The sequence below is a fragment of the Solanum pennellii genome, chromosome 6 (genome assembly GCF_001406875.1).
Source record: "Solanum pennellii chromosome 6, SPENNV200".
Lineage (NCBI taxonomy): Eukaryota > Viridiplantae > Streptophyta > Magnoliopsida > Solanales > Solanaceae > Solanum > Solanum pennellii.
In genome coordinates, this window is record NC_028642.1 from 47996282 (window position 1) to 48068370 (window position 72089).

The following is a 72089-nucleotide window of genomic DNA, read 5'->3' on the forward strand; positions in this document are numbered from 1 at the left end:
TGACAAATAATTACATAGGTCTTGGTACTATTTTCATGTAACCCAAAATCGAAATCCATCCATAAACTCCTACAGTCCTACATATATACATACTCTCTCGGTTATATGATATCTATTTTCTCTTGAAATTCAAGCTATGTGAGGACCTCAACTATCATTAATTTTTCCATAAACAACATTGAGATACTTTTTGGAAAAAAATTATAATTGTTGTTTATTCCTATTTTATTAATTGATTTGTCAAATAGATCGAAAGACGAATAATTCAATTTAAATGTAAAACTAATTTAGGTGATATATCTATTTGACACCCATGGACTCTAAATCTTGGATCCGCATCTAATGTTGAATATTGTATCAGTAAAAAATATATCTTATTTAACATGTTTGAAATACCTTATATCTAATTTTAACAAGTATCTGATACAAATATCGTGTGTCGTGTTCATTGAGCATCATGCTCAATTATGTATCAGTTAAAAATTGTCTTCTTCAATATATACCTGATACATTATATTCAATTAAATAAGTATCTGTTACAAACATCTTGTGTCTATTTATTGAGTATGATGTTCAAAATTCAAAATTAATAATTAAAGTTAATAGATACATTAAAAATTCAAAGTAATCAACTACTTATTCATTTAAAATTCAAAAAATTGCATATACCTGATACATAAAATTAAGTACACAGGCTATAATTNAATATGAATATGAAGGATAAGTTCCAATTTATAGAATTGAAAGTCTCATGTACTATTTACATGTGAACTTCTTCAACTATTTACGATAAAAAAACAAATTTTACTATTGTCATATGATCCTTTTAACTATATATATATATATATATATATAAGTATATAATTTTGTTTTAAAAAAAAATAAATTTTCTCCTTTAATTTTTTATTTAAAAAAATTAATTATTTGAATTCAAATATTATTTAAATTTAAATTCAATATAATATCTTTTTTAGAAAGAAAATATATTTATTACTTACTTATTTTTAATTTTTTAAAATAATGTATATTTTCTTATAATTATATACATAAATTTTAAAAAATATTATAATTTTTTTATATATAAAAATCGCTATTATAACATTTTTAAAAATTTTTTTTATTTAAAAAATTGCTCAGCGATTTAATAACAAAAATTTTTTTTTTTTTTATAAATCGCTGCTAAGGCAGCGATTTATATTGGAAAATATTTTATTTTTTTTTTATAAATCGCTGCACTGGCAGCGATTTTTTTTTTAAAAAAAAAATTCTTCATAAATCGCTGCCAGTGCAGCGATATACCTTATTTTTTAAAAAAAAAGAAAATTAAAAAATAATGTCAAATCGCTGCCCTGGCAGCGATTTGTAAGAAGAAAAAAATTTTTATATTAAAAAAAAATTTTTTTGGCAAAATCGCTGCCTCAGCAGCGATTTTACTTTTTCAGTTGAAGTAAATCGCTGCGTCGGCAGCGATTTTACCGTTTTGGTTCATATAAAATTTTATATACCATTTTGGAATTTTTGTTAATATTTTCTACCCTTTGAGTTTCGGACTCCTATAATTATATCAAATTGTATCTAGTAATTCACATGTATAAAACTAGAAAGCTAGAAATGCTTACATTTTTATAGTCGGTAACGTATCATGGCTTACATATGCCTCTAATTAGTAATGTGTAAACATTCAATCAACTATATTCATGACTTAAAATATCAAAATTAAAACTCAAAAAATCAAAAACAATGATTAAAGTACAATAATGTGTTGCATGCCTTTTGTTGACAGACCTAGTAACTAGAAAATTTAAACTATGTTCGATTTTATATTTTGACATTACATCCGTTAGAGTAGTTTTATTCTTGTACAATTTATTCAATTTCACCTTCATACTATTCTTCCCGATCACTATCTTATCATTTTGATATCGTCATTCATGTCTAAGCTTTAGAAAGTTTTTTTGACGAAACAGATAAAACAATAATGAACAGGAAGAACGACGAAACTGGAAAAACGATAAAAAAGGAGAACAATGAAACAAAGAGATTAATGACCTATATGCAATTTTAATTTTTGAATTGATTTGTTATGTTAGGATCTATGTTTCAGTGATTGACAGTAAAAGGGAAATGAATAATGTAAAGTATAGGATTGTACTTAGATTTTTCTTTCCATTGTTTTTCTTTTCAAGTGCAACAACCGCACAATAATATATCATAATTAATGTATTCAGATAAGTAATTATGTATCTGAATGACTATTTTTTAAGGAGATTTTGTAAAATAGAAAAGAAAATGAATAGGATGTACCTTAGATTTTACACTTTAAAATTTATGTAAGTTATACATAACAATATATGTGTGTACTGTACTAGTTTTCTATTACTTACTTTGTTTCTCTAGAGTATAAACAAGAAGTTGTGGTTTGGTAGTCGGTAAAGAAGCGACTTTATAATGATATATGTATAAATTATGAAAAAAAATTTTTTTACATAAAATAAAAAGTAAAATAATTAATACTCACGTAACTAATATATTCAAATACCCATAAAAATCTTCACCTTTATGTGGCTTCCACATGAAGAAGATGAAGAACAAAAATGTCTTGATAACTTCTACTCTCTTGATTTTTATAGTGATGCACATGTCCTTTTTTATCTCTCAATATTTATATATCATCGTTTACCTTTTATATTTTTCTTTTTACTTTACTCCGTAATCAATTCATATTCCTACTATCCCTCAACTATACATATTTACGTATTTTATTTTATAACATAACTTTAAATAAGAGAATATATTTGAATTCATGAATAGATAAGTAGAGCCGTTAATATGGGCTAGCCCACTCCATTTGGGCTAACCCATACAGGCTTCGATATTTTAGGGGTCAGGCCAGACTAGCCCACTTCTGGTGTGGGCCATAAAATGGTCGGCCCAACCCACAAGTACGTGAGTTATAGACTTATCGGGTCAGTTCACTTTTTTAAAAATTATATTATTTTTTATAATTATTATTAAATTATAAATTATAATTTTAAAATATTTTCATAACTATCGATAAAACAATATTACATGATGTTAATGTTACTACTTTCTAATCAAATCCACGTATCTTTATAATATTTATTAAGTTTTTTTTCAAGTAAATGTTACTACTTTTTAATCAAATCCACAAATAAAATTATCTTTATAATATTTATTAGCTTTTTTTTTTTCAAGTAAAGATATAAATATCTAAATAGAAATATTAAGCTAATTGTTTTGAGTTTGGACTCTCTTTAATTTTAAATTTTAATATTATATTATATTTTTTAATTAATTTTTTTTGGCTCACGGGCCGGCCCTACCGATATTTTTCAAGCCCCACAAATCAGCAGACTTATTCAAGCCGAGATAAAAAGTCATTTTCTTAAATGGACTTCAAAAATCGTAACCCAACCCTATCAAATCGCAAGTTAGGCCAGGCCGGCCCAACAGGTCTAGCCCATATTGACGGCTCTATAAATAAGGGTAAAATTTTTTACCAAACTATGTTATATAAGATATTTTATACATTAAATTACGTTGTTAAATCAATAAGATAAATCACTAATAGTAAAAGGGAAACACAAAAACCAAGAATCAATCTTGGATATATATGTGCGCGTTGGGGTGGGTGGGAGTTCCTTTTCACGTAAGTCAATTAATTGAATAGTATCAGTAAAAAATATATCTTATTTAACATGTTTAAAATACTTTATATCTAGTTTTAATAAGTATTTAATATAAATATCGTGTGTCGTGTTCATTGAGCATCATGCACAATTGTGTATCAGTTAAAAATTGTCTTCTTCAATATATACCTGATACATTATATACAATTAAATAAGTATCTGGTACAAATATTTTGTGTCTATTTAATGAGTATGATGTTCAAAATTCAAAATCAATAATTAAAGTTAATAGATACATTAAAAATTCAAAGTAATCAACTACTTATTCATCTAAAATTCAGAAAATTGCATGTACCTGATACATGAAATTAAGTACACAGGCTATAATTTAGTCGGTAACGTATCATGGCTTACATATGCCTCTAATTAGTAATGTGTAAACATTCAATCAACTATATTCATGACTTAAAATATCAAAATTAAAACTCAAAAAATCAAAAACAATGATTAAAGTACAATAACATGTGTTGTATGCCTTTTGTTGACAGACCTAGTAACTAGAAAAGTGAAACTATGTTCGATTTTGTATTTTGACATTATATCCATTAGAGTAGTTTTATTCCTGTACAATTTATTTCAACTTCACCTTCGTACTATTCTTTCCGATCACTATCTTATCACTCTGATATCGTCATTCATGTCTAAGCTTTAGAAAGTTTTTTTGACGAAACAGATAAAACAATAATGAACAGGAAGAACGACGAAACTGGAAAAACGATAAAAAAGGAGAACAATGAAACAAGGAGATTAATGACCTATATGCAATTTTAATTTTTGAATTGATTTGTTATGTTAGGATCTATGTTTCAGTGATTGACAGTAAAGGGGAAATGAATAATGTAAAGTATAGGATTGTACTTAGATTTTTCTTTCCATTGTTTTTCTTTTCAAGTGCAACAACCGCACAATAATGTATCATAATTAATGTATTCGGACAAGTAATTATGTATTCGGATGACTGTTTTTTAAGGAAATTTTGTAAATTAGAAAAAAGAAAATGAATAGAATGTAATTTAGATTTTACACTATTATGTAAGTTATACATAAAAAAAAATGTGTATACTGTACTAGTTTTCTATTACTTACTTTGTTTCTCTAGAGTATAAACAAGAAGTTGTGGTTTGGTAGTCGGTAAAGAAGCAACTTTATAATGATATATGTATAAATTATGGAAATTTTTTTTTTACGTAAAATAAAAAGTAAAATAATTAATACTCACGTAACTGATATATTCAAATACCCATAAAAATCTTCACCTTTATGTGGCTTCCACATTAAGAAGATGAAGAACAAAAATGTCTTGATAACTTCTACTCTCTTGATTTTTATAGTGATGCACTTGTCCTTTTTTATCTTTCAATATTTATATATCATCGTTTACCTATTATAAATTTTCTTTTTACTTTACTCCGTAATCGATTCATACTCCTACTATCCCTCGACTATACAGATTTAAGTATTTTCTTTTATAACATAACCTTAAATAAGAGAATATACTTGAATTTGTGAATAGATAAGTAGAGCCGTTAATATGAGCTAGCCCATTCCATTTGGGCTAACCCATACAGGCTTCGATATTTTAGGGGTCAGGCCAGACTAGCTCACTTCTGGTGTGGGCCATAAAATGGTCGGCCCAACCCACAAGTACGTGAGCTATAGACTTATCGGATCAGTCCACTTTTTAAAAAATTATATTATTTTTTATAATTATTATTAAATTATAAATTATAATTTTAAAATATTTTCATAACTATCGATAAAACAATATTACATGATGTTAATGTTACTACATTCTAATCAAATTCACGTATCTTTATAATATTTATTAAGTTTTTTTTCAAGTAAATGTTACTACTTTTTAATCAAATCCACAAATAAAATTATCTTTATAATATTTATTAGCTTTTTTTTTCAAGTAATGATGTAAATATCTAAATAGAAATATTAACCTAATTGTTTTGAGTTTGGACTCTCTTTAATTTTAAATTTTAATATTTTATTATATTTTTTAATTAATTTTTATTGGCTCACGGGCCGGCCCTACAGATATTTTTTCAAGCCCCATAAATCAGCAGGCTTATTCAAGCCGGGCTAAAAAAGCTCTTTTCTTAAATGGGCTTCAAAAATCGTAACACAACCCTAATAAGTCGCGGGTTAAGCCATGCCGGCTCAACAGACTTATCCCATATTGACGGCTCTATAATAAGGGTGGAACTTTTTACCAAACTATGTTATATAAGATATTTTATACATTAAATTACGTTGTTAAATCAATAAGATAAATCACTAATAGTAAAAGGGAAAAACAAAATCCAAGAATCAATCTTGGTGTATATATATATGTGCGCATTGGGGTGGGTGGAAGTTACTTTTCACGTAAGTCAATTAATTGAATAGTATTCTATAATTTAAATTAAATACTCTAATAATAAATCATCTACTAATTGTGGAGTAAAATCTAGCCCTCTCGTCTTGTAGTTTCCTTTTTAAGCCTTTTTTTTTTCTTTATTAATAAAAACTAGCCTTAAACACACATTGACTAGCGAAATTGCTTTAAAAAAATTAACAATTGCGCAACAAGATCTATCACTACGATTTGATCCAATAAAATTACAAGATTATAAGATCTGCACTATGTCATACATGTTTCACATAGAGTAATATATATTATATATTTATCTTTATTAGCTATCTCTGTTGTTTTTTTTAATGAACCACGCATCGCATTAGTATATAAATAATTCACATCGTCCAATTTTTATTTATTGTGTTAAGTCTTTTCCAGTCAATTTGATTAATATTCAAAGTTAAATTAGATTACATTAATTTGATATTTTAAACAATAAATTTAGATATTCAAAAACTATACCAAAAGTACTATAAATTGCAATTCTTTTGCATATGATCAATATAATTAAAGAAAAATACATCGTAAAATATAAGTCAAAATTTTTATAGTTTAAACTCTTAAAAAACAACTATATATGGCAATTAAAAGTGGACGAAGTGATAGTTTCTATTACTTCCTTTGTTTCAATTAGTTTGTCTGATTAGATTTGACACAAAATTTAATAAAATTAAAAAAAATGAATCTAAAGTAATAAAAGCTTGGAACAGAATAATAGGAAAAAAGCCTTCCTAATTCCACTTAACAATTTGTTTCATTTTCAACCCGCCCCTATCCTAATGGATCGAGATTAAGTTTGTCTCTAGAAGAAAGGTTCTGATGCTATTTTGACCAGTGGCGAAACCAGAAATTTCTTAAAGGGTGTGTAGAAATAGCAAATTGTTATGTTAACGGTGTTCAAATGGGTTATTTAATCATTTTATATATATTTTACTTGTATATATGCTAATTTTTTTCCAACGACACCCTTGACAGTATGTGGCTACGCCACTGATTTTGACCTAAAAATCATACTAGCGCTCTATAACTACAGTTTTGCAATTTGCGCTCCATAGCAAACATAATTTGTTATGGAGCATCAAATTTGTATAAATTGCAGGCAGGCATCTCGTTTGTATAAAAGCAAAGCAATTGTATATGTATATCGGCTAGATAATTATATAATATAACTACTATGTATATGTATCAATGATTGTGTTTGTATACCTGCATAAAATTTGAATTTGTATACAATTGAATCGAAATAAAACATTTGTATATCAAATTTCTTTCTCTTGCTTGCTTTATACACCACAAATTATACATTGTAATTTGCATAATTTGTGTTTGTATAAAACGAGAAAAGAAGAAAGACAAAGGAGAACTAGTAGGAGAAGATCTGTATTTGTATAATTATAAGTGTATATGACGAAAACATATTTATTTATATTTATATATACAGTTTTGTCTCGCTTTATACAAGCACAATCGAATTTGTGCATTTATACTCGTATAAAGTGAGAGAGGCGAGGGACAGCGGCGAGCGAAATCAGAGAGAGTGGCGAACGAGATTTTTGGAGAGAGAGGGTGAATGACAAGTGTTTGCTACGGATAAAAATTAAATAAAACTGGGGTTATAACATATAATTTGAATTAATAGCTTGTTATTTTATACAACTTTCCCTACCTAATATTATTTTTTGTATTTATATATATGAGTGCGAGTGTTGAGACACAATATACAAAGGACATAGCACTAGCTAGAAGAAATTAAGAAAGTGTTAAGCTAAGGCATGGCAAACAATCAATTACCAATTAGTATTGGCTCAGAAAAAGAGGGGAATTTTACATATGCAATGCAATTATTGTCATCATCAGTACTTCCCTTTGTGTTACATTCAACAATTGAATTGAATGTATTTGAGATCTTAGCCAAAGCTAATGATACTCAACTTTCATCTTCTCAAATTGTTTCTAAGATGCCTTGCAACAACCCAATTGATGCAGCCAATATGTTAGATAGAATGCTTTATGTGTTGGCTACATATTCTTTGCTCACTTGCTCCATTAATAATAATAATAATGTTAGACTCTATGGTCTTTCACCAGTGGGCAAGATGTTTGTTAGTGATAATGAGGATGGTGCATCTTTGGGGCCACTCTTGGCTTTGCTTCAACATAAAGTAATCATTAACACATGGTAATTGTTCTGACTTAAACCGTATCTTACATGTTTTAATTTGTTTGTCTAATTATTATTTTGTCTTACACTATACAGTATACCTTCAACACAAACACCTACTAAAGGAGATTACAATATGGAGAATGAAACGCTCACCAATCTTTAATATAATATATCAAGATAAAATAATCATTGTTTCCATATTTTACTTTTACCATTAATTACTCATTCCTTAAACTATTTTTCAAAAATAACTATGAATTAATAGAAATAGTCATGTCAATCATTATTAGTCACACAACGTACTCTACTCTTGCGATGAAATTAATCACAGGTTTGGATTAAATGATACGGTTCTTGAAGGAGGATTTTCATTTGAGAGGATGCATGGGGTAAATTTATTTGAGTATCAAAAGATGGATCCCAAATTGAGTGATGTTTTCAACAAAGCAATGATTAGTCATACAACTCTTGTGATGAAAAATGTACTTGACACTTACAATGGTTTTGAGGACATCAAGACTTTGGTTGATGTTGGAGGTGGTCTTGGAATAAACCTCAACATGATTACAACTAAATACCCAACCATTAAGGGCACTAATTTTGACTTGCCTCATGTTGTTCAACATGCCCCTTCTTATGAAGGTACCTTCCTTTCTCTTTTTTTTTTCTTTTTTTTTAGATAATAGGCCCAAAAGAGCATTCATTCATGTCACAAACTAATTATGTTTTTTTAATATAAAATTCCTAATTATTGTGGAAATCATTAATAGAATAACTAGATTTATTTTGGAACTTAATTGCTGAAAAGTAGGGGTGTACAAAATTAAATCAAAAATCAAATTAAATCGCAAAAATCGAGTCGGATCGGAAAAAAAATCCAACTAGTGGTCTGTTTGACTTAGTATGGTATTGGCAAAAAAAAACCTGACTATATTTGGGTTGGGTTGGTTTAACTAAAAAAAAACAATCCGAGACCAAATCAACCCGACATTATATACATAATTTTAAAATTTTATTTTATACATAAAAATATTTACTTTATATAATTTTTAAATATTTCTTATATTTTTTCATAATTTTTATCTTTTAATATATTATTTCAAGTTCGAAATTTAAAATTTTGAATGGTTTTATAAAGATTATAGTCCACAGATGTTGGTATTTATAATAAAAATTAAATTAAAATCAAATTAATACTAATGCAAAAAAGAAAATCAATTTAACACTAATAATGAAAATAATATTGATTATTTGTTCTTTGATTTTACATTGGTTAGACAATTAAAATACATAATCAAATTTTAATTTCATTTAATATTTAGTATGTAGCTAATACTTATTAAACTTATTTTAGCATGATTTAGTACTTTTAAATTATGATCATTTTCATTATCACTTTGTTAATTTACAATATTTTTTTTTTACACGATTTCATCATTATTATTTTTTGGATATTTTAATGTCACTAATCACATGCCTAGAGAAAAAAAAACATGCCTAAATGATGTTTTTTGGTGTTAGGTTTGAATAGGGTGAGTTAGGTCGATTAAATTCTCCTTGATATAACTTAAAATTAGCTAAAATGACATGATAAAATTATTCCTTTTTTAAAACTAATTATTGCAGGGGTAGAACATGTTGGAGGAGATATGTTTGAAAGTGTTCCAAAAGGAGATGCTATTTTTATGAAGGTACATTGCCTTATATTAATTAAGAAACTAGTACCAAAAAAAATTATCAGAAAAATAAGTATTTTAAAAGATAAGTGTCAAAAACATACTTAAATTATTTACTTTTTTTGAGTTTCATATCTAAACTATTAAAAGTGTGAGTTTCATACCTAAACCATCACTTTTTAGTTTGAGAAACACACCTCAGTGGTGTGTGTAGTGCACTCTCTCTTTTTTATGAAAAAACTTTGACACGTGGCATTCTACATAGATAAAATATTTTATCTAGATAAAAATTAAATAATAAAAAATTAATATTAATTAATAACTAAAGATTACTATCCATATAAAAAATTAAATTATTTTTCTTATCTCACTCCACCACCTCCTCCACGTACCCCCCTTCCCCCGCGACAATCCCATCCTTTTTTTAAAAAAATCATTTATAAAATATTTTTAAAAATTTCATATTGCATCCTCCCCCTCCCCCCTCCTCCCCTCGATAGAAATTGATATTATTTCATTTGAAAAAATCTACCCCATCCTATTTAATTTTTCGCTCCTAATTTTTAATTTTTTTTACGTTTTTCTTATTTTGTGTTAGATATGCACGTACATATGTTTTTAGAAAAAAAATTCTACTAGTGTACCGAATATAACATAAACAACTAAAAAATATAAAAAGTCTTGTGGCGGCAAGTAAAAAATATTTTCGATATGTATACCTAAACACTGGGAAAAAAATTGAAAGCGGAGGGTTAAGTGGGATGGGTAGAATTATATTTTTAAGAAAATAAAATAATATATAAATTAGTATTTGATGAGGGGGAGGAGATGAAGTAAAAAATGAAATACTTTTACAAAAGAAATTTAAACAAAATAAAAAACTTTAAAAAATGATGTGAGGTAAGAAAAATACTTTACATTTTATTTTATAAAGAAAATATTATTTTTTCATAATAGTTTTTTAATTTTTAATTTTAACTAATACTAATAATTTATTTGTTATTTGTCAAGGTTGAATATTTTGTCCATGTGGAGTGTAATGTGGAAATTTTTTAAAATAAAAGAGAGAGAGTGCATTACACATATCATGATGAGAGAGAGGTGTGTTTCTCAAACTAAAAAGTGATAGTTTAGGTATGAAACTGACACTTCCAATAGTTTAGGTCTGAAACTGAAAAAGAAGCTCGTTGTTGTTTCTTTTAAAATATTGACAATTTTTGTTATCATGATGTATATTATGAAAGTGGATTCTTCATGACTGGACCGATAGTCAGTGTGTAGAGTTACTGAAGAACTGTTATGAGTCTACACCAGCCAAAAATGGAAAAGTGATTGTTGTTGAGGCCATTCTACCGGTTCAACCCGATCCTATGCATACCTCTGTTGTTATTTCACAAACTGATTTGATCATGTTGGCTCAAACTTCTGGAGGAAAAGAGCGTTCTCAAAATGAGTTTCAATTCCTTGCAAATCAAGCTGGATTCAATGGCATTAGCTTTATATGTTGTGCCTCTAACTTTTGGGTCATGGAATTCTACAAGTAGCTCCACCTTTTTTACTCTATAAATATCATACATTAAGTAATTTCTCAATTTATATATTTTCTCTCTAATTTATGTTAAAGTGATGAATAATTGGACCATTTTCAATAGTTCAGGATAAGTGAATTATTTAAATATGTTTGGTGATGCGCGTGTCCTTTAATTATTCATACTCCTATTAGCCCTCATCAATTATACATTTGTGTCAAATTTTAATTTTTAAACTGATAACTTAATCGATAACTATCAATAACCAATAATCTGTAAGTCAATATCTTAATGATTTCATAACGATTTAGCATGTATGTCTACACATCGATAAATTAAACTAATAAACTTCAAAATCAAACTAAACCAACTGATATGGAGCTCCACACGAACATCCCTTCAAGGCGTCAAATAAATGATGGTGATGTTGAATTAGAAGAATTACAAGCTCAGGTTAGGGAATAAAGACACACCATGCAAGGTAAGAAAATGGTTCAAAACCAAATTCAAATAATAAAGCAAATAACCAAAACTTTGCAAGTGAAAAAGATAAATTCAATTCCCAGTTTTTTTTTTCACCCAAAAAAGATAATATCAATTATATAACACTCCAACTTTGGAGAAACGTAACAAGCACTTAGTGCCCCAGAAATCATTTTTGATGTAGTGAGTAAATATACGATTTAATAGCCTAACATATGAAGTTTTAAATTTTGGTACATAATTCATGGAGGTACAAAAACAATGTCACTATAACAAAAAAAAAACTTTAACGGCAATAAATATTGACATAAATAAAGAGTGTTAAAGTCTTTACCGATATTAGTTAAATAACATTAGAACCAACATCGTAAAGACTTTAAAAACATATATGAAAAAAAGAGTGTCAATTATCGCAAAAAATACATATTTAGCACAATTGAAAATTAATCATCTCTAATAATACTTTTATGTACTACGTTAAAAGATATAAATATTCCCTAACTTAGGAGTTAGGACTAAGTAGACATATCGTACCATAATAAGTACCATTGACTGAGGTAAGACTTTAAGTAAAATCTCATGCTGTGAATATGTAATTAAAATCATAAAATATGTAATAACTAACATTGAATCCATTTGCTCGTACCTATTCAATTTTTCTTTTTTATTTGACAAATGAAGAAATAAAAAAAATTACATATTGTACTTTCAATTAATTAATTTTTTTTAAAAAAAAATTAAAATTTAAAATTTAAAATTTTTAATTCATGCAATTCGTAATTAACATGAATATAACTCATAAGACAATTGAAAAGCCTGAAACATTCTCTGTAAGATGAATCTATGGCCTAATTAGCCCATCTTTATAATATAGTATCATATATGTAATGTAGAATTCAATCTCAAGTGAATCGATTAAAAAGAGCATGTTTGGATTGATTTAAAAGTTGAATAAATATATTTTTAATTATTTTTAGTTTTGAAATTTTTGACAAAGTTAAAAATAACTTAAAACAAAATTTAAATAAATTTAAAATATAATTAAAAACCAAAATAATGCCTCCTTACTTTTATTTTTTGGCTTAAAAATTATTTAAATTTAACTTTAAAAAGGAAAAATTACTTTTTAAATACTAATTTTTAAGTTTATCCAAATGATCTCCAAAACGAAATCCCAATCAAGAACACTGTTTAGTAGCCCAAATCAATTCTTTACAATAGCTATACGTTGACATGTGCATACATTAGGCCCATCTACCAAAATACTTTCAAAATATTCTTATATCATTTGACACCTTGGACCATGGACATAATATTTGAAGTGGAATTCATAGCCCAACATATATTATTATTTTTTAGAAAAATTACTTAATTAGATATATATTTCTATTATATTTACTAATTTTCCTTGTAGTTTGAAATAATTACATATTGTTTCACTAATTAATAATTTCACATCAGATTTTAAATAAGATATACATTGATATATATATTTTTGTTAGCAAATACACTAAAATAAGGAGAGAGGTGAACGAGAAAGAAAGAGATACGAGCGAGAAAAGGAGGGAGGCATGCGAGATATTCTATGTGTTACATATACATGTAAATCACGATAGATATATGTATCTGGTATCACAGATGCACGGAGAGAAGAGAGTGGCAAGCATGCATGATATACAGGAGAGAGTTGAGCGAGAGAGTAAGACACATGAATCCACTTGAATATCTAGAATAAATTATCGGTTAGATAATTGTATATTATACATATGTATTTGTATATTCTGATGGATTATACATTTACAAAAATGACTAATTATACAAAACTCAAGGTCATCCCACATAATTAATGTATAATGTTAGTCGCGAGTGATCATTACAACAAACTATAGCTATAATAAGTTATTAAGTAGTATAAGTTTGCTCAACCGCATAATTTTTCATATATATGTGTGTGAAAGTTCTCTATATTCAAATTTCACCTTAGTTATTAATGAAATATCTTCAATTTTACGAACTTGACCTTTAAATGTTACGTTTGAATATGAGGTTGCCTTTTTCTTGCTACAAATTAGAGTACAATATTTCAATTTTCGACTTAGTTATCCTTACAAAGATTTGAGGTGTGTTTGGTAGAGAAAAATACTTTTCAATAAATATTTTACAATTTTATTATATTTAATTGATTTAAATGTTTGAAAAATATTTTTCAAATAGACTTATTTTTTCTCAAATTCTAAAAAATTACTTCCTTATCTATAGTAAGAATAACATTTTCAAAACTCTATTCCAACCTTACCACTGGACCCAACATTTTGGCTCCAACCTCGAACGAGATATGATAAATAATGCAACACCCTAGTCAGGTCGAGAGAATTAGGTTCTAATTGTGATTGCAAGTCAAATCTAAGGTCAGGATCAAACCAAAAGTCAAAATTCAGATCGAGATCAGATTTCAAATCTTGAGTCGAGAATCCAAAGTCGAAAGTTAAAATTTGAGTTAGGATCAGAATCAGGAGTTAGGTTTCATATTTAAGTTGGGATTGTGAGTAGCCCCGGATCGAGATTTAAGGAGATTTTGATTTAAGGGTATGAGTCAAGTTAATTATTCAAATCTTGGATTGAGGTTGTGACTTAAGTCTCGAATCATGGTTGCGAGCGGATCTCCTATTCCGGTATGGAGTGAAGTCCTAAATTGAGAGTCAAATACAAAAAATTGTTGAATATAGTATGAAAATTATTTTAGACAAAACTATTAATAAAGAGCATATATGTTCAATTTTACATCATATTGAAGAGCATGTTTGGTTCAATTTCAACCTATTTAAGAGCATTTTTGCTTTTTTCAGTTTAACAATGGTTCGCACTTCTCAACAAGTGATCGAATCATTATTTAAATTTCTTAATATCTATCAAAGAATAATTCTTTTCCGAATATTTTGTTAATAAAATATTTAATTATTGTTTTATTTAAATTAAAATAATTATTGTATTTAAAAATGAACAATCTATAATCATTCAGTACTCAAATCTACACAAAAATTCAAGTACACATTAAAAAATCATTCAAATATACATTAAAAGATCTCAACCATTCAAATAGATTGAGCCGATAAAAGAGAAATAAAGCCTAACACAGACGAAGTAGGATAATTTCACTAAACAAAGAAGTCAAGGAAATAGATAAGATATTATTGCATTTGGCTCAATCACCAAAGCCAAATTCAAAAGTGAATCAACCAAAATACTAATTATAAAAATGAAAGTTTCATAAAACACCCATTCACTAAAAGTACATTCACATGTAGTACAAAAAGTCTCATGATCATTATGTACTATATAAACTTGATTAGGGTGTTTTTCTTTTCCTTCATATTTGCAATTTTATTTTAATTGCTAATAATAGTTTTTTTTTTCATCATCTACATATACAAATGTTGTTTTCACAATTTGCCAATGTGAACGCAGAAGATGCTACTACTATTATTCTACTACGGCGGCACGTGCAAAGTCACGGACGTTAAAGTCTCGTTTGACACTTGCGGCTGAAAATAATCCATTGGGGCCCCACTCAAAAAGGCTTGTGCAGGTGCATGAACATATCCTGCAGCGGCGACATCTGATAACTGCTCTGAAACTGAGAACCTAACAAGCTATTATCCACCGTTGTGGCGCCGGTAGTGGCATCCATGTAATTAAATGGAAGATCGAGGGTAGCTTTCTCCCAATCTGTCAGTTTCGGCTCACTCTGCACTTCTCTTTCACATGTGAATTCCGGTGAGAGTACGTGTTCCGAGCAGCTTGAATCGGAGTGCATCTTCGGAACTGAATCGGACGGCAGGTAGAAGAAATCGTTGTGCAATTGCTGCGGCTGAGGATGTGGAGGTAGCGGTGGTAGAATCTCCGGCTTCCTGTCTTCTGGAGATCCAACTGTATCCATGTAGCAGGTATTGTTCATTTTCCTATTCTTCTCAATCGATCCCTTTTTGTTGTAAATCCTACATAGAACCCAATCGTCCAGCTGTAAACGAGATAGAAACCGTCAAAAATCAATCGGAAAAACAGAGTCTAGATCGTCAAAAAAAAATTATTAATCTGTTCTGTACTCACCCTTAAGCTATTGTTATTCTTCCGAGCAGATCGATCAACATCAGCTAGACGATATTCATGCATGATCCAATTAGTTTTCTCTCCTTTAGGTGCTTTACCAGAATAAAACACCAATGCTTTCTTAATTCCCACCGCTTTCGGATTTCCAATCGGCTTATCCGCACCAGTAGCCTTCCAATATCCAGTTCCAGCAGCTCGATTAGGTCGTGAACCGTTTGGATACTTCCGATCTCGAGGTGAAAAGAAGTACCACTCTTTCTCTCCATACAATGCCAAATCTAAAACACAAAACACACAAACAAAAAAATTTAGATCCATCTGAATTTCAGAAATTTTCAACCGTTCAGTACTAACAAAAACTAATTTACCAGGAAGATCCCATGGATCAAACTTGTAGAGATCAATTTCAGCTACAATTGGTACAGCAATTGGCTGTGAAGTGCATTTTCTGCATAAATAATGCGTCACAAGTTCTTCATCAGTTGGATGAAATCTGAATCCTGGAGGTAACTGCAATTCAGCTGCTGTCATTTTTTCTTTTTCTTTTAAATATAAATTTCTTATTTCAGTCTAAAGACAGAGTTATCTGAATTTTCTGAATTCTTTGAATAGAATTGAAGGAATAGGAAAACGGTTGAAAGTTGAAACTTCGGTCACAAGGGAGAGAACTAAATATATAGAAAACGGAAGAAGGACACGTGGCGAAGATAAGCTGAAGGGATCTAGAAAAAACGTGTTAAAATAATTAGAAATTAAATGAAAAAATAAAATTATATCAAAAAAAAAGTGGACACGTATGCAAAAATTGAGTTTGAGGGGGGGTGGGGGGTTACATTTGGTCACTGCTTACGCACTGATTTTTGGACACAAGTGTCAAAAGGGACTAGGTGGCTCGGCGGGTTCGTGGAAGTTTCTGGTTCGGTTTGGTTCGGGAGGATTAGGCTCGGGGAAATAGACACGTATACCAGGTAGATGCACGCTCGGTAATTTTGTGTCGTTACTTATGACAAAAATGAAGGGACCCACTTTATTTTTATATTTTGTTAAATAATTAAGTAAATAAAATAAAATAAATTTAAATTTAAAAAAATAGATGTGGAACTTTTATGGTGTGAATGTGGTAGTTGGAATTGAATGAGAAGGAGATAATCTAATGTGTCAATAATTAGTGAATTAACGTTGCTAGGAGTGCCACATATACTAATGAATTTATTAAGATTGAAAAAAACAAAAAACAAATAAATGAATGCATATTGTGATTTGTGATTCCTCAAATTAAAAGGTGTGAGCATATTCCTAGAATGAATTTGTGAGAAAAAAAAAAGAGCAATGTTTGGTTTGTTTACACATTTCGTAATCAGAATATAGTAACTCAATTATTTTATAATAATATTGTGAATAAGTTGCTATTTTTTCTTCTAAAAGATAAGAGCATATTCGAATCTCAAATATGATTGGCTAATCTTGAGTCAAATCAAGTGGATTTCTGCGCCGTAGATTATCGTTTTCTTCTATGCATCTAGTAAGTTCTTAATTATGTCATTCCTATTTCACCAAATTCTTACACTTTTGTAAGGATAACATGACATCTGAAATTACAATGAATTTATAGTGATACACCAATCCGACTTTGTGACGCAGTAGAGAAATTATTCATACTTTAGATTAGAGATTTTGAATTTGAATTTGAGTATGTAAAAATAGAGGTTTTGAATTTGAGTTTTGAGTATGTAAAAAAATTATTTTGGAAACACACTCTTGAATAAGTCGTGTAGTGTGTCATCCAAATTTAATCAGAATAATAATATGAACAGGTAAAAAAAAATGATATTGTTTAATGTTTCTAAAAGATGGTTATGACTTATGCGTATTATTGAGATTAGGTACTGTTTAGGTGAAATGTTTATGTTGTTAATGGTTATATTATATTTGTTCAAAAGATAGAAATATATACGGGTGTATAAAGTACCGTAATTAATAGACAAAGTGTGATCAAATCAAAGAAAACCGATTATTAAATTGATTTGATATTTAAAATAATAAAGTATATTTAACTTGATTTGGTATTTGATTTACATATATTTAATAGGATTGATATGATTTTGATTTAACTTTTTTAAAAAGTCAAATATCAAATTAAATCAATTATGTTTAATTTTTTAAATATCAAATCAATTCATTGATTGATCTTTTTGATTTGGTACACTCGCATTATATATATTTCTTTTAACTCTGTCACAATTACTGTTTCTAAACATTATTTAAACAAAAAAAGAAACTTCATCTATCCATACATATTAACTTAATAAAAATATATTTAATAATTGGATTAAAATATTTTTTCTTAGTGCAATTGTACTTTTAGGTCAAGAAAATATGCAGCCACGTTGAAAGACGCATAAGCCTTTAACGTGACTCATTGCCTAGTTAAAGTTAGGTAAAATATTATAAATATTTGACTCTAATCATGAACAATTTGGACCTACAAGATTCTTGAATTTTATGGATAGGTGGAATTCAGATAAGCTCTTATAATAAGTTAGGGGCAGAAATTTATTAAATAATTTTAATTTTTTATATTTAAATTATTATTTTTACCGTGTATCAAATGACTTCTAATTTTATCTCATTATTCGTCTAAATTATATTCACATTGAACTTAGATATGTATGCTTTGAGAAACTAACAGGTCATAAAACTGATTTTGTGATATTTTAAAATTTTATTTTTGTAAAAAAGTATTAAGATATATTAGAGATTTATATAGCCATAAAAATCATTTCTTCGTAACTTAATCATTTCAAATACGCATAAATAAAATTATTTTTCTATTGTAAAAATTTTGAAAAAAATCATTTTTTCAAAAATTTAAATGTAAATTTCAAATTAAAAATAAAGAGCTAAGAGACGAGTTATCACTCCATCATAATCTTTGATGGTAAAATCGAATCCTTTTAGGTATGAAAAATGAGTGTCTATTCTTTAATGTGAAATTTTTAACATAAATTTAAATTTATTTGAATTTTAATATAAATTTCGAGAAAAAAAAAATCTTATGGTGGTGGGGATTTTTTTTGGTTATATATATATTGATGAGTCAGTCCTCTGATTTAAATGTGTGTTATCGTCCTACACATAAATAAGTTAAAAGTGGTCCTTTATTGTGGTGATCCCCATTTTTGTCCACACCATCAATTTCTATCATTCTAAGTAACAATTTATTCAACTTTTCGGATCATTTGGTATGCGAGATGTGATAGATCGTATGATTTTTAAGAGAATTTTTTTTAATTTTTTATTTAAATTAAATAATTAAAAATTAATTTACATTCATAATTAAACATCATAAGCTTATTTTTTTTTAATTTTGAAATCAATATTTTTATCACATCAATTAAACGATCAACACATTGAATTATGTACCTTCTTTTCGTAATTAAATGTTTTCGCTGGTCTCTCACTTTCGAACAAAGGGTCGAGTGTTTTTTATTTTCTTAAAAAAAATAAGTTTTACGTTATAAATATGTATGAAACTGTCATTCAAGGTGTCCAATCATTATTTTTAAGGGCATGTAATAGTGACAAATAAAAATAAATAAAGAAAATAATTTGTTTAGTGGAGTGAGTTAACTAAGGACGGTTTAAAAGTTGATAATATTGCGGGGTGGAACTTATACACAATTTAAATGTTTTATACATATACCTACTACAAATATTTTTAATGTGCAAAATTAGTCTCTGACTCTTGATAACACCAAATATTTAAATTGATATGTGAGTGAAAATAATGCATTTTTGTCTAAAGTTTTGGTAGAATTATTGCATTTCCGTCATTTTTATTTTGAACTTTTATTGGTTGAAGTTTAATTACATTTTTCTGATTTCAGCTATTTTTTATTTAAATTTAGTAACCTACATTACACTATAAAATAAAAATTAAAATGAACACTGATTTAAGTGACAATATCAAAATCAGATATATGCACTCCACAACGTATAAACACAAATATTAAAAAGAGATCTATCGAAAAAACCAATAACAGAACGACAAGAATAATTTCCAACCGATGAAATAAAATAGAAGATTTTTGTCAGTCCCCCACTGAGTACTGATCATGATATATTGTTATAATAAATTATATGATTTATTATTATATTATATCATACTATACAATCTAGTTTTGTCATGCTCTTTCCTTGTCATTTTACCATCACAACTCTTACCTCATTTAAAAAAAAAGCTTTAGCAAGTGGTGTTGTGATATACAGGGAAAATCACAGTCTTGACAATTTCATACTATATGATTTGGATTACGTTTGCATGATATTTGTCCAAAATGTCTCACTATACAGTGGGGTTTCATTTTTATTTTTATTTTTTTGGGTGTTATAGGTTTATCCAATGATGAATTTAGAGACAAAAAATAGGGCACGGAAATATGTGGTTTCTGCGTAAAATTAAATATTTTATGGATATATATAATTTAAAATTTGTATAATACTATATTTTAGCTAGTACATGTACTACAAGAAGTCTGAATGGTTCACATGTCCTAAGTGATGCATCCATGTCCTAAAAATCTTAGATTCGCTTCAAATCTGACCATTAATTATTGGGTGAAATTATGAATTAAAAATGAAGAACTTTTTTGTCATTTAGGAAGAAGGAAATGAATTTCAGATCTAATTAAATAGAAAGAAACCCTGCCCCTACGTTTAACTTAAAAGATTTGGAAAGATGGCTAGCTCTTGTTCCGTCATTGTTGCTTGACTTATTAGCTTGAACAAATAATTTGATTGATTGACATATTTATAAATTGAAATTCTTTTTCTTTTTTCTGAATTCTTGCATTATATTTTACGATGAAAGGTAGAGATATTATTTTTTGAAATTATGCACCTTCCTATGTCTTGTTTTCAAAGTGCAAAACCGCAAAGGAAAGTATAAATTAAAGTTAGTTGATGTGTTTGAGTAAAAAAAACATGAATGGTCTAGTAATAGGAATAGCTTGAGTTTCAATCTCGAAAGACAAATATCTAAACTAATATATTTCATTTTTTAATCTTTCGAGAGCAACTATTTTTCAACGTTATTAAATACATCAATTTTCTTTTCGATTTTCTCTTATAATTAACAGATATCTATCGATCATGTCCTTTGATATTAAGCTAACATGTATTTTCATCGTGATTATCGAAGATAATAACTATGTCTTTCTCTCATCATACCTATTAAGTAAAGAAAACATGAAAAAAAACTTTCATGTATTACTACACGCTTTACCTTAAACACAACTTGTTTTGTTAAAATGAAATTGACAAAGGAAAGACAGGCAGACCACTCGTGATAAACATAAGTTGCTAAAAACAGAAGTGGGGTATGAATGACTTTGTATATTATCACATAATATATAAATTTAAAAGTGTCTATGTTAAATGTACATATGATTAAAATACAAATCATTTTCAAGTCTTTGTTTTGACTAATGTTTCAAATTAATAGCAAGTTGGCAGTGGATGATTTGCAAGTTGTAGCCGACGCCGTACTTTTCCGCCGCCCTCTCTGCACTCCACACAAATAAATGTTGTTTTTTCTCTCTCTCTCCCCTAACACCCAACTAGTGGAGTGAGACTTGAAAAAGAACGTGCGGCGGAGTCACAATTTTCATAAAAAGTGTTTAAGTGCTAAAGTGAATGATGTTCTTAAAAAGTGAAAAAGAAATTGTTACTAGAGTCACGATTTTCATAAAAAGTATTTAAGTGCTAAAGTGAATTTGTTGTTCTTAAAAAGTGAAAAAAAAATGTTACTAGTGTCACGATTTTCATAAAGAGTGTTTAAGTGCTAAAGTGAATTTGTTGTTCTTAAAAAGTGAAAAAAAAAATTATTACTAGTTTGTGTATCTTTGCTCTTTTAAGGCGCCTGAAATCACTATATTACATTATATTATTGTATCAAGGATGTTTAAAATATATTATATAGCCACTTAATTTATCATTTTACTTATATATAATGTATAATATTACGTTCCTATACTACTACATTAGTATGAAATCGAATCGCGTTGAAATATTTCTTATTTCTTCTCGATTAAGGGTGTCCAATTAGTGTGGCTATGCCAGCGGGTGTATTGGTTGGAGTCTGTTTTGCTCTTTGTTTAATTATAGGACTTTTTGTAGAAAGTGTTTTTCCTTTGGATGAGATTTTTATGCATTACGAATTTGAAATAGTCGAGATTTTAATATTTGTACGAAAAATAAAAAAATTAACTAGTGAAGGGAGAGCATAGTTTATAAATTTACGAAGTTTCATATAGTTTATGTGCTTCTATTGAGAAAATGAGGAAGTATATATATTTTCTTTAAGCATACGTGTTTCTGTTGATGTATTTGCTTCACCAAGAGTATTTTATATAACATTTTTTGTATTTTATTTTAATTTAGTTTAATTAGGGTACCTTTTATGTGAAATTATAGGACTTATTTTAGTTATGCTCGTTAGTTTTAAATTCACATATTTTAGTTATAGTTTTATTACTTTAAATGTTGTTAATATTTATGTAAATCTTGTAACTATTTTAAATAAAAGGTCAACAATTGATAGAAAAATATTTTAATTATGAACAATCCTATAAATCATTTCACATTAGATTTGCAAGATAAAAGAATGAAACAATAATACCACACATTAATACCCTTTTATTTTACCCTTTGCAAGATAAAAAGATAAAATAGCAAGTTTAGTTAATATCTGAATACACATGAAATAAAAAAAATGATGATATATAAATAAAAATGCATTACTTTTTTATTACTCAACCAATTTATTAATTAATGATGTTTATGTCCTTAGACAAGGCCTGCATTTTAAGATTTTAGTGGGGTAGTAAATATATATATATAAAAAAAATAAAAAAGTTGTATTCTAATACGTTAAGATATGTCATTGATGTATCCTAGAATGACTTGTAGTTTTCTCCAACTAGAATAACGTTAGCTAAGTTGACAAGTTGATATAATTGGTCTAATTTATACGATAATGACGGCTTGATTTGAATATAAATGTTCCCATGTGAACAAAATATAAATGTTTGAATACTACATTTACCAGTAAATTTTATGAAGAGCGATAATTATAATATGTTGCTAATTAAATACATAATAAAATGTATTTATTAGATATATTTTTCACCTCATAATTTTAGAAGATAATTTGTGCATGTTTACGAGTATTCATCGTCTTCTTTTCTGAGCATACGTATCAATTAATTGAAAAATGCATGACATTTACAATTTAATGAGCTTGATTAATATATATATTTTTTTTAAATGATATATTCTAAATGATTATTAATTTACATAGTGGATACTTGAAAAGACTCTGAAAATATTTTTGTAAAGTCGCATATGATATGGAGAATGTTTTTAAATTATTTTCATGTTAATTGATCAAAGTGTTTAGAAAAACGTCTCAGGAGAAAAAAATAAACTATTTAAAAGAAAAAAAGACTGTAGGTGAAAATAATAATAATACTTATATAACTTATTTTGAGTTAAATTATTTGTATGATCGACGTACACTCCTAAATAAGGGAAAAATAAGAAGAACTATTTTGGATAGGAACTTTGCCCCAAAAAAAAAACGAAAAAGACAGTATTAAATTTGATTGAATTATTTGAATTTGATTGATTACGTAATACCTAATATCATGTTTGGAAATTATTCTAAATACATTTATAAAAAAAATCAAATTACTCATATCTTCTACCATATATCATTAAGCTAGAATATTCGATCCAGATATTTCTTAAATGAACAAATATTAAAGATATTACAATATATATAACTTTCTAAAAAGTCTCCTAAATATCTATAATAATCAACTTTATTTTTTCACAAAATACATAAACCTAGCAGAAAATAAACAAATAATTTATCTTTTGTGTTGTCTATGCTTCTTATGACTCTTTGCCTTCAAAAACCTTCTGAAATGTTCTTTTCTTTCATCCCTTTTTGACCTTTTTCTCCATTCATTTTTTCTTCAATATTATCTCTTATAATTTGATGATGTCTTCTTCTTATTGTCTTTTTTTGTTTAAAGAATAAAAAATTGCAACAACAATTTAAAACTGAAAAACAAGTAGACAAACATGTCCATGTGAATCTACAAAGCATGTGACAAATGCACCCACATCTGCCCAACTTGTATTTGCAAATACAAGAACAAGAGAACTGCAAAAAATCACAAAATTAGGAGTACTATAAATGCAATATATAATTGTATTTTTTTAAAAATATCAATATGAATGACCAAGCGTTGTTGCACCCTTTTTTATTACGTGATGGTAATTGACTCAAACATGAAAATTTAGAATAGAAAAAAAGATATTGTTGGAACTTAAACTTACATTAATAGAAAATAATATTATTGGACAGATTATTTTAAGAAATCTATTGAAAATATGGGATTTAGTTGCAATGAAGGAAATTCTGACTTAATTTCTTCTAGTGTTATTAATATTAAATTAGCATGATATTAATGTAGCTATAACAATTTTAGCGGCAATAGATATATATATTAATAAAAAAAATGCTAAAATTTTATCAGCAATTAGTTAATTCTCATTAGATCTAATGTTGATGTAGTAAGGTTTTAGGGACATACACAAAAAGTATTGATTATCGCTAGAAAAATATAGTCAGTAGCAATTTAATTATTATCGTTAATTAATTGCCATTGAAAACATTCTTGCTGTAGGGTACAAACTACAAAGCATCTAGTTAGGGATATAAATCTAAAGTTAAAGAGATTTTAAACCTAGATTCTTTAATTTCAACAGATTACAAAAATTAGTAAACAAATGTCATATAAAATGAAATAACAAAAGAGTAATACAAGTAAACAAAACTCACCAAAGTAGAATAGAATTGAGAGCAAATGATATATGCAAAAGTTCTCTATGTAACACGACAAATCCCATGTTGGACCGCATTTTTGTTGGAAAAAACAAACAAATAGTATTATCAAAAATTATTTCTTCATAAGGGAAAAACAATAAATTTGTCCAATCGCATAGTAATCAATTGAGTGAGTTCAGAATCACAAAGTCTCTAATTTAAATTTCAGCGGGGGCAAAACAAACTAGGTGCTTATATTTATTCTTATTCATTCAAAGCCTTTGTGGCTAGAGTTATCAATATAAATATCAGGTATTCCATGAATTACTCGACGTGATTACCAATTGCGAGAGTCACTCATAAAATTAATCAAGACGTGTACGAGCTAATCCACGAACCTTGATTAAGAAGAAGAAAAAACAAATGCTTCTTTAACCCATTTCATAAATCACTACCCCTGGATACTACTTGAACTATATAGTTTGACACATGAAAATTGGAATTCACTCAACTCATGCCAAAACTCCTTTACCAAATAAACATGGATTAAATTAAAATATGTCACATTTTATGATTAAGATACTAACAGATCCAATTTTGTGACTAGAAGAAAACCTAATGTGTGTACACATTTCGAATTTTTGCAATATACATACAAATAAAATCATACTAGAATATTGTATTTACTGTAAACAAAGGCTATGAGTCTATGAGAGTAGCAATTCAATCAGGTATCTATGTTGGAATATGATTAAATACAAATCGTATTAAATGTACAATATTCCCTAACAATAACAACTCCATACCAATCGAGTTACGTTCGCAATTTATTTTAAATGTAAAACAAAAACAGATACATGTATGTTCTTTAGGGGAAAATTGGCACTCACAGTTGTGAAATTATGTTTTTTGAAAAAATTGCCCGTTTAAAAGCGGTTCAACATTTGAAGTCCATGGGCTTTATCAAACTGAACAGACAGTGGGATGGGCTTTTAAATTTAGAAGGTAATAAGGCCCATGTGTTCCAGAGGCCCAATGAAGATATGGAAAAGAATTTTTAACATTCTTATTAGTCATCAATACTATTCGTATACACTTTTAAGACATTTACACTACAACAAAAATGACTATTAGCGGTATTTAATTCTTAATTGCCGCTAAATATGTACTTTTAGCGGCAATTGTCACTCTTTGTATATGTCGATAAAGCCTTTAGCGACATTGGTTCTATTGGCACTTAACTAATGCCGGTAAAGACTTTATCACTCTTTATTAGTGTCAATATTTAATGCCGCTAAAAGTTGTTTTTGTTGTAGTGATAACGTATAAAAGTCGTTGATCTGTAACTCAATATATAATTAATATACATACAAATTATGCATTGAATATACACAACATACGAACTAAAATTTATAAGAGAGATTTTTAAAAAATATCTTTGTTGGACTGGCGTGTTATCGATGAAAGGGTCTAACTTTCAAACTCAGGCAAGTTATACATTTGACCAAAAATAATTACATTTGTAAAATACGTATCATTTTTTAATATGATATGTATATTTTATATATACAATTTATTAACATACAAAAATATATAATCCGATCGGCATAATATATGAATGTGCCCTTTAACTTGGCTTCAAATCACATTTATATCCTTCAACTTTGGCTGTGCACAAATAAACACTTAAACTTGTATAAAGTTGAACAAATAGACTCACATGTCCTTTATTTCATCCAACATGTCATTTTTTGTCCTACGTGTATTGTACCATGTACGACTCATGTGTTTATTTATTTAAAAGTTGGATAGTTAAAGTGCCTATTTGTGCATTATGAAAGCCAAGTTTAGAGTTCAATATATGTATTATGCCAATCCGATCTGTCAGCCATAATATATCACTCTATCCTCATATGTTTGTTTGTTTACTATCCGATCCAATAATATCTTTGCGATTAAAACTTATAGGAAATTACCAAAATTTTAAAAAGAAATAAAATGAGACAAAAGAAAAGGTTTGTTAGAAACTTAATTCAGTAATGGATGAGAAGATAACCACGGTAACTGAAAAATTAAGATTAGGATATGTATTAACTAATTGTTATTTAATAATAAGAGTATACAATTTATATTATACTGCGTTTGGTATATATAACTTGTAGATGTTGTATTTCGTCCAAGTAAATAATCTAAATGTCATGTATTTATAGAAATGGTGTCAATTTTGTTTGAGGATAAATTTTTTACGAAGGAACTTACATAAATTCATCAGTTTATCTATTCTACAGCATTATATATTTTATCATATTTTTATGCGTTTAAATACATTTAAATAGTTCATGTATATCCAAATACACAGGATGTAAAATAAATCTAAATTGTGAATACCACATATTTCTTTCTTGTCAATTTAATAATATTACAAATATTCATAATCGTAGGGCGGCGATGACAACAATTATTGATACGTCTGCGGCAGTAGTGGTTGGCATGACACTTTGAAAGTGGTTCCGCTTTCAATATGATTTTATTTTTTAATCGCATTTCAAAATATAATTCTTTTGATATGTAAGTTTGAATTTAAAATTTTTGTTTAAAAATGATGAAACAGTCCTATTACTACATCATAAGTCATATTAATTTTGAATTTAAATTATTGATTTTGGAAATTTTAAATTAAGACTCTTATAAATTTCAAATTGCCTTGTATGGTTAGCTTAATTTTCTTCAACTAATGTTAGCTATTAAAACGCTGGTATATTTTTGACCAACCATCCATTCTAAAATTAGACTTGCAACTAATTATTAATTAATCATAATTTATCTCTCTCTATCTTTCTCTGTGTAATTGTTTTCTTCAATTATTTTCTTCCATGGCAGATCATTCAAGGGCCACATCTCATGAGTTTTGTGGCAGTTTTGGATTTGGAAGTGTTTGTAAAGTTTGCAAATCTTTTGTCTCCATTTTATCTCCTAAGAAAACACATCATAAGCCTAAATCCAATATCCTCCAAGATAATCATCACAAGGTAAATACATATACCATTTTTTGTTCAACTTTAAGACAATGAACATGTTAATTTCTCAAAGTTTTTCTTTTTTTAAAGGAATTTTTATTTTATATTTTTGGCTTAAGAAATCGAAAATGATGGTTCTAATCATTTGGTAGAAACATAAATTAGACATGTGTATTAAACAACAATTATTTGATTTTTGCAAATGTTTGAAAAATCCTAAATTGTTACATGAAAAAAAAGAAATGTTTTTTTATACATGAATGTATTCGAAGAATGATTCATGATTTAAATTTAATGTGTGTTCTAATCATATTTGTTTAAAGTTCAGTACAAAAACGATAAAAAAATTTCCGAAGGATCATCGACTTCGGTTTAAAGTATAAGTAATCTTGCATATATACATTCAAGTAATCATTTCGAGTCTATGTTGCATTCATCACTGATATTGTATTGCATTGCATTGTTAACATAATATTTATTTATTTTTTATAATCAAATTGCAGGTTAGTGTAAAGAAAAGTGGTGCTGATGAAGACATAGATGATGATGATGAACAATTTACATATAAGCTCAATGAAGGACTTAACAAAAAACACCAAAACAACGAACATTACTACTACACAAGTTCTCCTAAATCAAGTCCTCCCCATTCAAGAAGCTCTAGCCCATCTCGACTCTCTAGGACAATTTCTCGAATTTTTCGAGCCACGAGTGTGAGAAATCACAACCATAATGGTGGTGGTGGTGGTGGACCAGCATTAGCGAGCACATTATCGCGTAATGCCAGTAGTCATGCTGACTTAACTAGTCATCATGCAGCTCCAAAATCATTTTCACGGAGCGTGAGCCTAACGAGTGGTGGTGCAGAAGCAACCTCAACAACGTTACCAGCCTCGTTTTCGCGTAGTGCCAGCCGGAAGAGCTCAACTCCGATAATGTTTTCAAGCTCAACTGGATTGGTAAAGCCACCACCAACAGAAAAGACACTTGAATGCACCTTAGATGACTTGTGCTTTGGGTGTGTGAAGAAGATGAAAGTCACAAGAGATGCAATGACAGATAATGGGTAAGGATTCATTACTAGTTACTCTCCGTTTCAATTTGTTTGTAATAGTTTGAATAGTATCGAAGGTGAAATTCTCAAATAGAAACTTTTCACTGCCTGTCATTGTGTTTCAAATACCACAAGTGTAACTCCGTGATCTCCATGATATTGTCATGAAGTTTCACCTCTGGAATTTGAAACTTAATCACAATGACTATCTTTCAAAGATGGAGCAAAAAAGTCGCTAGTAAACGTTATTTCCGCTAACATTTGTATGGCTATAAGGTCTTTGAACCTTGTAATCATCAAATATTTCATACTGCTTGTTTGACTATAAAAGCTTCTCATGAAAAAAGAAAAAAAAAATACAAACTAGTCCTTTTGGCCATCTAGTTTACGAAATATGTACATAGTATACACTAATTTACGTATACATATGATATATATATCTATACATAAAGATACACAACACACATATATCATATACAATCGAGTTATACGCATAGTGTATACTTCGATCATATTTGGTAAACTAGATGGGTAAATGATATATATTGGCAAACCATCCCTTCAAAAAATAGAGATCACATTTATTTGATTCCGTTTTTGACATTAACTAGCTCTGTTCTTTTCTTACAGGTTAATAGAAGAAGAGGAAGTACTAACAATCAAAGTGAAGCCAGGATGGACAAAAGGGACAAAGATAACATTTGAAGGCAAGGGTAATGAGAGACCAGGCACTTCAGCAGCAGATGTAATATTCGTTATCGCGGAGAAAAAACACCCTCTATTCAAGAGAGACGGTGACAATGTGGAGTTGGCAGTAGAAATCCCATTGGTAAAAGCTCTTACAGGTTGTACTATTTCCATACCTTTGTTGGGTGGGGAGAAGATGAGTTTAACGATCGATGATATTATATGTCCTGGTTATGAAAAGATTATAGAAGGACAAGGGATGCCTAAACCTAAAGAGGAAGGGAACAGAGGGAACTTGATTGTCACTTTCTTAGTAGCATTTCCAACTGAAATTGCTGAGGAACAAAGGTCTGATATAGTCAGTATTTTACAAGATTGCTGTTGAGGGAACTGATTTGGTCATTTTATCTTCTTATCAGATGAACCAAAGCTAGCAAAAACAGAGTATTAGGTTGTTAAAATGTAATGTTTCATTACTGAACTAGTTCACTTTTAACCATTTATCACCAACTATTCAGAAGTCTTAGGAGTGTCAAAGGGACAGGTCAAAAACGGATATAATATTCGATTCGAAGTTAATTAGGATAGCCAGTTAGCATTAGCACACTCCTAGAAAAGCATTAGATGACTAACTATTAGTAGAAATTCTATTATTAATAACAATTAGATAATGTAGAACATTTATACAAGAAAAAACAAATAGTATATAGTAACATAGCGAGACATGAAATTTATAAAAGGAGTGACTTGAAAATGTGGAAGGTAATTTATGCCTCAAGGGTAGAGGATCAACTACTTACAAGTGTAGTAGTGGGCTCACACCAGAAATCCCAGATTCAAATATTGAATGGAACTTTTACCACCCAATCAAAGCACGAATGAGCCCGATTATATCACCATTTAACAGGGCTTTGAGAAATCGTGCCTTGCCAGCTGTATAAGGTGGATATCTTGCAGGTACATCCCCAGCAAAACTGCGACGTAGAACTGCCTTCTTATGGCTGAAAGTATCAAACGAAAATTTGCCATGACATGAACCCATTCCACTTTCCCCTACTCCTCCAAATGGAAGAGTAGAAAGCGCAACCTTCATGATACAAATATACAGTTCATCATTAGATTTGATAAGTGTATTGCATCATATATGTTAGATAAAACATGAAATCCAGCAGCATCACGCACAATTAACATGCAAAATTTCTCATTCAGTTTAGATACTCCTCGACATTTGTAATTGAATCCAAAGAATCTCTTTCGAAAATAGTCTCTCCCTCTAAAGTATTGCTTTAAGGTTAACGATACAGAAATTGTATCCTATTTAACTTTCAACTTCAAAAAATCTAAATCACATCTCCTCTAGGAATACTCTAACAAATTATCACTTTGAATTTTCCCAAGTCCCCCATCCCGATCGAAAGATAGATATCCACACTTTCACATTTGCTGGTAAAATATTATAGACTGAGAAAGCTTGAGATCAGTGCAGACAAAGTATATTAGCGTGATTAATTTCAAAGCACGTCCCTTGAGCAGATAAATAAGAAATTTAAGTCATGTTAGCACAAGTGAATTAGAAAATTTGGCTAGAGGCAAAGATAGAATTACTTGTAAAGTGGTGTCATTGATAAGCAGACCCCCTGCTGATATATTCATGACAAACTCCTCCTCCAGTTTCTTGTTGCTTGTGAACAGATATGCTGCAAGTGGCTTTTCTCTGGCTTTAATGAATTGTATAGAATCCTCCACTTTATTGACCTTCACAAATGAAAAGCAAGACTTACTCAAGCCGAGAATTTCACCGAGGCAAATAGTACTGTCAACAGACTATAAACGGAATTTTCTGCAGATGGAGTACTTGAGCTTTATTTTAATTTTTTTTGAAATCGGTAACTTTCTCCTGATTGAGCTTTATTCATTCTCAAAAGTTGGAAATTGGTCATTCTATACTTGTTAACGATGCTGCTAAAATTTATCTTAAACTTTCACAAATGACCTATTGTTTAAAACTTAAATGATGTATTTTGTAGTATATGGGCAGAAATTGCATAATAATTTCCATGAGGATTGAACTGCCAAAAGATATTTATCTATTCAGTTAGGCTGGTTCAAGTAAAAGTAAGAGCAGTAGTTTTTCGAAGTTGTTGAAGTTTTGTTGCTGATGAATTTCAATACCGAAAATACATGAAATTGAATAAATTGTTCTGGAAATATGACCATCTTGTAGACGAATCTAATTCATTGGTTCATAATTTGTAACTGTGTAACCATTGTTATCAGCGAACTTTTTGTTACCAAAAAGGGGAAGTACAGAAGACAAGTCACCTTATACAGGCAGAGTAGGTCATACCGTGATAATAGGAAGTAGAGGACCAAATATTTCCTCCTTCATGATTAAAGAATCTTCTGGGACATCCAGAAGAATTGTAGGAGAGATCTTTCTGAGATGAGGAAAAGAAGATGAATAATAAGTTTCGTCACGTCATAAGCAGACATATTTATAATTAATAGGTTAGTGGAGAAAGAGTGCGGTCTACTCACAAATTATTTTCATCTCTCTGACCTCCATGGACTACCTTATCGACAACCTTATTATCATCCAGTAACTTTGATAGTCGTTGAAAGTGGTTAGCATTCACAATGCGAGATAGATCTCCTGATTTTAGCGGATCCTTTCCATAGAATTTCTCCAATTCCTGTTTCATAGCATCTAGCTGGCGAAGAGGAATCAGAAGAGAAAAAAATAAGAAACAATGAGTAAATAATTTTGCATAATGTCACACATAGTTACTTGGGTTTCATAAAACGCACCAATTTTGGCACACTTTCTTTGGTAGTGATTATATAATCAGGAGAGATGCACGCTTGTCCATTGTTGCAGCCCCACTTGCCAGCAATAATACGCCTTACTGCAATCTTAAAGCAAACAAAAAAAAAAGAAAAATTGATAAATAGAAAAATTGAGAAAGCTTATTATTATGAATTTTGGAACTATACGTTCAAACAACACAGAGACTGTGAGCAAATAAGAAATATTACCTTGTAATCGATGTTTGAATCCACCACAACTGGAGATTTACCACCTAGCTCCAAAACCACAGGTGTCAAGTGCTTTGCAGCAGCAGCCAGCACAATCCGTCCAACTTTTCCATTTCCTACAGTATTATTTGTCCATTAGTTATCATCATAATGAACAGATGAACTACAAATACGTCTTGCAAACAAAACTTGGCAATGTTTGTTTTTTTTGTCATAATACTACTAATGCATATGAGCCTTGCAATCCAAACTAACCACAAGTAGTACTTAAGTCGATCAGACTTATTATTGCACGGAATACCACGTGCACATACAAGGGTGGGCTGATAGATCAATGTCCATCTTGATCTCAATGCTCTTCTCATTTATCAAATTTCCAGTAAGAATATCAAAAATGGAGAAGAAGATATCCCATTATAATGAGATCTAACAAATAACAATAACACAATTTCACTTAGTTCTGTTGTCTCTTTTCCCCTTCCATGGGAGAAGGGGGATGTGTATATGGATCCATAAAGAAGTTAAAGCTCTTATAGCTAAGACAAATTTTAAAAATAAATCAACGACCATATAGTTAAGGGATAGGCAACCCGGCTTGGTGGTAAATACAGCTCCTCTGCAAGAGAAGCTTAGGATTAAAAGTATTAAGATGATATCATGAATCTAATGGTATAAGTAACATACACTCAATAAGATCTCATATATACAACAGTTAAACTTTCTAAAATTCATTGTTGATCTACTGTACACTTCCTTCTCTACATAAGGCTGCTATGATTAGAAAATAAGTGTAGTATCAATCAATCAACCGCCTCAAAATCAATCTAGTTGAGGTCGACAATATGAATCCTTTAAATCCATTTTGCATAATCTGGGTTCATTTCTTGGAAATAATAACCAATTTGTCTTTTAAGACATGTTACAGTTATTTTAAACTCGAAGTTCTCTAGATCTCATACTTAGTCCCCATACTGACATACAAGTTGGCAAACCCAAACCTAATGTAAGTGTAATAATAACAACTAAATTTTAATCTAAAGTAGTTGTTATTGCTTTAATCAATTGTTTGCTTACAGCATTCTGTTCTTAGATAAGTCTGCGTTAATTCAGATCACAGGTATGTTGAAACAACTTCTCTATATGTACCCCATCCCCTTTTAGCACCTTCAATAACCAAAATGGTATACCCATGAACCAGTGTATTTTGAGGTCAACCTAAGACATTGCTAATTCGGGACACCCCTGTCTTGTTTAGACAATATCACCATTGGTCATTGAACTGTAAGGAAAATTACCACATTGTTAACCAACCAGTTAAGTTGTCTTCGAAGCCTAAAAGATAAAAAGAAATTATGTTGCCATCAGAGATGATGGCTGATTTGGGCCATTGTCCATCTTCAACTAATCATCCCAGATATTTTATTCTATAAATGAAATGGAGATAAAGTTGACCAGTTTTTCAAACCTGTGTAAAATATCTTGTCCCATTTTTGCTCTAGTAATGCAGTTGTCTCAGGTACTGCCCCTTCTACAACTCTGATAGCAGACACATCCATATACTGCCCTAACAGCTTTGCAAGCACTGAAGATGTAGCTGGGGCTATTTCTGATGGTTTCAGAACTACAGCATTACCAGCAGCAATAGCTCCAATCACTGGATCAAGGGACAACACTGGAATAGAATGAAGGGGGGGGGAAGGACTGATTAATTAATCTGCATTGTAACTTTTCAACTAAATATCATAAAACAAACAGACATTACTAGTAAATTACTGATAAGGGATAATGGAAAACTAGCTATCAACAAGGACAAAGGCGCCTTGAAAATCTTGCTTGCATCAGAAAAGGATAAAGCATTACAGTAATCTACTTAGTTTTTGGCCTTTTATTCAAGAAAAGCAGAAAATAGTTTGATCAGAGTAAAACTTTGACATTGTGAGTAACTGAGTGAGGGTATGTTCATTTGACATTGTGACACTAAATATGATCTAGTCTTCATTGACAGATAGTTCAAACACAGACGATCAGTGTAACTGAGTGGGGGTATGTCTCTCTGCATTGTGAGTAACACCGATCTAATGTTGCAAAAACAAAAACCAAAAAAATTCATCCTTACATTCATAGTTATTGACATTATCCATCTATACAATGTTTAGTTAGTTTTAAGAGTCACCACAACCCTTGAAGTTTACAACACAACAGAATTTTCTGCAGAGGGAAGTGATTAGTCTGGTTTCTAACTTGAGACTTGCTTAAAGATATATTGGAAGGAGAAGATAAGAGGAAAAACAATTGCATGCACTTATAAAGGAGATAAATAGACAGTTTTTCACTTACAGAACGGATAGTTCCATGCTGATATGACCAATACAACACCGAGAGGTTCTGGAACTATTTCAGCTGATGAAGGAAACGAGGTTAATGAAGCTTTGACCTGTAATTTCCATATGTTAGCATCAATGGACTTCTATTAATTAGTAAGCAGATAGTATGTATATCTATAAATAGGTATAAAAAATTACTTTTTCCGGCTTCATCCACCGTTTTAGTTCCTTCAATGCAAGTTTACATGCTGTTTTCATCATAGAAACCTGCAGTAAAAGAACATATGAATCAGAAGACAGAACGAAAAGTGGGTCAACATAGCTAAGAAGTTCCTCAACTAAAAATCCCTTCCCCTGAACTTCTATATATTCATGATAAAACTATTTCTGCTATAACCAAAACAGAAATAAAGAAATGTGTTCCACCAAATACTTCAATGTAACTGAACTTCATATTTAATTTAATCAAAAAGCACTTTGTAGGTTAAAATTGTTGCCTTCCCAATGCTTTGACTATTCCCAGAGTAATCATGTCATCATAAAACTATTAAACATCAATCTTAGTCAAACCATCCACCAGCACATTCTTCCAGTGATCACTCACATTGATCATATTGAGCACAGCTAGAAATAAGTAAACTACCAGAATTTCCTGTTTATGAAATGTATATTAACTTTAAGTAGATAGGAGAAGATCAAAGGTGCTACAACAAAATTTATTTTAGGATAATGTATTTAGTATCTGCTGTCTGACGGACTGTCCTTCTGATCCACTGATGACAATTAATTTTTCTTGGCACTGCTATGTTGTCGCCGTTACCAGTTGTCACAAATATTTCTTCACTATCTATTGGTGTAAATTCTTAGTCCGTCATAGGACTATAGTCAAATCATGTATTGAATGATTGTCCACCAGTTAACCCTCAAATCATGTCCAAAATTCAGACCATCTAAAACAATAAAACGGAGGTCCAGATCAACATAATATTCATCCTACTGTTTGAAGGAACAAAAAGATTGTCCATCAATAAAGTAGCCGTCAAAAGATATGTTTGATTTGCCTTTAAGTTCAGTACAAGCAAATTTGGATATAAGATTCTAAGGTGAGCAACCAAAATCTAATCTTGGTGATATCTATATACTTTCTAGATTACCAACATCAGGAACAACAATGACCTTTTTATCTTGCTTATGCCTGTCACTCTAACGACCCAATGCAAAGCACAATAGCCAACATTACTTTTTTAAACTATCAAAACGTCTTCAATTCCAGAAAACTAAACACGAAAAGAGAAAACTCGCTTTTCACAAGACTATCTAACTAAGATGTCAGTTAGTTATCGGTTTAGTTTTACGATAATCAAGTGGTCTTGTGTAGTTATGAACCCTTATTTCATTAAAAAGAAGAAACAAAAGGAAGCCAGAAACTCCAACGTTGCATAATTGATTTAAAAGCAGAAAAATAACCCAACAAACAAAAGGTGCCTATAAAATTTTTAGTAATTAATGAACCATTTCTTCCATGTGGATTGTTCAAAGGAAATATAAAAGTCTTCAACCGGAAGAAAAAGACAAAAACAAACAAGTCCCCAAAAATCCAATGATTTATACAAAATTGATAAACAAAAATCAAAATCATTGAGGATTGAGTTCCAAATCTGAGAAAAGCAGAGTATTGCACGCAATTATTCCAATCCCAACTTTATGTTCAACTTCATTGTTCAGATATTATATCAATCAAAAACTCGGAATTTTCTTATCACGCAACGAAATTAGCCGATTATGCAATTCACTCTTATTCAATGCAGAGATAGATTTTCAGCCAGAGATTCAAAACATCAACAACAACCTACACACTGTATTCGCCCAATAGAGTGTACGCAGAACTTACCTCTAACTCATCATAACAGGAAAAATCGATATCTACAATTTTTGTAGATAAATTTAAATTAGGCGATTGAATGAAAAGGAGAAAAGTGATACCTCATGAATAAAGGCTTCGAGTTCAGGCTTAGAGAGGTCAGAATAAAGAGCATCGGTAATCTCCTTCTCATGATTCTCAGCAATCTTCAATAAAGCTTTCAACTGCGACACTCTCCACTCGTAACTCTTCGTCTTCCCACTCCCGTACGTCCCTCTCAATTCCTTCACAATCGCCTCTGCGTCCATTTCTCGCAACCTTTATTCTATATCTATATAATATATGTATATATATATATATATCTGTGTGTTGATTCGGTCGACGACTTTGTGCTCGTCGCCTGTGCTTCGCCGGCGATATATCGTATTATTATTTTAGTTATTAAATGAGTATTTTTAAATACTTGAATATTGTACTCCCTCTTCCTCTAAAATAAGGATGCTTGCAAATAAAATTATCCCAAAGTATAGAAATATATATAAAAGAAATATTTTCTTCAATTAGTGCTTTCTTTTATTTTGAATTTTCATTCTCTCGAGTCCGCCCGCATTAGAGCAGCACGGTAGGGCCTATACTCCCAATTGGATTTTGTCACCGCTGCGCTATTTTTAGCTCAAATACGAAATTTCTAGTTAAGGAGAAACATGTTAATCTCATGCCATAATTCATGTTACTCAATCATAATATTCTAGAAAACATCTAACAAAGATAATTAAATTCATATTTATCACTTCGATGAAAAAAAAATCATTCCTTCGATTTATTTAATTATTTTTATTTGTCTCTATTCCTCGAATAGTCTTATTTCTACTTGTCATTTTTAACATATAAAAAAAATATTTTTTCTATATTTTCCTTCTATAATAAATATTTATCCTCGAAATCAATTTTTAATATCTAATACAAAATATTATTTAATAAAAATAATATGATTAAATAGTCATATTTATAATTATTTAATCCGTCAAATAAAATTAAACGGACAGTAAAAAATAACAACATATTGTGGAAAAGCCAAAGTGCATTCCGGCCAAAAAAGGGGGCTGTCGTTCAGAGTGTGAAGTGCACGTGATCTGAATTGTCTTTTATCTCACTTTTTTGTCGTCTCATCATATTTTTACACATTATAAAAAATAATTATTTTATATTATATGATTCTCACGCTCCAACCAAAAATATTCCTCACGCTCGTAATAACTTAAAAAGAAAAAAAATACTAATGGTTGCTTTTTATTTTACTTTTACAATTACTTCTTTTTTATAAAAATATAATAAATTTTTTAACGTTTTAAAAAAGTATCAAGGTAAATTAGTATATTTTTATTATCATATAATAATTATTTTATTTTATGCAATACATTATGAATTTAATTTATATTTCGTATATTATTATACCAAATTATAAATAAAGGTAATAATAATACTTTGCAGGATTCTTTTTTGAAAAATAGCAATTAAAGATTTCAAGCCTTTAAAAAAAAACTTAATTTATGTATTATTTTATTTTAATCTGAATTTTATTTTTTGACTTTAGAGGATTATAACAAAAAAATACAATAGCTAAAGATTGAATCCAAAAGAAATAGGTAACAAAAAACCAAAAAAGGATTTTTCTTTTTTTTTTCATTAATGCTTTTGCAAGAAAGAAAAGAGTAAAAATTAAGATTTCAGCTTCCCTATAAAGGTAACAAATTTGATTGAAAAATTCAATAGGTACATTTTAATTTAATTAAAATAAAAATTTAACCAAACTCCTATCAAGTAGCTAAAATAATTTCTTTCTATAAATAAATTTAATATTAAAATACATTAATATTAACTTTTTTTTATAATTTAAACTTTAAAAAACACTAATAAAGAAAATCGTACATACAAATATCACGTGGTGCTGTGAGATACAATAATTGAGATGAGAAAACTTGGTGAAGACTTCCTATATTCTACCAAATGGATAGTGGGTACCACCTTTTTTTAGTAAGAAAATTGGCCAACTCCCCTACCTACCTTGTTACACTCTCTCTTCACTTCTAGTAGATCGCGATCAGTTATGTTTTATCGTAAAATAAAAAATAATTTTTGAAAATTAGATTGTATTTTATCTCGGGAAAACTTTGTTATCTTTTAAATTTATAAGAAATAAATATTGAAATTTAACTTTAAATTGAATATCAAAATTTTATAATCAAATATATTTTTCATAGTTGAATTCTGGAAAAAAAAAGTGAAATCATAGCCAAATGCTTATAAATCAATTCAAACTTGACAAGAGAGAATTACTTGAATGGTGAACATTTGTCACTTCCGACCTAAAAGTCGTGAGTCTAAATCACTAAAAAGAGTAGAAATAATAAAAGGTCAAATGGGGGAGGGGTAAAAAATAAAGCATTGCCAACTTCTTCAACTTTGAGAATTCTTTGGTCCCAATTAAGCCAACAACCAATGCAACCCTATAGCATAGGCTATTGGGTGAACCAAGACTAAATTCATCCATAATGACCAACTATATTATCTACTTAGACTACCAAATAGTCAATAATATCATACTCACAAGTCATGAGGTAGAAAGAAAGGGATTAACTTAAAAATAGCAAAATCCCAAACTTATTGAACTTTAAAAGGTTTGGTGAAAATTGTTAATTTGGGCAAAATCAAATTAATTAAGGATTTAGAAGGTAAAAATAGGATTTGGAAGGTAAAGATACATCTTTATTTTTATTATTTTTTTGGTACATTTGGAGAACTAAATAAACTTCTTGATTCTATGTGCAACACAATAATTTTTATAGAAAAAACCTTGGGGGGTCAAATTATATGATAGCAACGGTCAACGCCAACGGTGTGACCGCATGAAATTGAGTTCATCCCTTCCTCTTTCTTATTATTATCGCGTACTTTAATTAACTATTAGAAAAATCTTTTTTCAAACCTTTTTAGTAGGGGGTGGCATGATATTTTTGATGACCTAATGTCAAAGTTGAAGAAGAGATCTTAATTATTTTTTTCAAAGAACGAGAGATTTGAAATCTTTATTTAAAATCAAAGTTGAAATTTTGTGCATGTTTCATAAATAAATGTTGATTTCAAATCAAAACTTTGAATTGAGATACGAAACCTTACGTCGAACATCTACTACTCCTCCTGTTCCTTGTTATTTGTTCAAATTAACTTTTTATTTGTCATTTTGACAAATTAAGAAAAGATTTTTTTTATCCATTACGTCTTCAATTTATTTATCTTTTTTTGAAAAAAAAATAGATTCTCTTAAATGAATAAATTTATTTTGAAATTCTATTAATTAATAAGATAAAATGGTGAACTTACTATGTTAATTATTATTTTCTTAATAGATAGATATGTCAAGTAAAAAATAAACAAGTAAATAGGGACATAATAACTCGATTTCATTTGGCATAATACATAAATGTGCCCTTTAACTTGACTTCAAATTACATTTATGCCCTTCAACTTTGAATGTGCACAAATAGACACTTAAACTTGTATAAAGTTGAACAAATAGACACACATGTCCTACGTGTCATTTTTTGCCCTACGTGGTGTCCTACGTGTATTGATGTCATGTAGGATTCGTGTGTTTATTTATTTAAAAGTTGGATAGTTAAAGTGCTATTTGTGCATTATGAAAGTTGAAGGTTAAAGTTAAAATTTAAAGCCAAGTTTAGGGTCCAATATATGTATTATGTCATTTCATTTCAACTCTTTTCTAGGCATTTTAGCACCTTCTTAATTCCAAAATTCATTAACTCAATTTCAACACATATTTCCATGAAAATCATTAACCACGAAATTTCATCACTCCAAACAAACGAGATCAATAGTTTAGACAATTTTAACGTACATGACACAAAATCTTCCTGTAGACATTGAAATTTTATGGGACTCTACAAGATGCGTGCATATTCGAGTTGGGACTCTACAAATTGTGTTCAACTCAGATAAGGATTCTTGGAGGCTACTCAACCTTAAATCCTAGTTTATGCCTATATAAAGGGTACTAAATTCCCTTAAAAGGCATCTCGAAAAATCCACAAAGAGATCAAGATCTCGAATACTCCACAAATTGATGGATTATTCATATAGAGAGGTCGAATCTAAATCATCCTAATTCGAGAAATACGCCACTAACGGCCCTCGAATCATGGATAAATTATCTTAGAGAGTAGAATCAAGGGAGGAATAGATTTGTACTCACAATCTTGATGAATAAAATCATGTTTCTTCATATTTTATTTGTATGGTTTATTTATTATCTATATGTTTAAAATTTGTTGCAAACACTTCCATATTCATTTTATATTAATTTCAAGTACCTTATCGTGAATAAAAAAACCTAAGGTTTAATATTGTTTTATTCACTTATCCTGTTTTTGATTAAATGTTTTTCAAAAAAATATTAATCAAGAGTCTAGAGAAGTGATTGACTATTTTACTCTTTTTTACACTATATTTTAAGATATAATCTCTTATTAAATATTTATTCTATTTATGTGTCATAATTAAAATATTTCTAATTTTTTGGAATAATTACTAGTACCTAACAACTCAACCGTAAGATACTTTTTGCTATTAATATATTATCTTAATATATTCCATTGGGTGGGAAAATGAAAATATTAATTTTGACTTTAAAAGAAAACAATATTGAGATATTAAAATTAAAGAGGAAAAAAAAGTATAGAGAAGATAAATCAAAATTATGGAGCGTGCGTTCACGTGAGTCGAAGCGAGAGTGAAATAGTTATGAATCAAACACCCAATCAGGATTGAGAGTGGGTCCCGCTTGTACCTTTTTTATGATTGGCTTATTTATTATAAATTCCCTGAAATAATCTAATAAGAAAATTCGGATAGTACAGAAAATCAAAATTATTAAAGGACCACACCTTTTTATATTAATTTCATATCGACCACTTATGCAGGTCTCACAAATTAGTCTCATATTTGGTATAGTCACTCAATTAACCGTTGTTTTTACATAAAGTTACTTAATTTATTTTTATATCTTAGGGCCTGTTTATCCATACGATATAGTATCATAATATGAAATCATGATATATAAGGACGGATTTAGTAAGGGTATACGGTGTCACGTGACACTACTTCGTTGAAAATTTTTACGAAATATGTACCGTGTGAGAAGGGAAAAACCAGAGATATAGCTATATATTACAAATGTGACACTGCTTCGGTCAAAGTTATGCGTAGCCCAACTGATTTTCGGTTAGGGATTTGCAAGTGAGGTCGCGGGTAGAGGTGTGCAAAATCGAAACGACCAATAAATTGAATCGATAAAAGTGTTATTGACTTATTGTTATAGGGTCAATCGTTTTTAATGGTTTTACGAAAAAAAAATATTGGGTTATCAATTCGGTACTGATTTTTAATATTGAGTTATTAGGTAAATCGATAACCCATTAAGACTAATAATTTACCACTTTTACTTGTACATAAATATTATGTATTAATTTCAATACCTTAGTAGTTACCATCTTTTCCCTTTAGTCATCCATTTACACTTTACAGTGACTGAGTTCACAATTTCACGTTATAAAAAATGGTAAAATCTAAAATAAGAATCTTATTCCTCTTAATTTATCTCTGTGTTAGACTTGTATAGTTCTTTTCATGTTTGTTATTATTTTTTCTATTTTATGAACATTTGTAAAGTTACCTAATTGTGTTTTCGCATCAAATTTATTAGAAAAGTCATATATAGTTTATTAATATAAAATTTTATTTTAAATTAAATTATATCATAAAAATTTTAAACATTTGTAAAACTATATTTTTGTTATTATTTAATCATAAAAAATATAATTTATTATTTTAGTTTAAATTAAATTAAATACACGGGATAATCAAAGACTTTTAGAATGTAAATTTGGAATTATTTTCCCCTAATGTTAGGTTAATTCTGTTGAGACCCAGTAGTGTATGTAGGTGCAACAAACTTCTCCCTCTTTGGTAGAACCACACGCTAAAGCAATCCAAACAAAGGAAGGATTTTTTTGATTTTTTTTATTCGATATCTGAATATTTAAATTGAAGTCTAATAATTTTGAATTCGTATTGAGTATCACTACATTGAAGATAATCTCCTTAGTTAAGAGAGTAACAGTTTTATTCACAATACTATATTCTTTTATTAATTCGATAAAAAAATATATGTTATATAATTCTAAATGTTTTATATACATGACTTGGACAACACTTTAAAACAATCCACGCCAAGAATCAAATGTTGTGTTTCCAAGAATCCTTTTTTTTTTTTCTTATTAATTCTTTGGATTAGTTAAAAGGAAAGGAAAAGTAATAAAGAAATTAGAGAAGAATGATGTAACATCTTTGGAATTTACTAAGACCAAATGATAAATTAAGATTCGTTTAAAATATTATAAAATTTTGTTTGCTTAATTTTAAGCATTTGAATATTATTATTTTATCACAAAGAGCTGTCTGTTTGGCTTATTTTTTTTAAATGTAGTTTTTAAAAAGTCAGATTTTAATTTAAAAGATGAAAAATAGAGTATCTATTCTTAACTTACTTTTTAAAGTCATTTAAATTATAGAAAGTTATTTTAAATCAACTCCTTTCAAAAAGCTAAAATGACTAAAAAGTACTTTTTCTGTTCAATTTTTTATATCAGTCCATTTCTTACAAATTAAAAAAGAACAGTTTTTTATTTATTTATTACACTCTTAATTAATTAAATTTGAAAAAAAAAAAAAAAAAACTTGTTAAATTTTTATTTCATTCATTTCATAATTAAAAGGGGTAGAATGATAAACTTACTATGTCAATCATTATTTTCTTAACAAATATGCAAATTCAAAAGTGAATAAATAATAAAAAATTTAAAAATAATTTTAAATCGATTCAAACGGACTGAAAGACCTAGCTCCACTTTATTTTTAAGAAAATTAAGAAAAGATCCCACCTTGGAACATTGCACGTTTAAGTTTGAAGTCAATGATGCCTTAAATGACTATCCAACTAATACGTCCAACAAATCAAATGTAATTTTATCACGAATATAAAATGATCGATTAGATCAATGATTAAATAATTAAATCAAATAAAGATATTTCTTAATTATAAATCACATATCTTATTTTAATTCATAAATAGATATTATTCATCAATTAAAGCACACACACGACAAACACACAATTATTATTCATATAGTTTATACAAAAGTAAATATGTGACAAAATAAATTATCGTTCTTTGTGTGATGTGGTCATCATCATGTCATGTAATTGCACTTTTAAATAGCATAGAGTGTAATGATTTAGCTTCACTCAATACCCTTCTAGTATAGGAAATAACCAATAATTCATGTTTTTAAAGTTTAGGTACAATTTTATGTTTAAAATAACTAATTTTAACTTACTTGGATGATGAAACAAGATTTGGAGTTAGAAATTCTTTAGTTTGTCAAACTAGCAGCGTAGATGGATAGGGTGGGAGTAGAGCGAAGTAATGGATGTTCGAGCGGTTGAAAGAGTCGATCTTCAAAATCAATTTTTTTTTAAAAAAAAAAAAATATTGTGAGTTTGAATGCCTCTCAATTCATGAGCTCATAAGTTCTCTCTTGCCGCAGTTATTTATCGTTCAATTCTATATCGAAACGAGCAGTTTATCCCACGATAACAATGTTGACTTTGTAGCGAGCTCACCTAAAATGGTAAGAAGTGAGGTATATAGCCTTTCAAAGCCCTTTTTTGAAAATGAGAAGAAAAATTGACAATGTTTGCAAAATTGGGAATCTTAAATGAGTTTGGGCTGGAGTTATTTTGATGATAGGGTTGATTTGGGTCATATCCAAGTTATTCTAACAAGTTTTTGCACAAATTTTCCTATTTTGAGTTGATTTTTAATTTTTGATCCTTTAATATGTGGTCTATAAATTTGTTGTCCAAACCAAAGTATTATTAGCTATGACATAATTTCGTTAAACAAATATTTTTAGAGGATAATCGAACATATAAATAACACACATACGACATATACTATTTTTATGTGTACATATTCCATGCATATTTGTACAACAACTAATAGCTTTGCAATACTTTTAACAAAAAATAACGGCATAACTAAAAAAGACAAAGAAAGCAACAAAGTCCAAAAATACCTATATCATGAAAATTAAATTCAAGTTGGCCTTTCGAATGATGAAAGTTTCAATCAGGATATTGTTATAACTATTTTTTGTCTTTTTGACTTTAAAAACCCTTCTCAAGATGTCCAACAGATAAATAACGTGTAGATCAATATATTAACTATATTCCAAACATTCACGTCATAACAAATTAGCTAAATTCATCATATTTATCATCACACGCACGTTCAAAGTCTTAGAAAAAAAATATAAATATTGCATACATAATCGATGTCATTTGAAGAAAAAAGGATGATATTTTTGGACCTATTCTCAAAGTAGTCAAAAGCAAAGGAGTTGGTGAATTATTAGCAAAAAAAGGCTACTTGTTTAACATTTTCAAAGCTAATTGGACATTTGGTTATTTCTCAAAGAGTAGCTAATTAAGCTTTCCTATGGGCTGTAAAGACTTTCATTTGCCAAGGCCCAATAGTTTTTTCCCCATTACTTAAGAAAATGTAATATTACAAGTTAATGGATCATTAACAATTTAAAAAAAAAAGAAATATGTAAGAGTATATGTTTTATATATATAAAACATATATATATATATATATATACATATATATATATAAAATTGGTATTTAGTAAATATAATCTTCTTTTTTTTGTAATTGAAAAATGTATTTTATATATTTAATGATAGAGTTATCTTTGTGTGACTTATAATTAAATTACGAGTTTGAGTCGTAAAATCAAATACTGATACTTGGTTATGATAGGTTACCCTCTCATATGGAGATATTTGGTGACACTATAATGTTTTATAAAAATATATATATATTAACGATTAAGATGATATTTTTATAAATTCATATAATTTAATAATCTCACCACTAAGTGTAAGTCAAATAATTTCATCACTTTAAAACAACAAAGACTTATTTTGAAGTAAAATGACTTAATACACTCTTCTTCAAAGAAACAATCCACTCCAAAAGAAGCAACAAGAGACTCCATTTTTTCAAGAAATTGTTTAGTTATTCATTTCTATCCATTAGATGTCAAAACACCTAATTTAATAACCTCTATCACAATTTTCAAAAATGAAATACAAATTATAGTACTTTTTTATTAATAATTTTACTATATCATAAATAGTATACAAAAAAAAAATTGGGACCCTTAATTTTTGGGGAAGTTGAATGAGACTTTTGAAAAAAAGTTTGGTCTATAATTATGGAGTATTATGAAGTAGCACCAAAGCAAACATAAAGAGACAATAGGAAGTACCAAAGAATGATCATAGATAGTCTCTTCTTAAGGTGCTAAGATATGCATTTAGAGTCGATCTAACGAATTTGGTGGTCTTAAGTCAAAATATACTATAAAATTGTAAAACTTTTTATGATAAATTCATAATAAGTTAAAACACAAAAAGATAAGAGTGCAACACATGACATGTGAGGTAGACGCACGTCACAATGTATAGATAAATTCACATAACTAATCATGAATAAAATAATAGTCATTAAATATTTCTTTTTTATATATCAGTATATAATATACTATACTTAAAAATACATCTTTATACAAAATGTACATATTTTGTCAGCGAATATCATATTTTAGGATACTATCTATTTGAGTAATATTGAACCTTGTGACACTTATACCTATGATCCATCCGATTACTTAATTTAAAAAATGTTTAACTCGTCCAATCCGTCTATATTTGGTTAGGTTATTTGGCTAATTTATATATTATTTTAATTCATTTTAATTTAATCCGCTCAAAAATTGAGTTCATGTGTAATTCAAAATTGATTTATAAGAAATCTTATTAAAAAAATTAAAATAACTTTTTAAAAAAATTGGTATGTTTTATATAGCCATAATAAAGAAAACAATAATTTTTTTAGATGCCAATATATTTTAAAAGAAGAAATAAAATAATTAAATTTAATACAAATTTGAATTGGAACAAATCTTGAACAATTATATAACGCATTACCTAAATTTTAATCCAAACAAATTTAAATTAAATTAGGTCTTGACTCATCTATCATCTTGATCTATTATAATCTGTCGAAATTTAATTCAATTACACCCGGATATTATACGTATCAAATAAATCATAACAATAAGTATATATTTTAAATTTTGCATGGGCGGGAGTGTCATTTCAACATTCTCCAAATTAGTGGGTTGGTAGAAAAATCGATTTTATTGGAAGGTTGGTTCGATGGCTGGCCCAATAACAGCCACACTACCCAAAATAAAAGCAAAAAAAGAAAAAAAGAAAAAGTACCAATCGGCTCTTTCATTTTTTTTTTCTCACTTCACCAGCAACTTTCTTCAATGGCTTCTCTCACCGGCGCCGCCTCTCGTCTTCTCCCGGCCGCTAGACTTACCGTCTCCAGAGCTACTGCCAGACTCTATTTTTCATCATCTTCTGTATCTCCTCTAAAGTGCCCCAAATCGTCTCCTCTTTTATCCCATGTGTTTCGCTACCAGGTTGTACAGTGCTTCCTTCGCTTTTCATTACGCGTTTTGAATTCTATTTTAGCATTTTATTTACGTTTTCTCCGGATTATTGTTTTTGTAGAAGCAATCATTGGTTCGAGTATCTAGTGGAAGTTTCAGTACTGTAGCATCGGCTAAATCAGCTGCCTCTGATCCCGATCAGCTGAAAAGTGCGAGAGAGGACATCAAAGAGCTACTGAACACTAAGTTTTGTCATCCTATTTTGGTAAATTTCTGATCTATTTTTGTATTTGACCAGAACTGTTCAATATGTATAAACCTGTGAATAATTGAACTTGAATACATCATCTGCAAAGTGTAAAGTAATGAACTTGCGAATTTTCATCGACATGGGCTAGTTTTAATGGCAATACCTAGATAAATATTTTTTTTTCAAGAGAAAACATGAGACACGGACACCGAATTCTGAAAATGAAAGCTCTGTGCAAATACTTCTAACCACTCGATGAGGCACCAGCCAACTTTTGGATTGATTGAGCTGAAGTGATATGTCTTCTGCTCAAATCAATGGTGCTTATCTTATTTGCTGATGCTATCTCCCTCACTAATAAAGATGAGCGAGTGGAATGAATAAGAGAGTGAACAAACTACAAAGATACATCAGCTACATTGTAGCAGGTTAAGACCAACCTAATAATAGTTCTAAAAATGGCGAAGCTTGGATGAGTGCTTCGGCCAAATGAAGCTTTGTCATATATACTACCTGGCAGTCCTTTGAGATTGTACTAGGGAAATACAGGACAAAGAAATGTTTTACAGATCTCCTTTCAGTTGTTTGGTTTGTATAGAGATGATTGTATACTGAATTTCCTCTTTCACGTCAGCACAATGATAACACAAGTTGTTTGGTCAGTGAACTATAGAATTTTGTTTTGTGTTGTACTCGTTTAGTGATATATTTGTGGTCTCTCTGTAAACTTGTGTATCATGTTTTAATACATGGTCATTTTTCTCGACTCTTCTTTTTCTGTTTCTATTCTTTTGAGCAGCTGAGGGTCCCTGTCGATCTCTCTGTATATGACTTACTCCAACTATTATGATATTAGCTATTCAATGTGATGCATTTGGCTAAATAAAGGAATTCTTTTCAAGTTTGTTTAACTATGCTTATCAATGCCTCTAGGGAGAAATCTAGAACACAGTTTAACACTTCTAAATGGTTCCAGGTTCGCTTGGGCTGGCACGATGCTGGTACTTACAACAAGAATATTGAGGAGTGGCCGCAAAGAGGTGGAGCTAATGGAAGCTTAAGATTCGAAGTTGAACTGAAACATGGAGCCAATGCTGGTAAGTCCTCACTCCATTGTTACAAATTCTTTTGACTTTCTTTTCTTTGTTAGTCTAACAAGCTAGCTACTCAGGACTTGTAAATGCACTGAAACTTCTCCAGCCTATCAAGGACAAGTATTCTGCTGTTACTTATGCAGATTTATTCCAGCTGGCCAGTGCAACCGCCATTGAGGTAATTTAGTTTCTTTCTTGTTTAGTATTGACAATAAAACTAGCTCACTCATTGATTGGTTTATCTCAAAACAATAGGAGGCTGGGGGCCCCAAAATTCCCATGAAATATGGGAGGATGGATGTGTCTGTACCTGAGCAATGCCCAGAAGAAGGAAGGCTTCCTGGTGAGATTTGTTATTTACACCGATTCCTTACTGTAGACTAAATCTTGGTAGTTAAGTGGAGAAGGGAGAGTAAAGGCTCATTATCCACCTAGTTTTGAACCTTGCTCCACTGCCCCTCGGGGATTTCTAGTTATAAAAAGACAGTCTGTTTCTACTACAATACTTTAAATCTTCATCAGGTACCTAGAGATACAAAAGAGATGGTATGTGTGTTTATGTAGTGATCAAAGAGGACAAAGAGGGTTTATCATCTAGGTCTATTGTGACATTAGGATAAAACCATATTACCTTACAGATGCAAGGGATTTGATGAGAGGCTTATTAAAGTTTCAGAAGAGAAAATTCAGATACAATGATCAAATTAACTACAAAAATAATGTTTACCTTATTCCCCAAAGAAAAATAAGAACCATAATGTTCAAATAGCGTAGCTGTAATATCTAAGAAGACAGGTAGATTTATGATCCTTTGTACTCACACTTGATTTCTGAAGGCTGCAAACATAGTCACTTCACAAAACACAATAATTTCTGACGCTTCAAACATATCACTTCACAAAACACACACCAGGATAGAGAAATAACTTTAATTACTATATATTTTCAATCATCAAATTCATTGTTGCAATAGTTCCACATTGTGCGACAGGAACTTTTGGATTTTTTCAATTCTTTTCTGATTGGGTTTTGCATAATATAGCAACAACTGAGGACTTTAGAATTTAGTTTGCAACCGTGCATCTTTGCGTACGTAACCTTTACTTATATATATAGCTTTGACAGATCAGTCTTTGTTCATTGAATCAGTAATATTACTTGACACAAGTCTGGGTGTATTGGAGAAGAAAAGAAGTCATATGAAGATAAAAACCATAAAAGGATTCGTTACCTTCTCAAACAAAAAAACCATAAAAGGATATCTACGAAGGAGATTTTACAAGTATGAGAGTATACCAGAAAAGAAGTCATATCAAGATGAAACCATAAAAGGATATCTACGAAGGAGTAGTTACAAGTATGAGAGTAATGAGTATGGGGGGAGATTTAGAGGAGTTTCTCATTATCATGGATTTACACTAGTGATCTAAATTGATATCGTACTTGTTTACCCTAATTATGGACGGTATGCAAGATGAGATTTGTTGGTCTAAAATATTGTGTTAATTGACTAAACTAGTGAGGGTGTCAACCGGAAGATTGCACTATGGAGAAACACTTAAAGAGAATAACACTTTATGTATAAGTAGAAGACAGGGTGTATGCAGTACTGCACGTTTAGCCAGCATAAGAGTGAGCAAAGTTGAGGTGAGATTAGAAGGTACTTTGGTGTCTAAATTCCAACAATCAGATATCTATAAAGTAAAATGTATGTAAAGTAGACTGGTATGACAGATAATTAGATAAAGATATAATACACTAATAAAGTTAGATGGTTGAAATGTAGGAGTGATAAGATTAGATGATACCTACAGAAGTGAATGAAAAGTGTTATTCTCCCTCTATTCTAATTATGTGGCGGAATTTAATTGGGCATAAGATTTAGAAACAAAAGGAGTACTTCTGAAATTTGTGGTCTAAAAGATGTCAAAGACATTTATGACTATATAATCATGTCGTTAAGGTTAAGGTAAAATGAGAAATTTAAAGTAAATTTTTTTCTAAATATACAAGTGTATCATTCTTTTTTGGACAAAATATAGAAGAAAACGAGCCACATACAATGTGACAGAGGGATTGGTATAATTAGAAGATCAACCATGTTATATTGGAGCGGCAATTAGGCCTCTATGTCCAACATATCCACAAGATGAGTGTTGCAAAATAGGACTTCTCAGATAGATGTGTTTTGGACCAAAATTAGACAAAACCACAAAGGATCGCATTCTAGTGGAACAGCCACACCAAATAAAATGAGAGAAGGTTATTTAAATAGTTTGATCATGTGCTATGTAGACCTTCAAATGCACCGGTTTATAGGTGTGAACCATAATAATCGAAGGTATAAAAAATGGACAAAATAGACCTAACATAACATGAAAGAGAGTTGTTACAGAAGGCTGTAAATATCTCGGAATTAATGCAAATTTAGTAAAATCTGGATAAATAGAAGATAAAGATCCATATAGGCAACACTGACTGGTTCGAATTAAATCTTTGTCAAGATGCTATGCTTAGTGCTTACGTTAGGCCTAGAGTTGGTACTTGTAGGAGCCTTTTTTTTGTCAAGAGACTTGTATGTTAGTAGAAAATGTAGAAAACCTCTGGTGTTAGATAAACCCAAATTAGTGAATGTTGGATGAAATGGTTCCACATAGAGTGAATTATGTTGATAAGAATTCATATGCCGACCTCAGGTGTAGTTGTTGTGCAAGCCTGTGGTTGTTGGGTGATGTACTTGGCTAAGATGATTTTGGTCGTTATTGGTGTCGGACTTACATCTTTCTTTTTCAGAATGTTTTATTTCTTCTGATTCTAGATGCCTTTTCATGTCATTCGTAATGCTTTAATCTGAGTATTCAACTCTCATGTTTGAGGAGAGACGTATCTGCAGTTGACTTTTGTTGTATGAGTAGATGACCCATTATTATGAGTCAGCTTGTTTTTTCACCCTTACTATTGCTGAGCCTTACCTTGTGCTTTCAATAATTAACAGTATCTTATAATAAGGAGCACTGGACCTTTTATTGTTCATTTGCAACTAACTAACTTTTGATGACACTAGATGCTGGTCCCCCTTCCCCTGCTGCTCATTTGCGTGATGTCTTCTACAGGATGGGACTAAATGATAAGGTAATATATGCTAACAAATTCATTTCCTTAGTGATTAATGTTTCTCTTGCGGCATGTTAGTCAGATTTTGGTTTCAGGAAATTGTTGCACTTTCTGGGGCTCACACTTTGGGGAGATCAAGACCTGAACGTAGTGGTTGGGGCAAGCCGGAAACAAAATATACGGTATTTGTCCTTTAACCTGATGTTTGTATGAGTTATCAATGAGTTGAGACTTGAGTCATTCTTTTTAAGTAAGGAAATCTATTTTATTTTGTTTATTTTGAGAATGGTAACATAATATATCAAAAATATTAGTCAATAAAAACTTGGTTGAATGAGAAACATCAACATAGAAAAGGCACTTTTTGAAAAGTCAGAATGCTTTACTATGCGTGGATGCTTCCTCTTATGCCAAATGTCAAGTTTGAACTTGTTAACATCTATTTTCTTGACCCAACCTAAAATTCGTACCTTCTTTAAGCGTTTGAATATGTTCTAGGGTTAATCTTAACTTTTTAACTTTTATTTTATTTTGAGTAGTTTTTTTTTTTTTTTGTAAATCACAAAATATTCGCTCTTTAAGATATAACTTTTGTTTTCATTAGCAATAAAAAAAATTACAAAAATATTTTTACCGTTGAATTTTTCTCAAGGGTGTGTTCGCAATGGAAACAAATATTTTTCAAGAAAATAAGTGCATTTCTTACTTATTTTCTTGTGTTCAATCATAAGCAAAAAATATTATTCTAAAAGTATTTGTATATAATCTTAGACAAAAACTATGAGATGTAGGGGTGGTGAGGCCTGTGTGTGTGGGGGGGGGGGAGTGTGTTGTGGAAGGCAGGGAGAAAACAATCAATGAGGAATGCTTCATTTGGAACTTGTTTTTCGTACTAACTTGATCTAATACTATTGCTACTGTACATATCTAGTGTAATACCGATCTGAGGTGGGTATGATGTATGCAGACCTTATGCCTACCTTAGTGGGGGTAGAGAGACTATTTTAGATAGACCCTCAAGGTAAAAGAAAATTAATCTAATACTATATCAACAAAATATTCTTCAAAGATTATATTATGGTTGCTAGCGGTGATGACTAGCAGTGGTTGTTGTGGATGCGAATTGGGGATGATATTGACTAATGATGGTGTTGTGTGTAGTAGCTAGTGGTGGATTGTTGTGGTTGATAATTATAGTTAGTGGCGGACTGGCAGTGGTTGATAGTATGGTGGATGAAAGTGGTAACTGATGGTGGTGATGAATGATGATGATGGCCAATAGTGATGATGGTAAATGATGGCTAGTGATGGGGTGACAATTAATTGTAATGATTGATGGTGTGGGTGGTACGGTGATGGTAGTTGATAATGATGGACGATGTGGTGGGCGATGGTTGTAGCATGAATTGGTGAACTGCCATCATTTGTTTCTCGGATTCTTTGAAAATGTCGATCGGTGCATGTCGGATCTTCCAAAGGTAGTACATTTCTAGAGGATCCTACACGAGTATGACAACACTTTGGAGAGTCTGAGCAACATAGCTGCAATCTTTGTTGAAACTTTTGAATAGACATTTTAGTGATATTAAGGCTTCATTACAAATCTTAATCATTTAGACCTATTAAGATTTAAGGCACATTAAGTTGTTGTAAAATATTAAAGAAAAAACACTTAATGATTAAGATTCGTACCTAAAAAACTAATGGACTTAGAACACGTATAGATTAGCTGGTAAGCTTAAATGTTGTAAAGCATTTTTAAGTACTTAAATTGATTTTATAAATAAGTAGTTACGTGTTCGGATAGAAGTGTTAAATGGTAAAAAGAAGTGTTGATTAGTTGTTCCTTTGTTAGAATGACTGAAAAACTCTTTAAATTTTGCAGAAAATTATAAATTTAGAAGTTCCTATATAAAGAAAAGGAGAAACGACATATACAAAGTGAAGAGGAAGTTAGGAGTTCTGTTTTGGGAAAGATATTTTGAGAATTAGGAAGATATATTAAAGGATAAATAGTAAAATACTTGGTCAAACTAAAAGTGTTTATAAGCTGAAAAATCATTAGTTGGAAATGATGAACTTGTGACTTTGACTGATTTGGGCTTGTAAGTACTTTGGTGTTTACCAATTGCATTATTAAGCTAGAAAGTGCTTATAAGCCAAGTTGATCAGCTTATAAGTTAAGCCAAACACTCACTTAACTTACAAGTTGGTCAAACTGCGTTATAAGCTCTTTTTAACTTATCTATGCGTTTGGTTAACATTGAAGTGCTTTTAAGCCAAAAGTCATAAGTTGGTCATCCCCAACTTATGACTTTTCAACTTATAAGCACTTTTGGTTTGACCAAGTATTTTACTATTTTATCTTTAATTTTTTTTAAAAAAGTATTTTTCTCAAGACAAAACTTCTTCTTCACTCCATATCCACCATTCCTCCTTTTTTGCACGGAAAAATTTTTGTTGTAAAAATTTAAGGACATTTTGTCATTCTAACTAAAGACCACTTATTAGCACCTTTTATAGACCACATTGTTAATAGTTTAAGCACTTCTATCTTAACATGTAAATGCTTATTTATAAAATTCATTTAAGCACTTAAAAATGCTAATTAGCTAATCCCAACAGTCTCTTAATAACTGAGATCCAAATAATTAAATATTAAAGCCTTCATTGGGTGCAAAAGAAAATAAGGCCTTAGTTTATATATTGTCCAGATTTAGGTCTAAATATATCCTCTTTTGTGGATAATTTCGAAAAGACCCTTGTGCATTGAATAAGAACAAATGGGGTAAAAGATTGGAATACGAATCAAATCTGTGAAATATGATTTGAATTGGATTGGAAAGAATATATTTCAAGTGACAAGCTCTTATTTATATATTTATTTTTCAATGATCGTGGTGCCGGATCAACTCTCATGCAACTCGACTATTTCTACGGACTAATTCTACGGGATATCTGTCAACTGGTGAATTATTGAATGATCGTGGTGCCCAGACCAACTATTGCGCTACTAGACTAATTCTACGGGATATCTGCCACCTCTCACGAGCGACATGTAAATTTTTCCATCAACACTACGTCAAATGGAAAAAATCACAGAATGTTTTCTTGTCCATAGTATGATTTGAACCTGAGACCTCAGGGATCTCAACCACTTCATTGGCTACTTGCCGTTGGGTGCAAGTGACAAGCTCTTATTGATCTCAATTTTTTTATTCTTCTCGTGTTAATAATTAAATGCTATCTTTTGAGCATTTACTAGAAATACCTCTCTATGCCACGGAGGTTAGGGGTAAAGTTGCGTACATCATACCCTCTCCAGACCCATTATACTGGGTATGTTGTTGTAATAATTAAAATGCTAGCCAAGTATTTAGACTGGGAAAATATATTAAAAGGGGGGCTATACTTGAGGAAAAATTCAAAGAAAAACATTTTTTGTACTTCTCTTCTGTTGCAAATGAAAGCAAAGTTACATCTAAAAAGCATGGCAATTTTTTTGTTTTACAATTTTCTCAAATAAAAACTAACTAAAAATGAAATTTGAGTCAAAAAGTGAAGATTAATGCTAGAATATATATAAACACTAATAAAGGTGTAAAATTCAAGTTCGGTAAGAAATTAGATATTCATGCAACTCTGTTGTCAAAACACATGTTGTCCTGGCATGAGTTGGATAAGATATTCTCAAATCAAGTGACTGTAGGTGCAGATCTATAAACTATGTCAAACATACTATTGGATTGATGCTCTTATGTTGAGAAACTATACTTCCTACAGTAGATTAGTAAAAAAAATTACATAAAATTAATTGTATAAGTATTCTTCACAAGAAAATAGAAGTATCTGAATTTGAAATAAATTATCATCAAATAACAATATAAGAAAGCTGCCAAACAATTCATTGATGTATATGTTCCATGACATTTGAGCAATGAGCATTAAGCTATGCTCAACAACATCAAAAATTAAATCAAACTTGGATTTTGCAGAATGGTTGTTTCTTAATATTTTAGCTTGATTTGTTTGATATTTTGTAAACAAGAAAGCAAATGCAGGAATTGACTATGCTCTCTCTGTTGATCTCCTCGTGAAACTTATTTTACTGTGATGTCATAGCTTTCACTGATAATTGCTGCCGGGTTTTTTGCCCCTTCCCTCTATTTCAACCGGTGTGTTCTTCAAAGAAAACATTTTGTGATTAATAAATTGCAGAGCTTAGAAATATTAAGCATGAGATCAAGAATCTCATTGTTCAATGTTGATTTAAGCAACCTCCTTTCTGTCACTCATTCATTGATATTTTCTTTTCGACCGCAACAATTCTCTCTTTGGTTCTTGTTAGTTTATTTTTACAATTTAGGCAAGTTAACTTGATTTTGAAAATCAGAGAGGAACTTGGATTCTGAACGCATAGTAGTATTTTAACACCAATGACAAATGATGTGGCTGCATTGCGTTTGACATCTATATTTTTCTCTCTTTTTGACTTGCCGTGTTACTCTATGCCATGGTGCTTTTGCTTCTTCAGAGATTCTGAAAGAACCAGATATTCACATTTTTTTCTCAGTGCAATTACCAATCGCGAAAGCTGATTTCTGCAACATTAATGAGTTTGGTGCCTGAACTGTTCTATTTTGCATTGCAGAAAGATGGACCAGGAGCCCCAGGAGGGCAATCATGGACCGTGCAGTGGCTGAAATTTGACAATTCCTACTTTAAGGTGCTTTGTGATGATGATAATATATATATATATATATATATATATATATAAGACTGAAGAAACAACATGATTTATTTTTTCTCACTCTTCACCTAAAATTATTGGTATAGGATATTAAAGAGAAACGAGACAATGATCTGCTAGTTTTGCCAACCGATGCTGTTCTTTTTGAAGATCCTTCATTTAAGGTGGAATAGTATTACCAGCTTCATAAATCTATAGTTACAATCTGAGTTTGCTTCTATTTACAATTTTGAGTGCTTGCAGGAATATGCAGAGAAGTATGCTGTAGATCAAGACGCATTTTTCAAGGATTATGCAGAAGCACATGCTAGCCTTAGCAACCTTGGAGCTAAATTTGATCCTCCTCAGGTATGTTTTCAATCGTCACCCATCATTACTTCTGTTTGAGTAGTACATCCCAGCCCACTCCGACTTACTAATAAAATAGAAAAACTCATCGCAAATTATTCCCCTTTAAATGAACTAAAATTGTTGGCTCTTGTGACTATTTTGGGTTTTTGCATCCTCTTCTCGGTGTCCGTCTTCCATATGCTTGTTCTGTAAGCTTATTTTGAGGTGGTAATATACAGGCTTTTTACTTAAGCATACATCACTAGACTGATCACTCATCCAATTCCTTTTGAATATTATTTTAGTTATTGAAAGATGCTAATGTGTTTGCCATTGTTTTAATAGGGGTTCTCCATTTAAAATCGTTTCACCTGATGTCAACCAGAGAAGTTTGTGGCAGCCTACCGGTAAGATTCATGTTGAATAGTTCATTACTTTGTCATTTATTTTGATATTAGTAAAAATTATCATCCACTTTTGCATTTTAATTCGTCGAGATACTAACATATGGTTAACCATTCCTTTTCTTGGTTGCTGCAGGATTAAGTACAACTTATCATCTTTACTTGTGCCGTTACTTTTACCCAGTCAAGATCAAGCTAATACTCAAACATGAAGACAAATAATTCAGGAAAATTGCAGAGAGAGGTACTGGATACTACGAAGCGAAATATTCCAGCAGAATATGAAGTTTTAAAGGTAGCCCAGAGAAGCCTTTCGGAACCAAGTATTTTTCTAAATATCATTATTATTCTCATTGATTTTTGAGTGACATGATAGGAAATATACATTGTGTTTTCAATCCCACATTCTTGATTTGGGAAAATTTTGCAATCACCCACGATTATTGCAATGCTACTTGAATTATATACGTTAAATTCACTTGATAAGGACTGGAATTTTCTACTTTAAACTTGGCTGTTGCTTTTGTGGCTTTTTCTGGTCGTACATACTTGTCTAGTTCGGACAACTAAACTCAAGATGTTAACAAGTTTATACAAGATTCACTTCCAGTTCCAGATCTACGGTCTGTTGTCTTCCAGTATTTCAAATTCACGCACACTCGACTCTAGCTATGGAGGGCAATTATCGAGAAACTACAGTTATAGACTCTTCTATTGCGTTGCTCTTTCTGAAATTCTCTCTATATGGAAATTATTTTGAGGTGTATACCTGTAACTGAATTCAAACTATTTACATAGTATTCTTTTTTACTGTCACTAGCGAACAATCCTCTCAATTCAATATCAAAATAAGATGCATAAAATATTTGTACAATATGTTTGTTGTAGTACAAACTACAAACTAATGTATTGTATCATGTTGTTTGGCACCTTAGAACATAAAAAGATTATTACATCTCAAGACGCTTAATATACACTCCAATTATATGTCATTAGTTTCGAATAATATACACGATTGTCCTAGCTTAGATGGTTAGCCTCCATAATATAAGAATCCGAAGCCTAAAGGGTAAAAAATGTTAACAAAAATTCTAAAACGGTATATGAAATTTCTTTTTTGCTTTTTTCAGTGGACAAAATCGCTACTTCGCCAGCGATTTTGCCCTTTTGGTTAAAAAGAACTTTCATATACCGTTTTGGAATTTTTGTTAACATTTTTTACCCTTTAGGCTCCGGACTCCATAATATAATCACAAAATATGAGAAGCTTGTCATCGCCTTCAAAATGCAAGTACCAATCAACTTCAAGTTATGTAACATCAATAACAAACTTAATATAATTTCACTAGTAGGGTTTGAAAAGGATAGAATACACGTATAACCCTATCGATACCTTGCCTAGATATACATACCGTTTCAAATAATTAAACCTCAGCTCAAGGACCATAGTAGTGCTATGATGTCAATTGAAAATGTACGTTTTTATTATAAAGCACTTTTATAAACTCATCAAAAGATCTACTTTTGGAAGAAAAGGGTCCAGATACTTTTCTAGAATACAAAAACAATACAAAATTCTCACGCAATTAAATAATACCGAACATTTATAAACTACTTGTTATTATTAGGGATTTGATCTAAAAGTAAAGTTGAGTTATTTCCAGAAAACTTCTTTACCTGCAAGTCATCAAAACTTTGATCATATATTGAATTTAACTAAGTAAATTACTGAATAATAGATTATTTGCCCGGCTTCAAAAACTTCCTGCCCGTCTAGCTATAGGATAAATTTTTACAAAATTTAAAGGACATAGTTAATCAATAAAATACATATAAATTAAAATATATTCCATAAAATTAACGAAATACATATAAATTGTTTCAAATACTTTTCTTATTAAAAAAAATAATGAGTAAATATTAACGCTAGATTTGCTTTCTGAAAAAAATTCTTTTGAAATTGTAACAATGTTAAGGAGTATGAAAATATCCTAAATTGTTTAGTCTTGTTGGGGCCATACCTCAATCTATCTTTTATGTTTTGTCCATGTTATAATTCCATGTTGGGTCAAGTTGTATTGTTCTATGGATAACTAACTCTTCATTCTATCTTATTATTATTTCTCCTCTTTTATTTATTTATGTCTCATGTTTGGTGCACATAATCTAATACATCAATCTCTAAGGGTATCACTTTTTTGTTTTCCTTCCATGTCTCGTACTTACATTATAATGATTAATTTTTCTCATACTCAAATTTAAAAATTTGATTAAGAATAAAAGAATCTTATTCATGAGTGTAAGTTGTGTTGTAGAACTGTCAATATGGACTAACCCACCCCATTCGGACTAATCCATACAGACTTTGATATTTTACAGGTCAGGCTGGGTTAACCCATTTTTTGTGTGGGCCAGAAAATAGACGGTTCAACCACAAGTACGTGGGCTATAGGCTTGCCGGGCCAGCCGATTTTTTTAAAAATTATATATTTTTTATAAGTATCAAATTAAATTATAAATTATAATTTAAAAATATTATCAAAAATATTACATGATATTAATGTTACTACTTGTTAATCAAATCCACAAATAAAATCTCTTTATAATATTATAAAGTTTTTTTTTTCAAGTAAAAGTATAAATATCTCAATAGAAATATTAACCTAATTGTTTTGAATTTTGACTCTCTTTAATTTTAAATATTAATATTATATTGTATTTTTAATTGATTTTATTGGCCCACATGCTAGCCTAACAATATTTCTCAAGCCCCTCAAATCAGCAGGCTTATTCAGGTCGGGCTAAAAATCCCTTTTTCTTAAACGGACTCCAAAAATCATAGTCCGACCCTATTAGATCCCGGGTTAGGCCAGGCCAGCCCAACGAACCTAGCTCATATTGATGCTCTACTGTGTAGCCAACCTTAAAGTTACAGATTTGACATAATTCAATAGCTTTGACGTTAACATTGTATTTATATTTAAAAATTTATGTAGTGATAACTTATGGAGTATAAAATATTTATGTCATATAGTCGAGATTTCGAGTTTGTTATCCGATTTAGTCCATATTTATGTATAAATATTTTTCGTTCACTATTATACAATTTTATCCAAAAATTTTCTCCTTATATAATATTATTAACTTTTGGTCCTTATATTTTTTGAAAATTTCCCCATTTATAATTTGATTGAAGAGTCCATTCTAAATTTGACGAAGAATCTTAGGTGATTTGTTGGATGGAGATGTATGTTTGGTGGTCACGAACTCCAAACAATAGATAATGAAATATAACTACCCATATTTATGGTAGTTGTCTCCCTCTTTGCTACAATTGGTTTCTTCAAAGGGTGCACATATACTCTAGAGGTCCCTTCTTCGATAAAAATACTGAGAGTTGTTTAAGTAGTTGATCATTTTTATTACTGCTCAATAAAGTAAGTAGAATACTATTGATATTGATTCGACCCTCTCGAGATGGAGTAGAGAAAAGTATAAGAAGTGAATATGATTTAAATTTTTTAAAATAAAGTAGATTGGAAATAAGTTTTGTCAATAAATAAGTTTGATCGAACTATTATTTATAGATTTACCTAAATTTGTATTCCTTGGGACATAATGAATATTTTGAGACCAATGAAAAGATTCTTTCCTCTTTTCTCAATTAGCTTTACTTATTATAAAGTCTGTCTCCAACAAAAAAAAAATAGTAGTAATTTCTAGTTATCGTGACAACTCCATTTAAAAGTCAAAAGAATTGACTTATCAAGAAAAGAAATAATGAAACAAAAAATAAAAAGTTACAATAAGATTCATCAAAAATGAATTAACTCATATTACAAGGAAAAACATTGAGAATGGACAAAATGTGGCTTTGAGAAAAGTTAAATTTTGGGTTTAAAGTTGAGTGGGCCCTACTTCATGAGTATTGTTGGGCCCACATACTAGGCTTCAAGAGCTCCCACTTTATGGGCCTGATATGGCCCAACTCCTTTTTATCCTTATTTTGCTTTGATACTTTTTTTTTTGTTTTTTTGTTTTATTTAAGTATTTTGTTTTGTCTTTTAGTATTTATTTTGAATATAAATAAACAATATAAGATTTCATCATCAAATGTCATGAAGTACTCTTTCAAACCCCTACTTAAATGTCAACAACATTGTATAATACAAATTGTACCTCTTCTCCTTTTATTTATTTTTTTCATCATAATTAGTCGACAATAAGTGAATATTATCTATTCACCTAATGTTATATCAAATCATAATTAATCATAATTGGGTGTATTAATATTTTAAAAAAGAAGTCATATTGTTATTATACTTTCATGAGTACATTCCTTATAATATAAATATACATATAACATAAATTTTGTTTTGAAATTGAACGAATGGGAGTGAATTTATTTGTGTTATTTTTCTTTCTTTTTTTTTTTGAAATTTCGTGAATTATATTCATATGAACTTAAATTTCAATTCAATTTAAGATAATTAAAATTTTAAAATATTTTAAAGACGTATAAGTTCAATTAACTCTTGATATTCTATTGGTGTCACATAAATTAATAAAGACGTATAAGTTCAATTAACTCTTGATATTCTATTGGTGTCACATAAATTAAAAAAGAAGTAACATATATTATATGAAAATGATATAAAAAAACACTATAAATCACAATAATTAACACTCGAAATATATGAAAGACACGTAAAAGATTTAGTTTACTCTTGAAATTATATATATATTATATAAATTGAGGCAGAGAGAATAATATATATCATTTGTAAATTATAAAATATTAAGAGTCACATATGAAAGTATTAAAAATCACAATAACTAACAATTTAAAATATTATTTTCAATTAAAAAATTAAATATTTCTCCAAATTTCCATTATGTCAAGTAAATCGAAATACAAAAATAACAGATATAGAATTCATTACTAACCTGGATATCAATGTCTAGAATCATGTTTATTGTTTTTGTGATGAACCACATTTAAAAAAAAAAAATCATATGCAGTAAATTCAATGATTACTAATTTATGTATAACTTTCATATAATAATTATGCATAGCTTCGTTTTTAACTAAATGATTCATCAGACCATTTTATTAATTTATAATTGCAGAAGGAAACAAGAAAGAAATCACAATAGGCAAGGTGAATCAAGCACCTTTACCAACGAGGGTTGCGGTAAACTGGTAAGTACTTCTTTATTCTAACTAAAAAGATTCGAGTTTGAGCCTCCTTAGGTACGGAACTGTCTTTATTAGAGAGCGTTTTATCTCTCAATGTGGGACTTTTCAGCTTGAATCTGAATTTAGTCAAACTTCAATGTGAATATCAAATATCAGATGAGAAAACAAAAAATATTAAATACCTTTGAAATAAAATGTAAATTATGCATAAAATTTTAATGATAATTAATAAAATAATAAATATATTTAAAAAATAATATTAAATTGAACGGTTAATGTCATGCCACTTTCCATATAATTTAGTTTTTAGAATAACATGTCAAAAAGTCTAAACATGAACAGGTAAACCCATTTTCAATGTCAGAAAAAACCATTCTTTTTTAATTCTTCATAATTTTAAATTCATATAAAAAAGTATTACGTATTATTAAAAATAGTGCCAAATATTTTATTAGACGAATTCACATGAGGGGGAATCATCTTTTAATTTACTCAAATAAATAAATAAAAGAAGTACTTAACCCAAAGTAATTTTTTGAAAAGAAATCACAGATTCACAGTAGGGATTTAGAACTTATTCCATAATAATAACAAAATATCGTACATAATAATTTAAGACCATGTCATTGCTATAATTATGTCGTTAAACTTTAATCTCTTTGTTTATTATTATTATTTTTTTGTCCTTTATACTAAAAAAGATATTGTGAAGATGAAAAAAAAGTAAAAAGAAAACACGAATTCAGTATTTTCCAAATTCCAAAAACAATTTTAAATTATATTTAATTCATGATCAACCCTAATTTTCAAATTAAATAAAAAAATTCTTGGTCAAACATATATAAACTTGAACTGTTACTAAAGATTAAGTTTAATACTTCAATTTAAAATACAAAAATAAATGGCATTATATTAAAATTTTATCGAAACACAAAGAGATAACAAAAAATAATAATTTATGAAAGATTCTCATGATGATCTCATGTTTGAAAGCTACATCTCCTTCCAAAAGGTAACATAGTAAGTTAATTTTATATGTAGATGAGAAGCAAAAATCAAGAGCAAAGGGAAAATAGAAATTGCAAATTTGTTGTTGAAACTTAAGAAAAAAAAAACAATATAAAGATAACTTTCTATTTCTTTTAATACAAAATTTTCAAGCGTATACAATATGAAATTTTTATATTTCTATTTATACTGTAACATAGAGACATATAAAAGATTAGTCATAAACATGATATTAACATGAATATAACGAAAGAGGTTATGAAAGTGAAGTGTTGCGCGAATAATGGTTATAAAGTTGGAGGTTGTGGTTATCAGTCGTAATGGAGGACAACAATGAAGATAATGAATAATAGTAATTTCACGATGTAATGGACATCCAAACTATAATATTTTATAACACAATTTAATATATTTTGATTTTTTATTTGTTGAGCATATGCTATGGGATTAATTTTCATATTCATAAATCATAATTCATAACTCATATCCAAAACTTCGATTTAAAAAGATAGTCTCAACCGTTATACCATATTCGCTTTAGTAATTACTATTGTTTTTGGATTGATGGATGTGTGTGGAATGTGGATGTATACTTTGTGTTATTTTTCTTGTGGAAGCTAGTTAAAATTTCGTCATATATAACTATAGTATCACTATAAAATTATCAACAAGGATTGTGAAGTGATAAATACTCCTTCATGATGAATACAGACAGAGAAAAAAAAAGAGAACATCACTATCAAATTTGTTATATTTCAAATATTATATGTACCGAATTCAATCGAATTAATTTTTATGAAATTTAATTTTACGAAATAAACCACATGAAAAGTCAATATAAGCTTTATTTCATCATTTTATTTCTCATTTATTGTGAAAAAGAAAAATCAAAATCAAGATGAGACTGTTTAACTACATGCACTGATTCAACGATTATTTTTATTTCATTTTTTATAATAAATAATTTATTCAACAAACATAATTAAATGTCATAAGGAGACTAGTCAAAACAGCATAATACTCATTCTATCTTAAATCCAATGTAGGAATAACTAAAATTCAATGATTACTAATATATATTTAATTTGTATATTACAATTTATGCATAAATATATATGTGAAATAAAGATCCTTTCATAATCTAGAAAGGTTTTTGGAGATAATATTAAATTTAAAATAGTAAAGGAAAAAAAAAAGAAATTACAAGAAGCAAGGACCAGAAATAAATGATCCTTTTATAATCTAGAAAGGTGATAATTGCTAAATTTGGAATTGTACACAGGGAAAAAATAATTTACGAAAAAATTTACCTCTACGATATTAAATTCACCTAAATTTAACATTTTTGAGGTGAAAAATAAATTTATACATAATTTTAATAAGATTCTAATAAATAATCAACACAAGTTTATAACTTTAGAATTATAATAAATAACAATAAAAATTTTTAAAATCAAATCTATAAAATTTAAATTCTAAATAACGCTTAATACCAGATCCTACAAATTAAACCTAGAAAACACCTGCTTTATGTTATTGCCTATTGGTATGATGGTTATCTTTTCAATTAAATAAATTTAACAATTTCAGCAAAAATTATGGTAAATTGTTTTGTGCGGTGTATATAATAGCAAACTATTAATTTAAATTAAATATTATAAATATATTTTAATTTAATTGTACCCTATAGCAAATTATAACTATTTTTGCCACTCTCCTGGGTGGAATCTCGCTCGCCACTCTCGTTTGGTGGTAGTCTCGCTCGCCATTCTCGTTTGGAGGCAATCTCGCTCGTTTCTCTCGCTTTTTATACAAACACAAATATATAAAATGGGTTTGTGTTTGTATAAAGCGAGAAAACTGTATAAATATATTTTCGTTCCCTCTGTCCCCTCTTCCAGATCTTGCTCGCCACTCTACCTAATCTCGTTTGCCACCCTCGTCTCTCTCGCTTATATAATCAGAAACAAAATGTATAAACTACGTTTCTGTTTGTATAAAGCGACAAAAAAGTGTATATATACATGTAAATACATATATTTTCGTCCTATACACTTATAATTATACAATAAAAATACTTGCCTTCCCAGTTTCTTTTGCCTTTATCTCTTTCTCGTTTTGTACAAATTCAAATTGTATATAATTTATCTCTTTCTCGTTTTATACAATTCGATTCAATTGTATATTCTCTGCCCAAGTCTTTTTTTCCTTTCTTCCTTTCTCATTTTATATAAATTCAAATTGTATATAATCGTCCGATACACTGATAATTATACAATACAAATATTTTTCTGCCCAATTCTCTTTTGCCTTTCTCTCTTTCTCGTTTTGTACAAATTCAAATTGTATATAATTTTTTACCTTCTCGTTTTATACAATTCGCTTCAATTATATACATATAATGAATTACACATACAATTATAAAAACTTTGCTATAACATACAAATATAAATTTTATATTTGCTATATGTGAAAGTTGCCTACGCCAAATAGTCAATGTCATGCCATTTTCCATAGAATTTAATTTGTCAAAATATTATGTCAAAAAGTCTAAACTTGAATAGGTAAACACATTCTCAATGTTGGAAAAATTCTTTTAAATTTTAAATTCATCTAAAAGAAAGTATTATTATTAAACTAGTGTCAAATATTATTTATTATAAGATATTGTAAAAGTGCTAATATGAATTCAGATGAGAGGGAATCATCTTTTCATTTTTAAATAAAATAAGTAGTTAACACAAAGTAAATTTGAAAAAAAATAATTATAGATTCACAATCTGGATTTGAAATCTATGCGATAATAATAATACATATTATAATTTAAGATCGGATCATTGCTACAATTGTGTCGCTAAACTTTACACTTTTTATTCATGTTACTATAATTATACTAAAAATAAATATTATCTGATTAAAAATAATTTATTATCTTATATTTATTTGATCTTTATTATTAAGTATTATTTTATTTTTAATATGTAAATTAACTTATAATAATTTGACATGACATAGTAAAATTATTTTATTTATTATTTCTTACAAAAAAAAAAAAAAGCATCAACCGCAATAGGATTGACAAACTTAAATTAAACCCACACCCTTTATAACATCAAGACGAAAGTCGATCGATTTTTATAATTTCATCCAAATTTAGGAGTTGTTCCCTAAAGTTTATTAAAAGAAGTTATATTTATATTATTTGTATATTTATATTATTGGTATATTTTTCTAATAACTTTATATTATATATAAGTACATAATTTCACAATATTGGTAATGCAAAAGTCAAAGAGCTTTAACACATGTATTTGCATAAATAAAGATAAAATTGTCCCTCCAAACACATTTCACATCCTTTTAATTATATTTGTGAATTATGATAGGTATTTTGTAAACAAATAATCATTTCAAAAATTATAAACTATAATATTAAATTAAATATGACATAAAAAGTAATCTCAGCATAACCAATGCAAATATAACTAGTATAACCATACAAATATGACTTATATCAACATATTAATAAATAATATTTAGTACTATTCTACACAATATATTGTGGATTCTATCAACAGTAGTGAATCTAAGATTTTAAGGTTTGGGATGATCTGAAAGTGGCAGAGATAAAAATATAAAAAGATATGTTAACAGTGAGATGTGAATTTGAATTCAACAACACTAAAAGAGTCTTAAGCACTCATCCAGGAGTTAATGGATCAATTAAATCATTTGTTTACCTCTATAATAATTTTATACAAATACCTCTTAATTTCTCTCTCTTAATATATATTTCGAGATAAAATTAATAAATGCTTGAGCACCTAATGGGCTCTTACGTTTGATCCGCCCCCGGCGACCAAACACCAAATAACCCATTGATGTTGGTAATTGTTAACTATTTTTCAAAATTCAATTACAACCCAAAAAATCTAGAATAGAAAAATTCCAAAATACTATTTTTACAATTTTTCACTTACTCACATATTTTCTTGAAACAACTCTAATTTATTATTTTCGAAGTGCACATATCCCTCATTTAGACAATTTTCGTGTGTTATAGCAAATCATTTTTTGGGTGATCCGGATTCCAACGTTAAAAATGTCAATTTTTTTTTGTGGACGTCCGTCAAGACTTGTCTATGCATCCGGTTGGCCCTCACGTCCAGTACGACCCATTTTAAAGGTTAAATGAGTCCGAAGCACGCATACCCCCTATTTCGACAATTTTCATTTGCTATAACAAACCATTTTTTTGATAATATGGATTCCGACGTTAAAAATACCAAAATTTTTTGTGAAATCATTCAAATTAAACATACCCTTATTTTTTTTTCCTTTCTAATTTCACCCTTCTTCTTATATATGTCCAAACATCCTTACTCTTTTTTCATCATGTCAAAATTTAAAAAAAAAAAAAAACAAAAAAATAAAAAAGTAAAAGGCAAAAACCTTTTTTTTTTTTAAAAAAAAACACAATGTTTGTCACCCAACAAATGTTAATAATGTCATTGTTCACTATCCACGAGCTTTCTTCTGCAAAAATTCTGACACTCTTTTTATTTTTTATTTTTCACCATAAAAACCCTTCCTCGGGCCCCTTTCCATAAACCCCTTTTCTTTTCACACAAATCCAAATAATCACCGAATAAATAAATAAACAAAAAAAAACTATAGTATAGTAGACAAACAATTGAAATATATTTGAAAAAAAATTACTATATTCTTTCTTCTTCTTCTTCTTCCTCTGTTTCTTTCTTTACTGAAACTTCTGACAACAATCACAAATCTCCAAAAACATCACAAATCTCAATACATATAATTGTTCTTCTTTCAAATTTTTATTTACTGCTTCTTGAATTTTTCAATTCTCTGAACCCCATTGTAAAAACAAACGATTCTCTACAAACTTCCATAGATTTATTGATTTTTGTTGCCCCCACTTCGTTTTCTGTAACACCCATTTCGTATGGGCGGTCAAGATTCAACCCTTTCTATTTTAAAGGTCAGATTTTTATTTTTTTCCTTTCTTTCTCATACTACTTTTTACTTTTACTAGTAGTACTTGACGAATTTAAAGTCATTGTAATCATCATTTGGGATTTGGGGTTTTGCTTTTTTCACAATGCAATTCTGCAAACAGGTAAAGAGATGACCGGAGGCGGTGGAAAAGTTGTACGGAAAGTAGAGGTGATTAAAGTAGCTGTTGTATGGGTTGACGACTGTTTGGGTTTTTTTTTTTTTTTGGTTGTTGTTGTTGTGGAGATGGGGTGTAATGAGTCTAAAGCAGTTGATACAGAACTTGTGATTCGGTGTAGAGAGAGGAAGGAACTGATCAAGGCTGCTGCTAATTACCGTTATGCCCTCGCTGCTGCTCATGTTTCCTATTTTCACTCACTTAAGGATGTTGGTGATGCTCTTCGGAAGTTTGTTGATGAAGAGCTCATTGTTGGGTCTTCTTCTTCGTCTTTTTCGACCCCTTCTTCTCCTTCCTTGATTTTACCTGATGAAAGGAAAATTGGTAGTAATAGAAGTAATGCTAGTGGAAATACACACCATAAGCATAAATCTTCTGGATCTTCGATATCGATTTCGTCTTCAGATAGCTCCATTTCACGTTTTCATGATGAAGATGAACTTGTACATGACCATGGTCACTTGCATTTGTCATCGGATTCATCGGACGACGAGCATCAAAATTTGCCACAAAAGGGTCATAGAAATGTACATGGACATAATGAGAATCGAGGGGGTCACAGGAATTTACAACAAGACTATGAGCAGCCTGGAAGGAATCATGGGAATGTATATGAAGATTATGAGGGTCGTAATATGGTTGAAAGTGGGGAATCATCAATTTCGCCGTATTCACAGCCAGGTTGGGGGCCTGGGGGATTGCCATATGAGATGATGATGAATCATGAGGCTCCACCACAAGGATATTGGGATCCATTTTATGGTATGAACCCACAGTATCAGGCTCCTTGGGGAGGGCAGCAATTTGGTGGAAATCCAAATACGTATGCTTACTACATGAAGAAATCTTCGCCAGTGATGAAGACAGTCTTTCACGAGGCAGATCCAGTGCCTACTGGATATTCCAATTCGTATTGGAGCTACCCAAATGACAATGGTGGGTATTTCGGGTACCCAATGGCTCCTTCAATTGGTGAAATGGGAAGTCAAAGTAATCAAGGTAAGAAACCAAGTCCACCAAAGGAACCACCGCCACCTCCGTCCGCAAATGTCTCTGCTTGGGACTATTTTAATCCGTTTGAGGGTGTAGAGACTGGTTATTCGGCCTACTACACGCATAAACAGAACAGTTCTGCATCAGTTAGTAGTAGTCCTAATTCTACTGAAGTGAGGGAGAGGGAGGGCATTCCTGATTTGGAAGAAGAAACTGAGACTGAAATGTACAAGGAGTATCATAAAGGAAAGAAGCTGAGTGATGAGACAAAGACTAAGCGCGGGGAGACAAATTCGTCCAGAAGTAGTGACAGTGGTAGAAAATCCATGTCATCAATGCCTCATGGCATTGATTTAAGGGGTGTAGCAGGACCCAGCAGTATGGGCAGTTCAAAACCAGACTCGTCATTACATAATTTGGATGGCTCTTCAAGTTCAAGGGGAGTAAAATCTGAGGGTAGTGGTGGCAGGGCAAAGCCGATATCAACAATGTACGATTCAAGTTCTCACATTTCGAGTGTAGAACCATCACATAGTAGTGGAGGCACAGGTTCAATTGATATTACAGAGGAAAAGAGCAATTTTGAAACTTTCGTGTCAGGAAGCTCGGGTGATGTGCATATGAAGAAGAAAGGGGTGACTTTTGAGGTGGATGAAATGTCAAAGAACGAGATTGAATCACCCAGGTCAAGTAGCTTGACCACATCACATGCTCATGGTACCAGGGATCTACATGAGGTTGTGGCTGAAATTCGAGATGAATTTGAGATTGCTTCCAGTTATGGAAGGGAAGTTGCTTTGATGCTTGAGGTTGGTAAGCTGCCTTACCAGCCTACCTTTGTTAAAGGTATGTTTCTGCCAATGTCCCTTAATCTCTTGATTCAGTTGATGCTGGGGTTCTTTTAAGTTTTACTTTGTGTGTTTACTTTTTAATCCTTCGCTATGTCCGTAAGTTATCTTCTTATGCTCTGCTGAGTGTAGATATGGTACTGGTCAGTTAGACTTCCTTTCCTGCCATGAATTCGTAAAAATCTGTTCAAGTCTTGACTAACTTGAGAACCTTATTCATGGAATGACGACAGCTCATTCATGGCAAATAGTTGCGGCATTCGTGTCTTTTTATATTGTTATTGCTCGGTATATTTGCACAACTAGTTTGTAGAGAGCAGGTATTGATCATAATTAACGAGATGGGAAAAATATTAAATTGCCAATGTAAATATGTAATTGGTCAAAATGTGGTTCGAAGTTTAATAAATAACTTTTAAAGTATGAAGCTCTGTTTGCTGACTTCATGCTATTGTTGTTGGAAAAAGGCAAAAAAATTGATACTAGAGGGCTTACATTCAATTTTGCATCAGGTTGTATCTGTCATTGTTGCTCTTGTCCCCAGTCAATGTTAAAAACTTATGCATTTCCAATGGATGTATGTATGTGATTCCTTAGCTGTTATTAGTTTATTCCATTATGATTTGAACAACATAAACGGTGATAGGCTGTTAATGGAAATGGTTCCCATGAGTGTAGCTAACACCATTAGTGCACCCAGTTCAAGAATCTTCTGTGATCAATCATCACTTGTGTACCTTTATTTGGGATTTGCCAGTCATCTTGACTTTCTTGATAAACTTCTTGAAGAAACACGATGGCATTCTTTTTCGTGTCTGATTTTTGTTGTTCTATCTATTTTTGTGCTCAGAGCTCCTATCTAGGATTCTATACATGATTGTTCCATCCATGTCGGTTTCCCATACAGCAACGGTGCAGTCAATAAGGCTGGCTGCGAAAACAAGAAAATTAGCTAAATCCTATTTTGAAGACGTTGGACAAGACAATGATGTGATGCCATGTAACTTGTCATCTACATTTGACGAGCTATACGAATGGGAGAAGAAACTATATAAGGAAGTTAAGGTAATGGGAGGCAACTACTAAGATCTTTGTTTCAATTCTTTTTTCTTTTATTGAAAGTTTTATTTGTCTATTTGTTTTGTTGTAAAAAAAGGTTACTAGTTTATATAAGTTTTGTGTCAAAATCTTTAGAAGAGGAAAAACATGGAATCTCTCGTGTGTCATGTGAATTGATAGTTATCCCTAATGGATAGTAAAGGTAGTTAACTGATATCTTCTTC

At 29.8% G+C, this 72089-nt stretch overlaps 6 protein-coding genes across 6 annotated transcripts in view; 4 read left to right on the forward strand and 2 right to left on the reverse strand.

Annotated features, from left to right (window-relative positions):
- Window positions 1–7889: 7889 nt before the first annotated feature.
- On the forward strand, window positions 7890–11645 carry LOC107022387 (caffeic acid 3-O-methyltransferase-like). The gene is made up of 4 exons (XM_027917954.1): window positions 7890–8279; window positions 8572–8923; window positions 9908–9972; window positions 11202–11645. The coding sequence occupies exons 1-4, from the start codon at window positions 7890–7892 to the stop codon at window positions 11499–11501; spliced, it is 1107 nt and encodes a 368-aa protein (XP_027773755.1). The 3' UTR covers window positions 11502–11645.
- A 3457-nt stretch (window positions 11646–15102) lies between these two features.
- On the reverse strand, window positions 15103–16723 carry LOC107021026 (NAC domain-containing protein 2). The gene is made up of 3 exons (XM_015221596.2): window positions 16445–16723; window positions 16077–16354; window positions 15103–15987 (listed from the first exon to the last, which is right to left on the reverse strand). The coding sequence occupies exons 1-3, from the start codon at window positions 16605–16607 to the stop codon at window positions 15538–15540; spliced, it is 891 nt and encodes a 296-aa protein (XP_015077082.1). The 5' UTR covers window positions 16608–16723; the 3' UTR covers window positions 15103–15537.
- Window positions 16724–27676: 10953 nt separating this feature from the next.
- LOC107022817 (dnaJ homolog subfamily B member 4) lies at window positions 27677–30496 on the forward strand. The gene is made up of 3 exons (XM_015223403.2): window positions 27677–28001; window positions 28493–29055; window positions 29674–30496. Exons 1-3 carry the CDS (start codon window positions 27846–27848, stop codon window positions 30113–30115), a joined length of 1161 nt encoding a protein of 386 aa, XP_015078889.1. The 5' UTR covers window positions 27677–27845; the 3' UTR covers window positions 30116–30496.
- Window positions 30351–37471, reverse strand: LOC107023702 (aldehyde dehydrogenase family 3 member H1). Its single transcript, XM_015224476.2, has 10 exons — window positions 37074–37471; window positions 35289–35357; window positions 35104–35200; window positions 34232–34438; window positions 32767–32882; window positions 32539–32643; window positions 32269–32441; window positions 32078–32168; window positions 31336–31485; window positions 30351–30817 (listed from the first exon to the last, which is right to left on the reverse strand). The coding sequence occupies exons 1-10, from the start codon at window positions 37257–37259 to the stop codon at window positions 30587–30589; spliced, it is 1425 nt and encodes a 474-aa protein (XP_015079962.1). The 5' UTR covers window positions 37260–37471; the 3' UTR covers window positions 30351–30586.
- Window positions 37472–47446: 9975 nt separating this feature from the next.
- On the forward strand, window positions 47447–58085 carry LOC107023623 (probable L-ascorbate peroxidase 6, chloroplastic/mitochondrial). Its single transcript, XM_015224373.2, has 12 exons — window positions 47447–47648; window positions 47740–47883; window positions 48845–48965; window positions 49040–49140; window positions 49218–49305; window positions 52027–52094; window positions 52172–52258; window positions 56728–56802; window positions 56913–56990; window positions 57070–57174; window positions 57502–57563; window positions 57697–58085. Exons 1-11 carry the CDS (start codon window positions 47493–47495, stop codon window positions 57514–57516), a joined length of 1038 nt encoding a protein of 345 aa, XP_015079859.1. The 5' UTR covers window positions 47447–47492; the 3' UTR covers window positions 57517–57563; window positions 57697–58085.
- A 10319-nt stretch (window positions 58086–68404) lies between these two features.
- The window catches only part of LOC107021380 (nitrate regulatory gene2 protein), an 11720-nt gene continuing 8035 nt past the window's right edge, over window positions 68405–72089 (forward strand). The window contains exons 1-3 of the mRNA XM_015222027.2: window positions 68405–68773; window positions 68912–70804; window positions 71657–71871. Coding sequence (XP_015077513.1) covers window positions 68920–70804; window positions 71657–71871 — 2100 coding nt within the window. The 5' untranslated portion in view covers window positions 68405–68773; window positions 68912–68919. The remainder of the gene's footprint in view (window positions 68774–68911; window positions 70805–71656; window positions 71872–72089) is intronic.

Excerpts from the sequence above, each read along its gene's own strand:
- LOC107022817 (XM_015223403.2), top strand. The coding sequence starts at position 27,846 with ATGGCAGATCATTCAAGGGCCACATCTCATGAGTTTTGTGGCAGTTTT. Across the intron at positions 28,002-28,492 it reads TCCAAGATAATCATCACAAG|GTTAGTGTAAAGAAAAGTGG; the intron begins GTAAATACATAT and ends ATCAAATTGCAG. Across the intron at positions 29,056-29,673 it reads GATGCAATGACAGATAATGG|GTTAATAGAAGAAGAGGAAG; the intron begins GTAAGGATTCAT and ends CTTTTCTTACAG.
- LOC107022387 (XM_027917954.1), top strand. The coding sequence starts at position 7,890 with ATGGCAAACAATCAATTACCAATTAGTATTGGCTCAGAAAAAGAGGGG. Across the intron at positions 8,280-8,571 it reads TGGCTTTGCTTCAACATAAA|TCACACAACGTACTCTACTC; the intron begins GTAATCATTAAC and ends AATCATTATTAG. Across the intron at positions 8,924-9,907 it reads ACATGCCCCTTCTTATGAAG|GGGTAGAACATGTTGGAGGA; the intron begins GTACCTTCCTTT and ends TAATTATTGCAG.
- LOC107023702 (XM_015224476.2), bottom strand. The coding sequence starts at position 37,259 with ATGGACGCAGAGGCGATTGTGAAGGAATTGAGAGGGACGTACGGGAGT. Across the intron at positions 32,644-32,766 it reads ATTCAAACATCGATTACAAG|ATTGCAGTAAGGCGTATTAT; the intron begins GTAATATTTCTT and ends GTTTGCTTTAAG. Across the intron at positions 32,169-32,268 it reads CAGAGAGATGAAAATAATTT|AAAGATCTCTCCTACAATTC; the intron begins GTGAGTAGACCG and ends TCCTCATCTCAG.
- LOC107021026 (XM_015221596.2), bottom strand. The coding sequence starts at position 16,607 with ATGACAGCAGCTGAATTGCAGTTACCTCCAGGATTCAGATTTCATCCA. Across the intron at positions 16,355-16,444 it reads TGATCCATGGGATCTTCCTG|ATTTGGCATTGTATGGAGAG; the intron begins GTAAATTAGTTT and ends TTTGTGTTTTAG. Across the intron at positions 15,988-16,076 it reads AGAATAACAATAGCTTAAGG|CTGGACGATTGGGTTCTATG; the intron begins GTGAGTACAGAA and ends TCTCGTTTACAG.
- LOC107023623 (XM_015224373.2), top strand. The coding sequence starts at position 47,493 with ATGGCTTCTCTCACCGGCGCCGCCTCTCGTCTTCTCCCGGCCGCTAGA. Across the intron at positions 49,306-52,026 it reads AGAAGAAGGAAGGCTTCCTG|ATGCTGGTCCCCCTTCCCCT; the intron begins GTGAGATTTGTT and ends TGATGACACTAG. Across the intron at positions 56,991-57,069 it reads TTGAAGATCCTTCATTTAAG|GAATATGCAGAGAAGTATGC; the intron begins GTGGAATAGTAT and ends GAGTGCTTGCAG.